Genomic DNA, 72,089 nt, shown 5'->3' with positions numbered 1-72,089 from the left:
GTGAATGTGATGTGATAACTGTTTTTACAAAATCCAAAAATTTGCATATCCACTAGTAGTTTGTTTACTTTTCATAAGTTTAATTTTATTGTCAAATGTTGACTTTATTCTCAACATTTAGACTTCATTATTGACATTTGTACTTTGTTCTCCAAATGCAAAAAAAAGAAAAGAAAAATTCTCCTCTTATTCTTCTATTTCTTAATGTGGCCTTTTCACTCCATCGTACTCTCAGAGCGTGTGTCATGCTAAATCATGCTAGTTACATTTTAGGGAACAGTGCGGAGAGAGACAGAAAATATTCATATTTTTTTTTCTTTTTTTTAAAAGAGTTGTCCAAAAGGTAGAGAGAAAAAGAATGAAAGTATGATGTTCTATAAGTTGGAAAACATACAAGGGCGAATCAACATATGGTAGATCTGCGACTCTTTATCACTCTGTTTCCCACAACAGACTTGAAAGATGACAAGAAAAAACAGTTTCAGTGTTTCAGCATCTCAGAGCTGCTCACTGAAAGTGTGTCCAGTGGCTTCTGATACAGGAGTGTTTTTTGTTGTTGTTGTTTTTTTTAAAACCTTGCATTAGGAGTATAGCATGGTTCCTTTGTTGTTTAAAAAAAAAAAAAAAAAAAAAAAAAAAAAAAATCCTAAATTTGGTTTGCCATTTATAACGTTCAGGCTGGTGATTTCAGCATCAAGGACAGTGACAATACAGTCCAAAAGCTCCCGCAGTGAACTGAGCTACAGTAAAATACAGTATATGACAGATGTGGCTCAGGCAGCATCATTTTTGGCTCTAATTGGGCCTAAACAGCCACTGACTATACGGGTGTGTGAACAAATTTACCTGTTAATATTGCCGGTGAAATGTCATTGGGAGTAACATAAAGTGGCCTCCAGGTTAATGGCATAATGACTGGTGCAATTAGCTCATAATACCCCCATTAACCTCTATAATGAAGTTACACCTATATTTGCCATGCAGGAGGAAAGATGATTACCTAACGCGGATCATTTCATACCAGATACCCGGTGCATTGAGTTTCTACTTTATTGCTCATTATTTCTAAGACATTGATGTTCTGCGTGATTGATTTTCTTTTAATCATAATTGATGGCAACTGTCAACCTTATAAGGGGATAATGTGTTTACTCATTGGTCACACTGAACTGCATCTTTTACCGAAGTGTTGGTGAAGCACTAGCTTTTCTTTATAACTGTCCAAGAAGTAAATATCTCTCCATCAATCAAGTATCAGAATACAGTTCAGAGAAGATCTGCATTGATTTAACTTCTAAATATGACACCACATTACACAGCACTCCCTCCACTCTGTGCTGTGACCTCCAGAAGTGGAACATTTACGGTAACGCTACAGACACTTTGTGATACTCTCACGTTAATGACTCTTGGAGCTCTAGTTTCTAGTTTCCTCTGTTGTTGGTCTCTGTCCTGAATAAAGAGCTCCTCTGTCTATTTCTAGTGACTCCATCCCAGCGGTTTCCATCACACCAGACCCCAGCTGATTACCTGTGACTCTGTTGAGAACATTTTGATTTATGACTGTTTTGCTCTTGTTACATTTGAGCTCACCGCTGCAACACAGAAGCTCTCAGCTGACATGGAAAACCTATGAGAGCTTCCCTGAAGACATTGGTTTAAACACTATGCCTCCAACAGAGAGCCAAATGACTGCAAAGTGAAATGTTGTTTTCTGGTTCTGATCTAGTTAAAGTGTGTTGGAGTCTGTCACTGTGACTTTACTCCCCACAGAGAGCTGAATCTCATTGCAAATATAAGTAGTCTTAAATGACAAGGCAGGGAGACGAGACATTAGTAAACACCTAAAACAATAAAGATGGATTTACAGTTAATAGAAAGGCAGTGATTAAGAAGACTATCTTTCCACTTCACTATCTCTCCATTACAGCAGTTACTTTGCTGTATCACCAGCCACAGTGCCTGTTTAGATAAGCTATAAGAGAAGGAAAGAAAGTGTCCAACAGCCAGTTAAAAGACATAATTGGGGATTTCTTGGGACTTTTAGTGTCAATGTTCAGCTGTGTGAAATAAATACGTATTGATAAAAACAATCGCATCATCAATTCATAGCTGCAGCCAAAACTAAATATAGTTACAATTAAGAAAAATAACTCTGATTATCTGGAAAGACAAAATCAATCAGAGTACTTTCAATACGTCCTTCCCCCTTAAGTTGAACCAAAGTTGTCTTATGAACCCATAAATGTAGTATGTGTGAGGTGCTGCTGGGAGGATGGGCTGTGCTACGGAGTGTTTCATATGCATACAATAGATTAAATGCCCGCAAAACACTTTTTATTTATACAAAATGCATGATCCCATTAAGTCCAGCAGCTTCTCATCACAATATGGCAGCAGAGGTAAAAGAGGTCCTGCTGATCACATGTCTGTTGACATGATGCTAATTATAAGCTAACTGTACTCATAATTGACTCCACTAATTACTTTGCATAGTTTCCATTAATGTCACAAATCCATCGCAATAAAAAGAGCTGACTAAGACAACAGTTGATCTCCCCCCGTGTACTGCATCACAGGTTGCTGGCCAAGTTGGATACATCAATGTTTACTGTGGACTCTTGGTAAGCATGCCGTTAGTGGAGCAAAGCTGTCAAAGCACATTCCTGAAACTGGCAGATAAATGAACCAGGTGCTACTTATATGGGTGCGTGTTTCAGATCAAATGAAGGTTCGCTTCGGGCACTGCGGGTGTCTTTCTCCAACATGTAATTACTTCAGGACCTACAGGTAAAGCATCCGATCAGTTCAGCCTGTGAAGCAGATGTATTGAGAATGAGCATCTGAACTACATCAGCGCAGAATCACGGAGGAGTACTGTGGAGTCATGTTCGCCGATCCATCATGTCTGTCTCGCTCATATTCTGCTCGAGCTGGTGGTGGTCAATAACTCGACTATCGCAAATGATTAACTCTCCTCTCTGAGCAGCAGTAGAAGAACTAAAGTGGAGTCCAGGAGTTTCATGCAAAAACTGTAAAAACAGATTATTTTTGAATGATAGTGAGGTTAGAGCCTGTAAAGATAATCCTCAGTGGGAACTGGACATGATATGTAGTTGTTGCTTGTGAAGCAAACTAAAGAGTGTAACAGCCAGGAAGAACAAGAATATGCCAATAATGGACATAAAGTTCCATGTTCACATACCACCATACCACCTATATCTATAAACACTAGCACAAAGGCACTTTCGCATAATAAAAACTGGTGTTTTTATCTACATTTCATCCACGTCAGTTCAGAATGGAGCAGAGCAGGTGGCAGAAGCCCCACAAAACAAAAAGAGAGAAAGACAAAGACCCAGTCAGACACCTGACATGAACAAAATCATCTCAAACAGTAATCAGAACGGAAATTAATAAGAGGGGAAAGGTAAATATAATACGAGAGTAGTTTAATATAGAAGGAGAGACAGAGGACGTAGTTCTGTTTCAGTCCAGCTAATCCAGCTGCTAGAAACTGTTTAAACAGCAATTTTATTCCCCATCAACTCCAATGAGAAGACAAATAAGTGTGCAGGTGAAAAATATTATTTTAACCATGCAGAAGCTGAAAACTTTACAAATGAAATGAAAGTATCTCTGGATGATAAAAAGGTAAATGAGAAAGAGAGAGACGGGCAAACTGTTTTCGACAAATTTGACAGGTGATTCAGCAGAGACGAATGCACAGTGAGAAAAAACAAACACGTAGAAGAGAAAAAGTAAATCAGACAGGGATTCAGAGTTATTGGTTAAATCTCCTTGTCTTGTTTGTTCAGTGAAAGAAAGTGTTGTTTTGAAACAGAGGGCATTAGTTCTCAGTTTTCTGAGAAGGAGGTAGCAGTCTGTGCAGAAGCTGTGAATGGAAGGTGATCATTTATTAGAATCACTATTATAATTATCAGTATTATTACTACAATTTCCATAATTTCAAGTCAGTTAGTTTTTTAATGGTTTAGTAATTCATCTGGAGTAAAAACAAATAATCATGAGGGTTTGATTCAAAGTTGGCATCAATTTAAACTTTAAAAAAAAAAAAAATTCTAACAATCTCATGATGTAACATGCTTGCAGTAAAACACCACCAGACCACGGTAGAGTTTGTTTTTTTAATCAATCAAAGCTCTCTAAATCGGATGCTAGACAGCGACATTGACATGACTGGTCTGAAGCACAGAGGATGGAGGTCAGTCTGTGTGTGGGTTATTACTCTGCCTGGTGAATTTGGTGGAGAAGAGACAGAGAGAGTTTTGGCCTGCGACAGTGGCACAAAGTTCACATCATGTGAGGATGTGATATAAATGTTCAAATGAGGATTGCAAGGTACTGGCCAACATAACATACATATATCTACTCTGATATTTTAACATAAATCGAGTCCAAACTTTAAACACCTTGGTGTGATCACACACAATGCTCGGCTCCACTGATCGAAAGCACATCTAATTTCTATTATCAGGTGATTTCACGCCCATTTTCTCCATCGTGAACGGTCATCATTTAACAATCTGCTGGGTTACAGTGTTGTTGATTTCAGCGGACATGTTGTGGTCTAATAGGATCAGACAGGTGTGGAGACGTGCAGAATAAAAACAGCTCTGCTCCAGTGGGAGTAGCTGAACTGGAAACAGCACATACAGACGTCTGCTGTCCTGATGCCATTAACACTCACACAGAAACACACACAGATGAAGGCGCTTCGATCCAGTTTAGCTTAAATTCAAGCAGGGAAGCTCAATATTGACCTTATTAATGACACATGAGCACGGACAACAAATGCTAACTGCTAGACTAACATCTACTCAAATCCATTGTTACGACAACTGAGTAAAGTTCATCTACTCATGAAGACCATGTGATACAGTAATAGAAACAAATACTAACAAGAGGACATTGAGTTGGGAGTGTTTTGTCAAATTTATCATAGTAATCATCATGAAAACATATATGTCAATATACACATGGAAGAAAGCAATGCCTTTAAAGTAACACATCAATAACTCCACAGATGGTGCTGCTTCAATCTTTAACCAACTGTATCATACAACTCGTGATTACTTCATGGCATTTTGAGTGAAAAACCTCTCTGACCTCCACCCATGTCTCTTCTCCTATTTCATCTCTACCCAAGGGGATTCACTCCTCCCATACTAATGAGGCCTTTCCTGCACTGTTGTGCTGTCCATCTCTTTCATGTCAGCCTCAATTTAGCAGCATTTAGTGCACACATTAAAGTTAAAATGCACAGATAAAAACAAAAATCCGACTTGCTCCTTAAGTCAAATGCACAACATACACTTGTTATTTCCCGGGCAAACACACACAGTCCACAGTGTTTCCACCACGTCAGACAGCATTTCACTGGCTTACATTATTTGTTGAAGGATTACTCTAACCCTAATCACAACTACTGACCATTCCTAAACCTGAGACCTGATTTACAGCATGGTGAGAAGACACAACTGCCCACGATGTGATTGTGTAACCAGATTTATGTATCCACATGTGTAATACAAGTGCACAAATGCGTTACATTGGCCCCCTACTTTGTTGTTGTGTAGGGGTGTGTGAAATGTGGAGGCGATGGTCACTGACTGATTCCTCCTCACTGCTTGGTTCCACTCGGCTGCCTGTCACTGACTCTTCACAATAAAAGTGTTGGAGGTTAGAGATCTATTTACTGAAGCCGGAGCTTTTAACAGTCCGTATTATGACAAACAGAGTGAACTTTATTACAAATGAGAAAGAGTGTCAACAATCAGAGTCCGTCTGATTCTTCAAAAGCTCTCAGAACTAAACATATCAGCCGGCTGAGTGATAAAACTCTTTTCCACTTGAGTCTGCGTCCTTCAAAAAGTTCCATTTGGATGTTTGAGTGAACCTGAGAGGACTCATTAGAGGCTAGTGGGGATGCAAAGACACTTCACAGTCATGTCTACCACTCTGACAAAGAGATGTAACACACTTAACCCTTTGTACAACTTTGAAGAACAAACTACTCAACAACCATCTGTAGTGTGATGGAACTGGCCTCATTACAAAACAGCAAAAAAGATTATACATATTATACATAATATATTTATGTAAATATATATTCAAGCTGAAATCAGTGAAATAGATTATTTTTTTAAGTACAGTTTTAAAAAATATATCTTCCACCAAATGAATTGAAGTGAATATGCACAAAAAAACGCAGCATAAACAGCCATGCCCACACACAAGCACGCACGCATGCACACACACACACACACACACACACACCATAAGTGTGTGCGTGTGGGCACTTTAAATACAGTGATTGCTCATGTCCTTTTATTACACGTAGTGAGGTGTGACTTGTGTAATTCCGTCTCTCACCGTACGTCACGTGATAGACAGTCACACACATATACAGCGGTGTGAAAAAGTGTTTCCTGATTTCTCTTTTTTTTTTTGCATGTTTGTCACACTTAAATGCTTCAGATCATCAAACAAATTTAAATATTAGTCAAAGATAACACAAGTAAACACAACATGCAGTTTTTAAATGAAGGTTTTTATTATTAAGGGAGAAAAAAAAATCCAAACCCACATGGCCCTGTGTGAAAAAGTGCCATAGTCCTGGCTTATCCAAAAGTGGACAAAGACGTGGTGTGTTGGCAGAGGTGAGGTGGGTCAAATGAGGAATAGCTGCTGAAACCTGCATGCAGCTCATCAACTATCATGGCAACCACCTGTCACTCAAAGCAGCTGTTCCCTTGATTATAACTGTAAGCCTGAATATAATTGTCATTGTTGTCATAAACGGGGAACTTTGCGAAATTAGAGACCAAAAACCATCCGTGTACCAGGCTGGAAACATGTTGATATATTATGCAAAGTTGGGCATTTTGACATGTGGGTCCATGAGGATTGACTATAGAGGGCCTGATTCACTAAAGGTTTGCATGTGTAAAATCACGTGCTAACTCCACACCACCTGCAAAAAAAAATGTCCAAGCAGATTTACTAACGACGTGCAGTGAGGATTGCGTCTTTCAAATGTGTAATTGAACACACGTTGTCCATTTTGCTTGTTTGCCTGCATGCATATGTAATATTGGGCGTTTCTGCTTGAAGGTGCAAAATACTGGGAGGGAACATGCAAATAGAACAATTTAGTACCCGCAACGATATTTACCAAACCTGAAAGTAGAAACAGGAGAAGTGATGGCGTGGGTATTTTATAGTACGACTGAAAGGAACGTGTTAATCAGATGCACACATCTGGAGAGACGGCTGCTCTTATTATTGTGGTGAGAAGGAGACGCAGAGAAACTAAAGAATACGTGAGAACGTGTTTTACAACCATGGAAACATTTTTTAGATCATAGAGGGAAAAATTATTCAGACATCGTTTGTGCAGCGATGATGTTTCTGAGTTATTGAATGAACTGAATGATGATTGACAGTCAACAACAAGAAGGAGCCATGAAATACTAGCAACGTCAAAACTTCTTAGGACTCAGCATTTTCCTGTCTCTGGGTCGTTCCAGCGTATCGCTGCCTGGATATCCCACCCAGTCCCGTTATTCAGGTGTGCCGTCACAGGTCCTGAATGTGTCCCGCACAATTCACAGGTAGCTTCTTAAGGATCACGAGCACTCGCGAGGTACTGAATGAAAAGTCATCTGCTCATCACAGAAAGATCTGGACCTGCTGATCGCTGTTTGTTAGAGGATCTCATCCACCGTCCCTCCTCTTTTATTTGCCGACATTTTATTAATAAGCCTTTTTTTCACGTTTTAGTTTTCCCCACAGCATTTATTTATTTATTTGCTGCACTGCCACAGTCTATGGAAACTGGTTTATATTCAGTTAGCACATTATTTACATTTCTGAGTTAAAAAAAAAAAAAAGGCTCACTGCACCTGATTATTAAATAGTTACAGGTTTTACTGCAGGGTACAGACAAATCATAATGACAGAAAATGTAAAATGTCTTTCTCCATCAATATTTTTTAGAAGCTTTTGTAACAGAAATCAATTTAAAAATGTTACGGTTTCAGGTCTTTGTTTGTTTGGGTCTCTCTCTTCCTCCCACCTTTGTTTTGTTTTTTTTTCTTTTATGCTCTGGGCGATAAGGAAGTTCGATTCAGCATCTTTCAAAAGGTTGGAGAGAAACACAGTTTCTGAGATTAACAATGAAGCGGATGTGTACCTGAAAAGGGGAACATTGCGGTTGTATCTAGCTCTTGACTAAAAAATGCTGAGGGTCTTATTCCTTTGGGAAGTGAGGATGCTTCATTTCAGCAAACTGCAAATCCTCACACCTCTCAGATTCTCTGATTTGAGACAAAGTTTGCCGAACAACAGAATGTTTGCGTAGGAATTCTTCAGAAAACACTAAAGAGAGCTGTAAGAATGAAAAGGAAAACTTCAGAGGTCTGTCCAGTGTGTGGATTCAAAAAGGATATAACCATTATTTTGCTGCCGTATGGTTTTCATTGAGTTCTGTAAAATCTTCCCACACTTTTTCTGATGAAGTGAGGAATCTCACACAAAGACTCAGAGATCTACTATTTGACAAGAGATGATGTCATCACTCTTTCACTGAATAAAAATGCATTGAAAAGTGATAATAATCGCAAGGGGAATTGTTGAACCGGATCAAATCCTCATTAATCTCCTCATGCACGTTTCCCTTCACAGCTGTCACCACAATAATGAGTGGAGTGGTTTGTGTGGCTCTTATCTGAGTGGATCACGCTTCCCTCCTATGCCTCGTAACCCTTTTTTTCCCCTTGATGTCTGTTTCCAAACCGAAACGCAGCATGGAATTTTTCAAATTGGAGCCACTCAATGAGTCTACTTTGTAAAATTATTGTCTGAAAAAGGCTGTACAGGAAATGGCTGTACTCACAGAGACCTACAATGTAAGAAAACTAGCACTGCTTGGTGTACTGATTCAGAAACAAATGTGGTCCAACAGACATATGACGCATTTTCAGTATATTAATTTCTGTATGTCTTTCTGAGTGCTGTGTTTGGGGCTATTAATGAATACAAAGAGTCACAAAAAGATAACATCGCTGCCACTTTCTCTGGATACATAGTGTTTGACTAAAATGTTCAATCTTATAATGTCCCTGTCCTTTTTGAAACAAAGCAGAAGTGATTATTGATTTAAATCTGAGAGGATTCTGATCTGAGACAGAGTTCGACATACAGATATGCATCTTTCCCAGGTCCCTTAAATTATGGTTCCTCTCCCACTTATTGTTCCCATCCTGTCTTTATCCTAAGCCAAGACTTGTGGGTGTAAATGCTAAAAAGTGTGTTTGGTGGTCTCATGCCAACCAGCTGAGTAACCTCTGGCAACATGTGTGTGCAGCTTTGTAAATGTCTAACCTTGGCAGTGGTTTAGAAATCAGAGAACAGATCACATGTCCTCCTGAAAACCTGTGAACTTCATAACATCAATAAGAATTTTACAGAAACTGATTTCTGACCCGCTTAAATGTTGTTGTTTTTATTTCCCTTTTGGTCTGATGTATGTTCTCTAATATGCATACAATTGCAAATGAAACACTGAACTTTAAAACTAGAAGCCACTTGCTCCACATATTTAATATACACCTATAATTTTAAATGATGCAAAAGCAACTTCTACAAAATTCATTTTTAGTTAATCTAAATAGTGTTAAACATTAAAAACTACTATTAACCCCTCAAAATGGACCATCATTGACTATCTTTTTTTACAATACCTATACTGTACATAATGGGGCTGGACTGTATGGCAGAATGCTCGAGCGCATTGGTTGGATTACAATCCGGGGACACAACAGTATAGGTACAAATGCTGTTTCATGTATATGTACATCTATTAAAGTTGCCCACATAAAGTTTATGTTTTACCAGCTTATTTAAAAATGGGCCTGTGAATCTACCCATCCTTTTGTCTCCTGGACCACAAAAACCCTGCTTGATCACGAACAAAGCTTCAGTACCACCTGCCAGCGCTCGCCCCACCAGGCGGTTCAGAGAAGACTAAGCCCTGCCATCAGGTGGGACACAGCTGTGGCCGACAAAACAACTGCAGAGACAGAAAAGAGGGGAGTCGTAGATTACATCTGTGGCATTGTGTCGAGCATACATAACATCTACTGATGTTCGGTGCTTCCTGAATTTGTATCATCAAGCAAGAAATTATCCATTTTACTGTGATTTACATCCAGATAATTTGCTTTGGAGACTTTTGCAAAAATGAAAATTACAAACGCTTGCATTCAAACATTTGCGCTAAAACTCAAATTTAAACTATTAGCAGTGGAGTTTAGGTTAGGTTAGGTTAGGTAGTTACTTTATTAATCCCCGAGGGGACATTTTTTTCGCTACAGCAGCATACAGAAGCAATAAGATCATAATAGAAAAATAGAAAAGCAATAAATAGCATTAAATAGCAGTAAAAAATATAAAATATAAAGTGCACAGTATATACAGTACAGTATATATCTATGTATATTATATACAACCAACCAAGAAACACAGTCAACACTGTTATTGTTATGTGATGGATTTTGCCAGAGGTGAGTTATTGTAGTCTTATTGCGGTCGGCAGGAATGATCTCCTGTATCAGGAATGATCTCCTGTATCAGGAATAATCTCCTGTATCTGTCCTTGTGACAGCAGAGCTGGAGGAGTCTTTTAGAGAAAGTGCTCCGCTGTCCCTGCAGCAGGTGGTGGAGAGGGTGGACAGGATTATCCAATATGGATAATAGTTTGTTCAGCGTCCTCCTCTCCACCACCTTTTCCAGACTATCCAGATTGTAGCCGATGATGGAGCCGGCCTTCTTAACCAGTTTGTTAAGTCTGTTGGTGTCACCGGCTCCAATGCTGCTCCCCCAGCAGACCACAGTGAAGTACAATGCAGTGGCCACAACAGATGGTAGAACATCTCCAACATCTTGCTGCACACATTGAAGCATTGAAGTTTCCTCAAGAAAAAGAGTCGACTCATCCCCTTCTTGTAGACAGCATTGATGTTGGTCTTCCAGTTCAGTCTGTTGTCATGGAGACACCAGGTACTTGTACTCCTCAACCATGTCCACCTCCTCTCCCAGAACTCTCAGCGGTTGTGGAGCCGTCGTCTTCCTCCTGAAGTCAACCACCATCTCTCTGGTCTTGACTACGTTCAGGAGCAGGTGATTTCTTCCCGCCCATTCCACAAAGTCCTCCACTACTGCCCTGTACTCGTCCTCCCGTCCATCCCTTATACATCCTACCACTGCAGAGTCATCAGAGTACTTCTGCAGACGGCAGGACTCTGAGCTGTACTGGAAGTCAACTGTGTAGAAGGTGAACAGAAAGGGGGACAGAACAGTTCCCTGTGGAGCTCCAGTACCACCGACCACCGTATCAGACAGCACACTGCCCAGACGGACAAACTGTGGTCTGCCTGTCAGGTAGTCAGTGATCCAGGAGACGGTGGACGCGTCCACCCCCACCACCCGCAGCTTCTCACTCAGTAGCAGTGGTTGGATGGTGTTGAATGCACTGGAGAAATCAAAGAAAGTGATTCTCACAGAGTCACCGGTTCCATCCAGGTGAGACTGAGTTCGTTGCAGCACGTAGATGATGGTGTCGTCCACTCCCATATGAGGCTGGTATGCAAATTGCAGCGGGTCCAGAGAAGATTTCACCAGCAGCCTGAGGTGGGCCAAGACCAGCCTCTCCAGCACCTTCATCACATGAGATGTGAGGGCAACCGGTCGGTAGTCGTTGAGGCCGGATGGAGTCGTCTTCTTAGGGACTGGAACCAGGCAGGACGTCTTCCACAGCACCGGGACTTCCTCCTGCTTCAGGCTCAAGTTGAAGAGGTGTTGTAGGACCTCAGCCAGCTGGACGGCGCAGGTCTTCAGGACCCCGGGGCTGATGCTGTCAGGTCCTGCAGCCTTGCGCTGGTGGATTCTCTCCAGCTGTCTCCTAACCTGGCCAGTCGTCACAGAGAGAGGGGGGGGGGGGGGTCAAGGTGTCGATGGAGGAAGAGCCCTTTGAGATTGAGGGCTCTATGCAGTTCACCAGGGGGGGCAGAGGGGGGAGGCAGCAGAGGTGTTTGGGAGGTGTGGAGGAGACAGATGAGGGTGGTGAACTAAACCTGTTGAAGAAACAGTTTAGCTCATTTGACCTCTCCAGGGAGCCCCCTGGTTGTCTCTCTCGCCCCTTGAACCCAGTAATCTCCTTCATACCGGTCCACACCTCCCTCATGTTGTTCTGCTGGAGTTTTGCCTCCAGCTTCCTCCTGAAGGAGTCCTTGCACTCTCTCATCTTCTCCTTCAGGTGGCGCTGCACTCTCCTGAGCTCCTCCCTGTCCCCAGACCTGAAGGCTGCTTTCTTCTTATTAAGAAGAACTTTCAGGTCACTGGTGATCCACGGCTTATTGTTGGGGAAGCATTTTACAGTCCGGGATGGTACGGTGGTGTGTTCACAGAATTTAATGTATTCTGTGATACAGTCCGTCATGCTATTGATGTCCTCCCCATGTGGTCCACACATCACATCCCAGTCCGTGGACTCAAAGCAGTCCTTAGCCTCCTGTGTCTGCCTCCTCACAGTTCTGGTGGTCACAGGCTGCCTCTGCACCAGAGGAACATACTTGGGAGTCAGCAGGACCAGGTTGTGGTCTGATCTACCAAGGGGGGGAAGGGCAGTAGTACTGTATGCATCCATGGCATTAGCATACAGTAAGTCCAGGGTTTTATTGTTCCGTGTGGGGCAGTTCACATACTGATGCAAAGTTGGCAGTACTTTATCCAGACTGGTTAAAGTCTCCAGTAACTGCCAAAAATGCACCGGGATGCTTAGTCTGCAGTTTAGCCACAGTGGAGTGGATGGTGTCCACTGCTGCCTCTACGTCAGCTGATGGAGGAATGTACACAGCGATAACAATGGCGGACGTGAACTCCCTCGGCAAATAATAAGGGCGCATCCCCACGGCTAGAAGTTCAATGTCCGGGCTACAGAAACGTTCCTTCACACACACGTGGTCGGGATTACACCACCTCTCGTTCACATAGACTGCAATCCCTCCACCTTTCTTCTTGCCGCTCCGAACAACGTCTCCGTCCGCCCGAACAGTCCTGAAGCCGGGTACGGCCGCGCTGTGGTCCGGGAAATGTGAGTGCAGCCATGTCTCAGTGAAACACATGATGCTGCACTCCTGGTATTCCCGCTGGGTCTTTACCAGCGCGCCGAGCTCGTCCGTCTTGTTGGCCAACGACCTCACGTTCCCCATTAAGATCGCCGGTACCGCTGGTTTCTATTTCCTCCTTTTCTCCTTCAGCTTAGCTCCAGCTCTGCAACCCCGACGTCTTCTGCGAAGTTCGTCGGGGATCTCAGGCCTCGCTCCGGGCAGCAGCAGTCGGGGCCTACTCAGCGCGATCAGCTGATCACGCGAGTAAACAATAACAATGCCCCCAACCAGAAAAGTGGAAAAGTTACAGTCCATTGTCTGACCGTTTACTTAACACACGTGAAGAGAAGGAAACAACAACTCCGAAGAGAGGAGAAAGGCTTAAAAATACTTAATAACAAAACACACTCAGGGGGGAGTTGCTGTAACAGGCTGCCGCTAGCGCGGCGCCATCTTAGGAAGGCTCTATTTCTCTCCCTCTGCTTCCTGCTGTTTCTCTCTCCACCTGCTTCACATTACATTCACATCCGAAGCTTCTCACTGCACTTTGGAAAACCCACAACACAGCCAGCATGACCTTTATCATCACAGCAGCACAGCCTGTCTGCATCTGTGGCACAGCACCCAGCATATCATGAAGTGTGTGAGACAGTATGCATGTGTGGGGGTGGTTGTTGATGTTCCCAGTACAAGTCTAATTAAAGTTGAATTTAGTGTAGAGTACTACAGTATGATTCAAGTGTTGAACACCAAGCATTATTTACAAACTCTCAGACAAGGGAGAGCAAACAATATGCTTTTAGCAGGAAGCTTGATCAGTGCTGCAGGAGGAAGCATCAGTGAAAGCTTTCAGAATCACCCGTTACAGTTGTTTTATGATGCATCCCTTTAATTAGTCTTATATCATTGTGAGACACTGTACCAACATTAACATTAACATTGAGTGTCTTCTTCATTGGTCGAAAACTCTCCACTGACTCAAAGAAGACATAAGACAAGGGGTGAAGCTCCTATTTACTAGAACACAGGGACATTGATTCACTTCCCCTCAGCGCTGCTGAACTGTACCGGCTGCTTAAATCAACTGTCAAACAGCTTTATTTAGCAGACAAATCAGAGCCACAGCAGAGCTGCCTGCACCAGTTAGTCTGAAAACTCCGACAGCTGCAGCCTGAGCAGCTCCGAGGAAATGAAGGGAGGCCGGACTGTTCAGGAGAGCTCAGCTGTTTGTTGAACATGCATTAACTCCACTCATTGTTTTCGAATAAGGTCAAAGGTCATTCTGGTGGCAATGACCCTTCAATATGATAAAACCATTAAAGAGCTGGAGGAAGATGGTCTCTCAAGAGAGGTCACTACTTCAGCTGAGAGAAAATAAATAAAGAGAGAAAGAGGGCATGTTTATCCTAACACAGTGAGAGTGGAGAACAAACAGTAATAGAAGGAAATAATCATTTAATTTGTCAGTATGTTACATACACAACATACAAATTATACACTAACACACAGGACTTTGGTCTCTGAATTTAACCCATTACTGAGAAGTGAAAACACACAAATGTACCATTAACAGGGTTAATGGTCTGTACTTGTATAGCGCTTTATGACCTTGTGCTCTCAAAGCACGTTCACATGTTTTTTTTTCCAGTCACACACTAATGAGACTGATCACCATGCAAGGTGCCACCATCAGGAGTACATTCATACCATCGGGAGCAACTTAGGGTTCAGTGTCTTGCTCAAGGACACTTAGGCATGTGGACAGGAGGAGCTGGGGATTGAGCCACCAACCTCCTGATTAGTATGCAACCCACTCTACCATCTGAGCCAAAGCCTCCCCAAGTGCCTTGTTCAATGGCAGTTAAGCCTTCCCAAACTCTGCATCCCAATCTCAGCCACATGTGGAGTGATTATGGTGAAAATAGTAGTAGTGGCAGTAAAGCGACACTCAAAAAATGACAACATAAAAATAGCAGCTTTTTCGTGATTACGTCTAATGGTGCCTCCATTTATAAGCCTTAAATGCAGATGCATTTAAAAATGAAATGTTAGACCATTTTATTCTGTTCTCAGGTTTACAAGGATGAGTCATGACTTTCGAATTATTTGAATAGTCAAAAAAAGAAATCGGATAGTATATGCAACTATTGTTCTTATTTCCCCCGTTTTGACCGGCATCCGGCTGTAACGCATTATTCCTGTTAGAAAGTGGTAGTAATGAACCTAGAAGCTGCCTGCCAGCAGTCATTAAACAACATAAGAAGAAGAACACGTTGCTATTAGGATCCGGAGCTTTGCCAGGTAAAACCGTATGGTGGTGCTGAGATTAGATGTCACGGTGCGAGCAGGAGAAACATGCAAAGACGACTACAGCCATGAAAAAGTTCTGTGTGGAAGTCCTTCGAAACATAGATGAAGATGTGCTGCAGGGCAAACTCTGCTGGTAAAGTTAGCAGATCATGAGTCCATCACAGCTATGCACATTCATTAGAGTAAAGCACAGAGCAATGGTCCATCTACAGATTAATATTCAATGGCCAGGCGAAGTAAGTTTGATGTTGCATTTGCAGCACAAACAATAAACCTCATCTCAAAGATTAAGCTTAACACATGGTTCCCTTCAGCTTTGTTGAAGGCGAGGATTTTAGAAGTTGGATGGATGTGATGACCATGAGATTTTGGCACAAGTGAGTCTCTATTTTACTTGATGGATGTGTACGTGCAGGGTTGGGGTGGAGTGGGTGGCATTAATAGTCAAATAATAGTCAGAGCAATAATACTTTAGAGCAATAGTCGAATACTATTTTTGTTGGAAATGCCCAACTATAGTTTAGAACAAGTTTATTATTACAGACGTAGCTGGTGTTCTTGTTTTTGAGATGTTTTCAAAATTATTTAAATTAAGTTGCTTTTATGAGCACAGCTTTTAGAGTTATTTATTTTCAGACTCACACACTACCAACAATCCAAAGGCTCCATTTATATTTTATTTGTGAAATATCCACAATTAATTGTTTTGTTTATACAGGACACATTACCATTATCATACCCTGAGAGTTGGAAGTCAAGGCAAACACATTCTGCTTCTCTTGAGGCCAAAACACAAGGTCCCTATTATTTTCTATACAACCCTCACACTGGTGGCAGCTGGGTGTGCGCCATGTTGCCCCATGCCACTTCCTGCCACTATCCTATTTCCAACATTGCTGCACTCGAATAAACCTTTTTTGGTTCCCAGAGAAAAGGCCTGATTACTTCACTGCACACGAAGCAGTTAATCTTTCCTCGTCTCTGCGGTCGGAGCAGCTCAACTTCTCACAGCCCGCAGTGTATCATATTTGTGAATTGCCCCAGTACAAACATTTTTCTCAAACACTCGCCTCTCCCCAAATGTCCCGCACATATGGGGAGTCATTGGACAAACAAGTTAGCATTTCCCAGCATGCCTTCTTACTGGTAACTTTACATAATAAAGCAACCAAATTAAATAGGTGTAAAAATAATACCAACAATCCAAATGGATGGAAATATTATTTATCCTTTACAAAGCATACCGTTTTGGAGTATTTAAACTAATAATAACGATGTGCTACTTAAAAAAAGGCCATGACTCATAACTTTAGGTGTAGGAGGTGGGAAGGTGTTATGTACATATCACAATCAGCAAATGAGTTGGTAGATATGTAAAATGCTTCAGGTGAAGTCAGATCACTGTCCTGGTATTATGGGAATAACATGTCGTCCATGAGTTTCCCGCATTGCTGTGAAATGTTGGCTATTGTCGCACATCACATGACATGCCGCTGCGCTATGGCGCCTGTGTTTTCAATTTTCCTCTGCATCAACATTCCATTTATCATTCAGTATCTGAGCAGTTAAGTCCAGTGCTGCTTTTGAAGCAGATAAACTGTCCTTCATTGTCTCTGTTGCCTCGTCAAGTCAGACCTGAAACAATCTGAAGTCCTGACAGATGCCACTCTTTGTCACCAAACTGCTCACCAGGGACCTGAAAAGAAGTTAAACTGGACACAACCTGTCCAACACCGTGACACCAATGGCCCCAGAGCATCAACAGCAATTAAAACTACTCCTTCAACCAAAAGCACAAGTTTCACTGCAAAGTCTGCATGGCAAAATACCATGAGGGGGAATAATCTAACCTAATAATCAAAGCTACTTTTTCTTTCAGTCAGAGATAGCTGGGGCCACCGATTACCGCCCACTCAGCACTATGATGTGACTGATGTGTGCCGTCAGGTAGAAGATGGGTGGTAGTCAGACGCAGTCATACAGGTGAGTTAAAGTAGAATGAGTCAGGCATTATTCTCAAAATAGTTTTCTCAGATCAAACACACCATGCCACTCGACCAACTATTGCAATCCTTCCACCCTGTCATATCCCTCCGAGAGAATGCTGACATCAGGATGCTACTCATTGAGTTACGCTTAGTCTGGCTTTCTCTTTTCAACGATGAATATTATCAACTGAGGACTGAGAATGAAGGAGGAGTGACGACCATTACTGAAAATCACACAATGGTTACAAGGATCTAAACAAGGTGATGCACATTAGTCTGATGTGAATTTTCAGTAACAGATACACACATCTTCACTCAGATTATGAATCATAAACTGTAGGAAACTTCTTTTTTTTTTTTAAAGAAATATAGATTTCCACGGCTCTAGAATTAAATTATATATAAAGAGAAACCTGTAATGTTGATGCCCTGATCCTTAACAAGAATCCTGTAGAATATATTACTGCTAGATTAATTTACCATGGTCAGTTTTAGCTGTCATGAAATACCTTAGTGGTCACTTGTGAAATGTATGACTGCAAATAAATTCAGATATATCTGTGATTATGTGAGTTTTGGGGTGCCTGTTTCTTTTAAGTATTTATGTTTACTGGCATGTCATTCTGTATACATATTTTTTTTAAAAAGTCAAACTGATGTCCCTCGTGTTCAGATTTTGCGTGCACAAGTTTGTGCTTGCCCGTAAAGAAGGTGGTACCATTTGTAAATAATGATTTGCAGAAGTGAATCCCCAATATTTGTTGCAAGGCTGGGATTTGCATCCATCTGCACGAAGAAAACTCCACCAACATGTACTTGGAAATATGAATACATGAGATGTGTGGACATTGTACTGTTCATATAAACACAGATACACAGTAAGCCAGCTTTGAGGCTGATTATGACAGTGATCTAGTGCTTTATAAGTAGATATGATAAACTCCATGAACCCACAATCAATTAACATACTTCCATTTTTCAAGCACTGCCTGTTCCATTAATATGTTATTTTCATTCATTTAAAAAATATGGCAGATATTATATGATGACAAACTTGCACTAATACATTATCTCCACCTGAATATAATTGCTTTCATAGCACCGTATACCGATATAAATGTAAATTATTTGTGGCTGAGGCAAAGATTGGTTACTGAAATGCCCTTTAAATCTCATGAACAGGAATACGGAGGTTTTTGCTTTTACCTTAAGGTGGACTAAAGTAAAGGTCTGCCCTTTTCTCTTCTTTTGGATCTCTCTTTCTCTTCCTCAGTGCATACTCAGTGCTCATTTCTAAAGTTCTAATTAAATGTGGAAGTAGATGAAGTGATTGGGATAGAGCCGTTTGCTAGTCACAAACAAATAACACCTGTAGATGGAGGAAACTAATTTCCCAGAGTGCTTGGAGATAAACATGTCCTTGTCTCGGGAAGAGTAAAGCTGAACAAGAGGAAAGACAGAAAACAATACTTCCTTTCTCTGTCTGTGATTATTATTTTCAGTCAGCTTAATGAAGCGTTTTACCAGGAATGGGGCAGTTTTTAGGAAAATAAATCAAGAACAGGAAGCAACAGGAGGAAAAACGCATTTCCACTCAAAACATCCGATCCTTCCGCTAATTCATCTGCTGTAACGATGATTTTCCCACAAAAGAAAATGTAAAGCATATGCAGAATTGCTTCCCCACATCACTCCAAACATGTTTGACACTGCTATGCTCTTTTTCCTCCTGGTTTATCCTTACAATTTGTCTTCAGATGTGCTACTAATGAGCTAAAAAATATGTCTTGGATACAGACTGCAACACAACAAATATTTTCTGTTGCACAAATCAAAAACGATGCCTAAAATATCTGTCCAAGGGTGCTTTGATACCCTTTGTTGTAATTAATTGTAATTTGATCCAAACAGCAAATCCAAACTTATTTTGAAAAATGCATAAACATGATGAATTTGATAACGTGTTTAAAAGAGGAAAATAAGTGCTGATCATAACACCATGAAAACAGTAATAATAATATAGTGTTGAAATGAAAGTCTTCTTTTTTTCTCTATTCAAACAGAAGTAGCTACCAGCTGCATTGACAACACACCAACATCAGTTACGTAGCAACTACAAACCAGTCAAAGTCAAGTATGGGGTCGTGGCTAAGTCATGCAAATGCATTCACAAAATTGCAATGTGAAAGCAAACAGGTCCGGGTCAAATGCATCCAATGACATGAACCCTGAGTTCAGATGTGCAGGTGTAAAGACACGCTCATTCTTAAGGTGCTACGTGTAAACTTTGGCTAAATTCATATGTCACACTAGAAACAAATAAGAAAACACATGTCAATGATTGTTAGTCCTTCTTTCCACGCTCCTCCTCCCCTTTCACCTTCTTCCCAAATACCACCACCACCACACATAAAATGATTGCTCACTGAATATAGCATAAAGCTTATTGTTGATCTTGTTGAAGCGAGTGGTGATGATAATGGTCACTTGCCAAGAGCTTCGGCAACTATTGGTTTTACAGTTTCATTGATGGACTACCTGACATTAAATGGTCTCACCGGGATCGAACAGTACCTCCACATGATTCACAAGAAGGCAGAATACATTCTCTGGGCAGCACTACTACAGTGACTCACTATCACCACTTGAGGTCTGAAGTGGTATTATGAGATGGAGCCAGCTGGTTCGCATACCAACTCCATATCTCCGCAACACACTACATAGACAGCTTCAACATAACATTAGAGAAAAATATTTGTCTCTACATTCTGTTGATAATTCTTTCTCATCAGTACAAGGTGTTTTCAGAAATGTGTTAGCAGAATGAAGGTCTTCGCACACACAGGGCAGGAGGATTTCACAGCTTTCTATATGGATAATTACATAATTATTTATGTTATGTAGTGGCAAATGTCCAAATATTTGTAAAGAGAAAGCACTGTTGGAAAATGTGCATCTCTGAAAGTTTAAATGGCTGAGCAATGTCTAGCTGTTGAAACACCCTGAAAAGACCTACATGCAGAGATTATTCTGATCTCAGACTCATTTGTCACATTATTAAACATTAAATCTGAAACTGACAATTATGAAGCATTGTGTCTGGCTGATTTAAAGGTCTTCAATTTGTCACAGTCATTTAGAAGAAACAAAGGCCCTGATATAGAAAATATTTTTTCTGTGCAGAGTGAAGTAATTTGATTAAAAAATGTGCACAGCTTTAATACCAGACAACTAAAATAATCTTATCCAACTATTGTTTAATATTACTACAGTTTATTTAATCTGAAGAGATATGTTTAGTGGGTGATAATACGGTCAGCTACTGCAGCTGGCTTTGACAACCAGATCATGACTGGGTCAAGCGTTCAATCAAACTCTTAACAAAGCTTAATCCCTGAGTCTGAATCAAGTAAAGACAAAGTGAGATCAACTACATGAATTGATAATAAACAACCGAAGGGAAGTGGTTTATCTCTTATTGCCCTTCCCTCATCAGACATGTCTATGTATTCCCTCACAGGAGGCTCAGTGACAAAGCAGAATCAATGGGCAGGATTTTGTTTTCCCTCTGTAAATGCCAGGTCTATATCAGTGAGGCTGCTTGTAGCAGTTTTATGTTTGTATTGGTCTCTACGTTTTTCCATAGGGGGATTTAAGGTTTGATTTCACTTTCTGTATCTCCTTTGTCATCTCTCAAATCCATTTATCCTCCAATTTCAAAGAAACTGGAATGATCATGGTGACAGCTAAAATGACTGGATGGTGTATCTGAACTCCTTCTTCTGTGTGTTTGTGTTGCTGCCTTCAAACCATACTATTAATAAATGCATTGGTAGTCAATTACTACCACAGTATACGCCTGTGAAAACAATCATCTTTGAACATTCCCCATTGTTTGTTTGTGTATGTTATATTATATAATACATATGTACTGTATATGTGTGTAGATGTGCTTGGGATCCAGGGGTTGTATTTTCAGTCTAACTGCCCGCAGTGTAGTTTGATTGTTCGGGAATTATCATAAAGTGAAAAAAATGGTTTAGCATCTGTCTTTTATCGGAAGGTCAAATCCTTAATGAATGGTGCACAGTTAACCTAAGAAGAAGGTTAATCACCCGGAATGAGTGAAGACACCCATGTTGAAAATGAGCTCTAGTAGCTTCTGAGTTTATGTTGTGTGAGGAAACATATTTTGAATGGGGGAGTCATTCGTCCATTGGGAGATAGTTGGATCGCATGGTGGATTTTCAAAATACACGATTGTCACACCACAAATTGGGGTTCAAATTTAGAGTTCAGCAAAAAAAAAAAAAAAAGCACTTTGATTAAGGGTTGGAAAAAAAAGTCTCCAGTTCTTGTGGACTTTTTTCTGTATCAAAACAATTCATGGTTGAATTTAGGACATCATTTGAATCCAAAAAGCAAAATAGAACAAAGACCAGTGTTTTCCAGCTCAATTATTGAAATGTCACATCCCTCCTCCAAGGGACCATTGCTTTTCAATTCTGTAAAAGCCACCAAGCACAACACTGAACTCATTCACTCACAGCTAAACTGACTTTTGTTTTATGTTAACAAGCAGCCTTTCAGGAAAATCCAAAGAGATGATAAGAGATGAACTTGAGCTGAACTGCAGCTGTGCACTGAAACCTCATCTTTGCTTTTAAGCTAAACTAACAGAGCCTCTTTCCTCCCTGATGAATGCAATTTGTTAACACAATGGAGGAGCATGACCACTTAACTATACTGTCATAATACTGATGTCCTCCACCTACTGTTTGTTTCATTACTTGACACACTCATGTCCACACACACACACACACACACACTTTTTACACCTACAAACAGACTGAAATAAAATAAAGTGCTCAATCCACTAATTTGGAAACAGGCTGAATTCAGAATCATTAAACTATTCCTCTTCTGAAATATGCATGCATTTCTTACCAAATTTGAGCTGGACCAAACAATGACGGAGATCTACATTGGCAACAAAGAGACATACAGAGGAGCTTGTTGCTAGCAAGCTTTTGAAAGTTTTTTTTGTATTATTCCAAAAGTAAAATGTAACACACAAAGCTTTAGTTTCAGTCCTGAGTATTGGTGTCTGCAGTTAAATATGAAAATCAAACTCGGCTACACTCTGATGCCCAGTTGAACTCACAGCAGGAGATACAACAGCAACAGCAAATGCAATGAACAAAATGCCAGCTTATGTCAAGTGGAGATCATTTCATATTGAGAGGCAGGTGTAGAGGTGTCAAAAATAGATTAGATAGAAAATATGTATTTGTAAAATGGGGATTTATATAAAGCCATGCCAATAAATTCAGTGGCATTACAAATGTATTTCTGCATAGTTAATAACAGCCGTTTTATAAAATGTTTTGACAGATCGTCTTTCAGTACACATATACTATAGAGCAGGCTCTGTGAAGACAGCTTTAAGTCCAAAACTGCAGGGAGCTTTTTTCTCCTTGTACATTATTTTTGTTCTTTGTCTCTTTCTTTTTCCATTGTTTTGGTTCAATGTGGCACTCAAAGACTCTGTGGGACTTCCCAATGGAGTTTTTTTCTACAACAACATAGAGGATGTGGGTTCAGCTGCAGATTAACTGGGAACAAAAAGATCTATATTTTCTTTTGAAATCAAAAGCCTAGGGGAGGAAGATGTGACTTTCATTATATTACTGATTAATAAAAAGCTTATAAGCCAAACAATGTTTGAATTTCATGGCAAAAACCTTGAACCTAAACCTGACCCACACATAAAAACAAACAAACAGCCCAGAACAAAACTACGTAGGTGAAATGGGTGTGACCCAGAGACTAAGAGACCTCACCAGAAAGAGATATCAAAGATCAGATGACCTCGCTACAAAGTATTGGTCAGGAGTTTGATGGGAGGTTTTTTTTTTGTGTGTGTATGCTTATTTTGTTTGTTTGTTTGTTTTTGTTTTTCTCTCTCTCTTCTCTCTATTTATTCACACAAGAATAGGGTTATCCCAGTTTTTGTCAGTGGGGAAATTTGCATATCATGTTTGATCATTAAAAGAAACAAAGAAATACAGAATAAAAAAGAAAATACATGATCATTTTTGGGACTTTAAAGGAACAAAACAGAAAATGAAGGAGTACTTTTGTTCCAAATCATATGATTGGTTCTGTGTGTGTGTGTGTGTGTGTGTGTGTGTGTGCGTGCGTGCGTGCGTGCGTGTGTGTGTGTGTGTGTGTTTGTACTTGTATAATTCATGATGAAGTGACCTAAATCTGTTTATGCAGTCACATGGTCGGGACTTGTCTCCCTTTAGGGGATAACAAGTCGTTGGATAAAGCTTTAATGAATGAATGAATGAATGTAGGTTAATGTAATGTCCTCTGAAGTGATATAAATGTAGCATAGAGTGTGTGTGTGTGTGTCTACTCATATGACTATATTTGAGAGGACCAGTTGGAGTTTAGCTCTTGGGAGTGAGGCAATTTAGGGAAAGTTTGGACCTTTTGGCCAGTCTTAAATTCTAGATATGATCAACACAATATAACAATGAATATCCTCACACATATGCGTTACCCTACCGCAAACATGCACATATGTATGTATGTCCGTTCCTTTTTCTATTTTTTTCACGTGTATGTGTCCATCCATCCATCTATTATCTATATATTATCTAAACCGGCTTTATCCTGAACAGGGTCACGGGGGGGGGGGGGGGGGGGTAGTCTATCACACATAGAGACCAACGGAAACAAAGCCCATTCACGCTCTCTTTCACACCTAAGGGCAATTTGTAGAATCACCAATTAACCTGAGTTGCATGTTTTTTGGACGGTGGGAGGAAGCCAGAGTACCCGGAAAGAACCCACGCAGGCACAGGTAGAACATGCAACCTCCGCACAGAAAGCCCTTGAACCCGGACCTGGGCCCTTCTACCTGCGAGGCGACAATGCTAACCACTAACCGCCCTATGTGTAAGTGTACAGTCATCAATTGATTAAAAAAGCTGTATCATTCCAGATTAATCATGTTGTAGACCGGCATTAGAAGATAGAGTCAGGTCCGCTCAAATTGTGATTGTTTCCATTCGTAAACCTCAGGTTAATTTAGAAACTATTGGAGCAGCTTGTAAACAACCAGCTTTGACCGCCATATGATGCATGTTGCGCTGTAAAACTCAATCAGCTTCAAAGAGATGCTATGTAAGCAGAGTGCACTGCCATGTTGGAAAATGACTCCGCATTTAATTTCTATTTTTTTTTTCTAGCATTGCAACAGTACGTCATCTAGCTCTACCTCCTGTGCCATTGTTGGAACTACATTTCAAAACAAACCCTTAACTTCAACATTATCGCCTGGCTGGGTGAACCTTCATGTGGGCAACGCTTCCAGTCTTCCAGCGAAGACTAAAGCTGTAAGCAATAGGTGGGTGGACCCAGGCAAAAAAAAAAAAAAATTATGCCCTGAGAATTATTTTTATCATATTTATAGAGACTTGGAGCTTGGACTTGGAGTTTGAGGAGCACACAGATAGAGTTTGTTTAATATTATAGGAATACAAATGATGATAACAACTATGACTGAGCAGCTGTACACCTCTGTACATCTCCTGAATGAGTCATGCACTTGTGTGCATGTGCTATTTAGATGCTGTTCTATACTTGGAGTCTAGCTTGATAGTGAGAGCCTGAGAGCCATCAACAACTTCAAGGAAACTTTACACTGCTGCTCTACAGTTCAACTTCCTGTTCAAGATGTATATTATCTGTCAACAAGAAACAACAGACATAAAATAAAAATGCAAGATGGGAGAAACAGAACTTGGGAGCCCAACATGATGTCAAATGTGTGGTTAATGCTGAATTCACACCGAGCTACGGGTGAGGAATTGGAGAAAAAAAATGGGTTGATTTAAAATTGGAAACCCACCAACATGTGTTGACTGTCAGGATTTGAATTTGCATTGCCCAAAATAAAAACACACATCAGCCCCAAATCTGATGTCAGCAAAGACACCGGCAGAGCAAGTAGTCTGAGTTCTGATGGATATATGAGCTTAGTCACCCAATCAGTGGAAACAACCACAAACAAATGCAAACACAATGGCCACTTCACAAAGACCTGGAGGCTTTTTGGAGCAGACACATACTGTTTAAATACATTTACCAAAAGTCAGGGGCTCTTTTTGAATGGCTTAAGACGATATCAATATCTAAACAACATTTCCCACAATAATGAATTCTTAAAGCCATTGTGTTACTCCTCCACTGTTGGACTCATGAGTGGATAAATCTAAAGGATACAGATATCTATTTTAGCTGTTTGACAAAAATTACTTGCATCACTCTTGCTTGCCTTTTTCTTACTATCAGAACAGCATTTGCAGCCCATCAATCCCCAGCAGAAATGGATAGTTTTATTTATGGTTGTGGATGTGATGCAGCATAATTGAACCACCCTACAAGTATTTGCTTCACCTGTTTTTGTGAGGCTGAATCTCTCAGTGAAAGGATGTCAGACTCAGTGAAGCGAATCCTTTACAGCACTTCACCTGTTTAAAGCTGCAGCCATGGGGAGAGGAAGACAAGGACACGTTTAACCTCCGGGGATGTACAAACTCAAACATATGACTAAATATCACTTTGTTCCTTGCCTCAGCGGTAGAAACGCACAATAATCTCTGAGGCACTGATGCTGCTTTACTTTCCTTCAGTGCTGGGCTGTGTGTGTTGACTTCCTATCAACCCGAATATGGCCTATGAAATATGCAACAGCCAGAAATGTCTCACAGGGTCAAAGGTTTGAATTCGATCGGGTAACTGAACAGATTGCTGTCTGGCTGCATTACGCGAGGAAGTCTGGAAGTCCAAAATGTGAGAGCAGATAAAAATTAAAATCTGTTCATTTGAAAATCTATACAAGTAATTAAAACATGATATTCTGTTGAATAATCTAAATGTGCCATCTATCCAATAATTATTCCCCTCACTGTGATATTCACTAAGGTGAAGGTAAAACCTTTTCCAAACCTCATTACTTGCAGATAAACTAAGTCTGACCAAAAGGACAGAGGGAAGCTCAGACAACTCAAGTACAAGAAGGAGGAACACATGACTTCTTCCTCTTTTTTTTTTTTCCCAATTATGTGTAAATATCAAAACCTCCATAGTTTTTAGAAAGAAAAAAGAAACGAGCCTCTCAGCAGGAGTTGTTGGATAATGACAGAGTAGGTGGAAGAGTGGGCCCCCATATCTGTGTGATTGCAATGACACTCAGCAGATGATGACCACTTATGGAGAGAGATAGCCAGGTGAATTATCCACATAAAAGAGCAGAACAAATACAAATATTGGCTCTCGATTCACAGTAACAATTACCAAATGGCATTTTGCCATTATATTTAAGACATTACAGTTGAACCTCTGTTTTCATCCTCTGCAGTGCTGTGTTGTTTGATTATGGAGGACTGCTGTTGTGGCTGCCATCAGCTCTTGTCAGCAGTGATCATTTCTGGCCACAGTTCTGCATCCAAACCGATTAGACAGTTCCTTGTTTTTTTTGTGTTTTTTTTGTGTTTTTTTTTTTTTATCTTTGCACTGATAATCTTTTCCCACCTCAAAAGAGAAACCGTTTAACTCACCGTGACAATTAATGAAGCTGCCTTCTGTCTGCTGGACTATACTGGAATGTTATAAACCTCTTCACTTTGTGATTTGTGTTGTAATTTGATTTTAACCTGGGAAGGTTGTCATATGAACTGAGGCTTTTTAAATTGCACCTATTTGCTCAGACTTTGGAGAAAAAAACAAAAAAATGTTGTTCCGTTGTAATGCTTCATCAAACAAACAGAAGAAAAAACATCCTCATGCAAACTGATAATGTAGTGCCAACTGAACCACACTTGTGGAACCACAACTGATCATGAACACGTTTTCTGACAAGATGAAAACAAAAATTAACAAACTGAAGTGGCCACTTCCAGTCTTGCTTGACTTGCATTCTGCAATGCCTTTCAGACAAAAATGTTAGTACATAACCTTTACAGTTTGTGGAATACAAAAAGATAAATCCATGTTTCACAGATGATTCATAGATAAAGATAGCAAAGCTTTTATTTTAAAGGTCAGTCCATTCACTGTGATATTTAGGCACATGCTACTATGTTGTTTTTTTCTTGATAATTCATAGCTTAATTGTAAGCATGCAAATATTAGATTACAGTATGTTATGCTATTCTATGCTATGGTTGCCATCTTATGCTATGTAATGTTATGCTTTGTTATTTACAAATCAGGGTTGCCTGAAATTACAAAACTGCAAGAACAAACTTAACGGGAACAAGAGAGTAACAATTGGGTATTTTAGAAGAAAAGAAAACATAAATACGATGTATATCACATCATTGTAAATACTGGATACTGTAATATAGTTCTGTTTCCAAAAAAACTCGAGCTGAAGTGAAGTTAGTAAACATCCTTGTTTTTATTGGGTAATTTAAAAAGAAAAACAGGAGACAAGTCAGCATTACTCTACAGTCCACACCTTATGAATACGTATATAAAGTATGTTGTATTATGCATGCAGCTTGTACGGAACGTGTATGGCATTGCATCAGAAAATGTGTTTTTGGAGTGGTTGCTTGGCAGCATAATCACTATCACCACACATTACTTTTTTGTGTTGTGTTTTGTTTTTTTGCTTTCATTTTAATAAACCAAGCTGATCGTATCTATGGAATCTTTTGTAAAGTGTAACAATGTTATTTCTGCCGGTCTTGCATTGACAATTGGTGTTGTTCGACTGATATGTACTGCATGCGGTACTACCATAATGCAATTTAGCTCATTTTACTTTTCAAACAATGAACAATTGTGTCTGACTGAACTGAACCTACTCACAGATTTAGTAAATACTTGTAATTCTGAACTACGCTGTATAGACGACAGGATAATTGAAACGTCCTTTTGCCTTTGTAAAATAAAACATTTCCAGCTATAAAGCTATACATTAAATGGAAAATTGTGATTCACACATCATTTTCCAAAACAGCCTCTTAATGCTCCGTGAACTGCATCATCACCTCCACATAATGTCGCTCGTAATCCCTGTGTCATCAGAAAATATCTGCATATGACTCCCTTCACTGGTGGGTGAAATGACTACTAAGCAGGCCACAGGGAAATAGAAGATTAACCTGCACGGCTGTCATAGGAACGTAACATAGTTGAAGTAAATCAGTGCTGATGTTCTTGTTTTTAGGAGGTGCAATTATACTTATTATACAAGAGTATGTATATAAAAATACAAGGATAGATAGCATGAACTGTTGTGGGAACATATTCTGATGACATTTTATGAATGCCTGCTGCTTGAGTTCTTCAACTGTTACCCTTTCAGGGGGTGACAAGGAAGGCAAATACAATTCCTTACACAATACCAACAAAATGTGCAGCTCAGCTAATGAATAATTATTTCCAAAAATACCCCACACTGTTAGAGATTAATTGTCACTTTATTTACCCCACATTGTTAGAGGTTCACTGTCAATTTATTTGACATTTCTATCTCTGTCTCCGGTCCCATTTGTGTAGCTTCTTGGTTACTCTTTTAAATCAGTGTAAAATCCAGTGCCTGAGCCATGAAATGTTGCCCATTTGTTAAGCACAAAGACATCTGTACAAACACTGATCATACATCCTGTACTGGTCAATGTCAAAGTTTACTACCTTCAAAACTTCCAGGTCATCACCACTACATGCGAGATGTTTTGCAACCATGCAATACTTTGACATACTATCAATAATGGTTAGCCTCTTAGTGAGGCAGCGCATGTGAGTACATTGAAGAGCTGACATTATTTGACGAAGAAAAACAAAACATCAATATGTACAATAAAGCACGGACATATGTCCACGTATTTACGAAGAAGCAGATATAGCCTTGGATGTTTGACGGTAGGTAGAGCATGCCAATTACTATTTCACTTTGTATTTCACTGCACAAACCTCTGTATTACATTGTGTTTTTGGGTATCATCCTGATATATTGCTTATGGGAGATGGGGACTGTTTGCCAGTTTCATTTTGGATTCATTTTCAGCAGTGCTGTTGACATGTCACATTCTGTGAACTGTGGCACTGCAACACTGAGTTTGTCTTAACAAGGACACTGGTCGCTGATTGATATTCAGTACAACATCATGTTTATGGTTATAATGCTTCGCTTGTTACCATACTATATCATAGTTTCATGCTTGTTTGGTAATTGGTCCTTAAATCAACATTAAAATTACCAACTGTGGTATTAACATGATTAGAAGATGCTAATTTTTTTAATAGAGTTAAATAATTTATTTGACAAAACTTGTCTTTTATCACTGCACTTGCTGAAATAAAAACAGTACAACAAACTACTTGAACGTTTAGAAGGATTTGAATTTGTTCAGATGCAATCAAACCCCATTCCTTATGCTTTGATAAAGTTTGAACATTCAGAGCCATCTGTGTAGTCAGCCATGGCTGTGTCATATGATATGTTACCATAAAACGGATAGATGAAGTTATCAATATATATTGTACGCATTTACATACAAAAGCTGGTAAAGCCATAATAATTGCTGTGTTCTTAAGCTTGTCATACACAGGTCTCATATATATGGCTGAAAACACTGTTGGGTCAGGACTCAAAGCTGGCTTACAAGCTGGTCACGTGTGATTCCAGCAGACCTGATGTTATGTTTGCAGTGACAGGAAACTGAGCTGATGCCCAATCTCTGTGCTTCTTTTGTTACCACTCCACTATCTACACTAGCCTGATGTTCCCAGACCCAAATTCACTGTGTGAATATATGGGTCTGGATAAGACCCTGGGTTAATTTTGAAATAATTGGAAAAGCTTTAACCAATCAGTGTACGCTACGACTGCTGCAACTACAGTTAGAAAAAAGCATTCAACTTGCATCTCATTGTACCACCAAAATTGGTCATTCATTGTTCCGCCCTTCAGGGTGCCTGAGTGAACGTTAATGTGAGCCGCGTTTTCAGACAATAATCAGAGTATAGAAACTGAGGCTGTGAAGAATAGTCTGGGGGGAGCGAGGCTATATCTGCACACAATTTAGGGTGAAGCTATTTAATGAACAGCATCATTAATGCTGACATTCAATTTCAAAAGTTGAGGAAAATAATTTCAACCATTTTGTATCACCTTGCTTCTCATGATCCTTTTGTGCATCCTTTCTATTCCCATTTTTCATATTGCCCTGCGGCATCACAAAACTACTAGTGAGCTTCAGCTGGTAAACAGCCACTATAATATATGATCACTTAGGGGAATAATGTTTCCCTCAGTGGTGGCAAGCTGTCCTGATGTTGCAAAACAGCCCCAAATCATGAAACTCCCTCCACCATGCTTCACCTTTGGGGCTTTATTCAATATGGATGAAACAATACTTGTGTATTATTTGTAACTTGTAAGAATGTATACACAAATGCAGATAATTCACTTACTTTTTCTTGTCATTAAACTTTTAGTAAGACCTCCTGGTACAAGCAGTAAGTGGCTTTCAGCACACCAGTCGCACAGAGGCATCCATGTACAGTTACAGTGTTAATGTACAACGTGTTTCAGTAAAGTTTCATACAAATAAGGGTCTTGTTTGCAGAATTACATGGTTGGAATGATAGCTTTGCACTGACAATGTACTGTGGTGATGGCTTGTAGTTTTGTCACAAGGAGGAAGTGCAATACAAATGCATACATGATCTATGTTAGTTCTTAATACATGATGCAGTGTTAATGTAGTTAATGTTCTGTCAAATAATTAATTGGACAGGATATCTATCATATCTGACTTCCATATTAAAGTCCTGCCATACAGTGTTGCATGCCTTTTATTGTGAACCTGATTACCCATCTGTTTATGTAAGAGTGGACCTTTTGTGTCTCAGGTCACTGAGGAGTTGCCATTTGCTTTCAGTTAATGCCAGATCAAGCTCCCAGAAGCCAGTCAGTGCTCTATGCTGGTCTATCAATATTAAATACTGATCAAAGGTCAATTCTTAACCTTTCAAATGCACTACAGACACACCTCCCTTCCAAAAAGACACATTTTTCACTTTATTTTTCTTGACTATCATTTATTCTACATCCTACCTTGCCATGGGGCCTGAGTTAGACTAGGAGTACTACAAATATGGTATAAGTTTATTAGGGGCCCAGGTTATCCCCAACATGCACTTTAAATATGGGGACAAAATAACCTGGACGCTGACTATAATGTATATTCATGTTCTCTTAAACAGCTGCCCTGTAACATAATTTGCTTCACGAGTCAACAGAGTAACTGGCTGGCACACATCCATGTGCTCCTGATGATGATTAATAAACAATTGAAACGCAAAATATAATTTCTCTCCCTTTTGTAATTGCATTAATCTTGTGTTGGTGCTGAAGGTATATAGGTACTTTTTAGACTGAAGGATTTTTTTCATAGTTGGAGCATGTATCCCTTTTTTTTTGTCTGCACTGCAGTAACTGAAGATGATCATAGTTCGTTTGAGGGATTTTTTTTGCTTCTGTCTCGGGTTTTCTACTCTCAGCACAAGAAGAAATTTGAGTGACAGATTTGCAAGGTGATTGGTTGAACACATGATCCAGCGCAACATTGGCAACTGCTATCTAAAAATAAATTTTGTAAAACCTTAGCTGTGTAAACTGTGCCATCTAAAAGTTGGCCTTAAAAATGGAACAAAACGCCTCCAACATCCGTCATTTATCTTGTTGTCGAATGTTGCGCAGAAAGGTAGACCACTGGTTGGCTCACATGACTTCAGCATTCCTCGTGCGAAGGCAATGAGAACAATCCCGCGGGAGCTCTTCAGTGGGTAGTTAATCTCAGGGAGTCCCCAGAATTGTTAGGTCCAAAATCGCCTAACGAGAAACTAGAGTCCCAGAACTATGTTTTGAGACAGTCTTGCCGAAGGCTAATTGAATTATTAAAAGTGTGAAGCGGTATAGAAACCTCTAAGGTGAAAAGGTGCTATATAAGTGGAGGCTATTTACTACCTATCACTGTTGTAACTGAAAAAGTTGATCTTTTGATGGCCAATAAAGGACGCTTAAGTAGGGATCGAGCTTAGTTTGTTACTTCTCCCTCTTTCTAAATTGTATCCCTACCTCCTCTGCCCTTCCTCTCATTTAACATACGCTGTGTCATTCTTCACTATTTGGCTGCATTCAATGTCCTTTGTGAGCAAAAGCAAAGAAAATGGGAAACATCTAATTAGATTGTGGAAACTGAGCAACAATGAGACAGATTGAGTGCTGGGATGTAATTTTTCAAACTGCTTCTCTGCATAAGTGACTCACACTGTAGTGTAGTGTTCCATCGATTAATGTGCTTTTAAAACTGGAGAAATTATTCACAATTGCCCGGTGGCCTGGACACTTAATTGCCTATTGAGCAGTGAAAAACAGCAGTTTAAAGTGTATTACTGGTTTAAATAATCAGCTATTAATAGTGATGTTGCTGTGCGGTTTGTAGGAGACACTGAGTTAATGGAAAGAAAGGAGTTCAGACAGGTTTGTAGAGAATCACTAAAGCTTGTTAGCACTGGCACAACAGCACAGATTGGGCGACTTTCAGCTCCTTGATCTTATAAAATAAGAAGCAAAGTAGTTTGAAATGCGTTCCCTATTTTCATTAATAAACCTTCTGAGATTTAAGTAGATGCATTTAAAGTAGTTGCAAGAGAACAGGCCCACATACACTTCACTTGCACCGCCTCTATATTCTAGCTCAAGATTTAAATTTGAGATCTTGTTTAAAGTTAATTTTGTTCAGTTTTATTTGATACTAATCTTAATTAGGTTTAAAAATAAAGGTAAATGCCTTTCACCAGGTAAAAGCTGAGTACTGACTTAAAGCTTATCTGTGGAACGAGGTAGTACAAATTTTGATAAATTTAAATGAAGTTTTACCTACTCTGGGTTAAAATATTAAAATGTGCTGTAGGCTGTATTCACATTTCCATTAAATATATTTTTAGTGCATGAACTGCAAACATTGGAGCAAAGTATACAATAAACATGTATCCATAAGTCAACACTTCTTTTACAAATCCCCAGCTGCCTCTGGGGAATCCTCACATTTTCCCAGGTAAACTGGGTATGAAGAATTTTTTTTTTCTGCTGTCGCTTGTACCTTCATCAACTCTGAAGAAAAAACCTGATTCAAGATCTGAGCAGCTATTAGTTACTCCACTGGCATATTAGTTCTATTTTACAGTAGAATACCTTCCCGTATGTCTCAGCTGGACCCCTTCCTTTTTCTATGCAACATAACATTGTTATTCAGTACACATGCTATAAGTTAATGTATAATAAAGTCAGCATGCAATTGGGTGACCAGCCTTTTAAGCGTTTTGATTAGATGACTGATTATCAACTGATTGCTGCCAATTTTCAGATTTTACCAGACATGATTAACAACCTCTGTAATGAAGCAATCCTGTGTGTGTGTGTGTGTGTGTTTGTGTGTGTGTGTGTGTGTGTGTGTGTGTGTGTGTGTGTGTGTGTGTGTGTGTGTGTGTGTGTGTGTGTGTAAATATATTTTTGGAGACACATTTTTCCCAGCCTTTTTTTCATAATTCCTAAGGAGGTTAGAAATGGGATGAGAATCAGGTTTGGATCAGGGTAATGGTTGGGGTTAAGCATTTAGTTGTGAATTTTACTGTTAGTGTTGGCGAATGCATTATGTGTGTTTGTAAATTCTCAAAGACCAACCCAAAGTGAACTGTCTGTAAGAACTGCAAATGCTGGTACATTGTTTAATTGAGACAACAAATGAAACAGTAGGGTAGTAGACACATGAACACATGGGCAGTAGATAAAGGAAAAGGAGTAGATATACAGTATAATAATATTCATCAAAAGCGAGGTGAGGGTTTCATTTTACAGAGGTCAACCAAGGGCTATACCGCATCAACAACATGTGTCCTATTTCAGTCCAACACAGCCGTCAGAACATCTCATTAGTGCTCTGGGATTGCGTGCTTCATTAAGGGAGATGCAACGAGATTAAGGATCAAACGTAAACAGAGCTTCCTCACAATAATTATATCTCTTGCTATCTCCCCGTCTCTGTCACTGTGAACTCATGAAGCAAACAAGTCATTCATTAAAATGACAAAGTTCAATTTGTCCTAATTAATTGGAAGAGTCCTTTCGAAAAGGGCATCTATGTTACTGTGATGAACGGTGAAATAGCGGGTCACAGGATGCAGTCAGTTTAGGGAGAAGCAGTGCAGCGTCAAGGACCATAAACCTGGTATCAAATGTAGTTGACAGTATTTTATAAATGCACCCGTGTACTTGTGGTATCAAATCAACTATCTTTACAAATGCATCATACACATAACACAAAATAGCTTAATTAACTTAAATAACTTAATTTATTTCAGATCAAGTCAGATGACTACTGCTGAGAAGGTAATCCTAACTTTTGTTTAGTTTCCTTTGTGCTTACGTGTGCGGCAGCTGTGTTTCTTCAGATAATAGTAATGACGGTTTAAAATAAAAAAATAAAAATGTTTTTACAAATGGGAGTATAAATTAAACCATAACTGGTCAGTATAATTAAGTAATCAGAGTTTAATCAGGCCGCGGATGTTGCTCACTTTCCTTTGAGTCATCAGTTAAAAATATTTGTCTTTTTCTTTTACTTTTTCCACCTGATTGGTTCTTAATCTCTGTTCAAAAAGTCATGTTTTAACAATATTTCCAAAGTCAGCAATGAGATTAAACAGGAGTAGAAGTAATGCGCTTAATTTACGAGAAGATTTGAAAATATGCTTTACTCTGAACAGTAAAGGTCAAAGGTCAATATGTAGTTTGCACCAGTGTAAGGAGTATTTAATGCTTTGCTGAGTGCTGTATGACCACCTTACCAGTTGCAGGCTCACAGGTAGACAAACTAATAGTATTGACAATGGTGATATCAAACAATGTATTTACTGTATTAGTTAAGGTCATCATCTCATCCTGGTAATCAAACTGCATTAAATATATTAAGATACAAAATTTAAAACAATTATTGAGATATTGGTATTTGATACTTTGTGTCTACAGTGACACTGTAGTCACTGTAACTCTTATATTATTTAGCAGACTATGATATGATAACTGTAGCAGCAGCTCGATCAGCTCCCAGATGAACTGCCAGCATCATACACTTCTCTCAGTCTTTCTCTTTGAGTCACTTATTGCTGTTTTACAAGAAGACCAATGTGAGCTCATTTACAAGAACAAACAAACAAACAAAAACATACAGAAGCGCTTTGAGTCCTCTTTTCCACTCGTGTTTCCAAATGGAAACATTGTCGACATTCTCTAATATGGGAAAAAAACAGAATGTCCCCCTGTCATGAAAAGAGGAAAGCAACACAGACTGAAACTACATGTTAAATCACACACGTCATTTATTGAAAGACTACAGTATATATTGTCAAGTTTTTTTTTTTAAGAGTATTCAGAAATGCAACACATGCTTCACTGACAGGTGGCAGGCCATCAGTCATCCATCCATGTCTAAGAGAAGCTGAATACAAAGTTTAGACAAGGGAAGCGTGATGCTGAGCTGTTTCTACCGAACCTGACAATATGAAAGCAGCCAGTGTCAAACTGATGATCCAGTCTGTCTCAGGCTCAGTGATGAAACATCTTTGAGGTGGAGAACTGAAATCTCTCCAGGATTCAAGAGAAATACAGGCAGCTGTGTGTGTGCATGAGTGTGTGGATTTATTTTACTCATGTTGTGAACTCATGTTCACAGTCACAGTGTGGGTATTCATCTTCCTCTTGGGACAAAAGCAAGTGGCCATAATGTAAATCCTTAAATTCAAAGTAAGAATAAGATTCAGGCATGTACGGCTTGTGGTTCGGTTTAGAGTAAGTCTCCGAGAAATAAACACAAGTCAATATGTGTCCTCTAAAGTTAGGAAACAGGACTATGAGTGTGTTTGCATGAGTTTCAACTTTTTCTGTGAGGAAGTTGCTAAACTTAAGATGCAGGGATACTTCAAGTGTCCTTAACATATTGTGATGTGGAGTGATGACAGTGCAAATGTATATTTATATTAGTTATGAAATTCCCCAACTGTCAACAACTATAAACAACATCCTGCTGTTTATGTTGTTCATATTTTGTTGAAGCGACACTAGACTTGACACGGACTAATCTGCTCTATCTTTATGGTGGCTAACTGAAGCAGCAGCTCATTAGTAGAGGACCTGCTTATGTAAGAAAAACTTTGCAGTATGCGTGCTGAAGCAGAAATTCATGTATATTTCTAAGTCATCAATTGTTAAACAGTCACTGTTTTAAATGTAATATATGAAGGCTTTTTGTTTCCATTATGTGCTGTGTTCATGATCATTTGTCCCCCCTCAGTTTCCCTCTACGGGCCTCCATCATGTGTTATGGCAGACTGTTCATTCATTTGCATTCCCCTCTTGTTTCAAACTATTCATTTGTATTGTGGATTCATAGGAGAGGCACTGTGTTCACTATGATGTGCATGGAGGCAGAAACAACACAAAGGTTTAACACATCGTCACAGTCAGAGAAGTCAGACTGTTGTTTCCCAAAGATAAGTGGCTTTCGATCAGAGACACTGGAAGTGATTTCTACCTTGGCAAAGACACACTGCACTTGTTGTATATGGTACATTATCCATGTATCTTGTTTGTTAAACAGTGTAACATAGAAATAATTGACATTTCTTTCAGTCATGTGTGAATATTACATTGCAGATTACATATAAAATCTGCTTTGCAATGTGCCACAGAGAACCTTCTACAATGAGTAATTTGTGAAGCCTCAATGTCCACGGGATTTATTTAACTACTTATAATGGATTTGATCAATGCAGGACATTTCACGCTATATGGTCAAGTCCACTCATCACTTAGACTGAATTCATTTCAACGTTCTAAATCATTTTTGTCTTAATTTATGTCTTTTATTTTTGAAAATAAGAGCATAGCGAAGAAGTCCCATGAAAAACATGGAGCTTCACTTGTTATCAGGTTCAGTCAGTTCATGAGTAATGCACGAATCAATGATGATTGTTGAGGAACGTATTACTGCAAAATGAAAAGAAATTTGGAGATAGAAAAATATGAACTTTAGTTACTAAATCGTGTCCAAGGCTAATGTGTTGAAAGACTACTTGAAAATAATTCCCCTCATCTTTTTAGAAAAGCGTTTTATATTGAAATATGTCCTCATGTCAATTCAGGATTATTCGGTAGGCAGCTGTGACAAGAACAGCAACAATGAAGTCCAAATCTACTGAACTGAACAGATAGAACAGATGGAGCAGTGCTAGTCATTCAGCTTTGTATTGCTTCGCAGTGACAAGGTGTGGGGAATGTGGTCTTATCATGAGAATGAGGAATATGTTAAATTAGTTTTATACACACTTCCAAGAGGCTGCACTTTGTTTTTGAGCATACAGTATCTGTTAAATTAACATTATTTAAAAAGCATGAAAATGCCTATTTTCACAGCAGATGAAGCCTTCGTATTATGTATTACAGTCTATGTCGCTACGATACATCCTCCTATCACTCCTTCAGTAATACTTCTATTTCACAATGTAAATATTCATGTGATATTGCTGGGACATTGGCACTACAAAGAATGTAATGTATAAAACATAAAATGCCAGTTTTACTAGAAATAAAGTCAGGAAGGCAGTGGGACACCAAATTAATGAATTCAGTGCTGAACTCTAACAGATCTGTTTTCACATTTTTTACTTTCAAGACTTACTAACAACAATTTACCAAAAGTACAGGAAATATGATGGAAAGTAGTATAATAAAAAAATAAAACCTCTGTCGATTGAATAATGAAATGCAAAACAATGATTATTTGTGACAATTTTTCGACCATGGAATTGGCACGTTGGCCAGAGGGGGTAAAAAAAAAAAAAACAGTGATGCCATGTTTCAGTGCACAATCTGTTTCTCTCTCCTTGCCGCACTCTTCATTCCTGTTGTCTAAATGGTTGACTTTGAAGTTGTTTTCCCCTCAAGGGAGCAAAACAGTGGCAGTAGTGGAGATAAGATGGTGGGTGTAACACGGAACTTCACTTAAATTTTCTACCCAAATGGATTGCATTAAAAATGTTATTGCAGTAAGCGGGAGTTTTCACTCCCACAACAGATGGTAAAGCTACTGTACTTCCACTGTAGTCTATGCACATAATTATAGACCTTCTTTTGTGTAAAGTACTTCATGAGTCTGCTCAGCATTATTTCTCAGAACAAGTTGTGTGAACTTTTTGACTGTTACGAAATGTATGGAAGGGGCGGTCTTACTATTCTCCAAATACATGTTGAATTTCTATCAGCTGTGTAATATAGTCCCACTTTTAAACAGCAGTGTACTGTTTATATGCAGGTGTTCTACATTGTTTTTGTATTTCTTAGGCAAGAACGACAAAGATTGCCAAAGAAAAATTGTGTTAACCAACAAATATGGCCATTTTATTGATATTACAGCAGAATTTCATGTTCTTTAGACATTTCAGGTACAATCCATGGTTACAGATTTAAACTGAAATGAGAACTAAATCTCAGCTGCACATGCTGTTTTGTAGTGGTTTTTAAAAAGACAGATTTCTGAGGGAGTAATTTGTATCAGACAGTGTTAATTTCTCAAATGAACAAGGTCAATACAAACGACTTATATTCACAGCTATGAAGATATAAAAAAAATATTGTGGATGTACTTTTATATAGTTCAGTCAGAACAGGACGTATCCATCATTCAGTCATTTAGTTTAAGTTTAGTTACAGGGAAATTGTTAGTTTTGAAGTGACAGTAGCACTCTTCTAGTCAGTTGTTAGTTATCAGTCAATCACGTGTTGTGAACAAACCTATAGTTTAACATTATTGACCAAACCAGTCCCGTTACACTGGTCATTATCAAGCGGCAACCAAGCGTGATGTCACCTATGGGTTTGTGAACCGACAAGTTAGGCATTTTGGCCTTTGCTATCTTGCTATTTTGGAGACAGAAATGACCATATTTGGATGAGCTGGAGAGGAGCGAACGGTGGATCTGATTCAATCTGATTAGGAACCCAAGGACACGATGCCCCGCCCACCTATAGCACTAACATGACTGCACCACAGGCTTATAAATCACTCACGCCCAAAACATACCACTTTTTGAGGCCTAACACCGAATTAATAATGGGATGGGTTTTTTTTCAGATGGACCCTTTATATGCAGAAATCCCCAGAGGCAGGATAACATGTTGGCAATATTTAAAATAGCCGATGGTAGTAATGAAAAAAAAATAATAAGAGATAACAGATAAAAAAAAGTGAGAAGGATAGGGATGTGTTCGTGTTTCTTTTGAGGGGATGTATTTGCCAAAGGATTCACTAAAGACGAGAGGAGATCTTAAGTCAACCTTTGACCTGAAATGTTGCTTTCTCAAGTAACCAAACACCAAAGTGGGATATTTTGGATTTGATTAACTGACAATTAAAAAAAAGGTTGATTACAAGTTCCTGCTGCCAAACATGTCTTTGCCTCAATTGTTCTGCTCGGCAGTAGTCGACAATGTTAATAAAAGAGCGACAAGCAGTAAACAGAAGAAGCAGTGAAGGTCAGAATGAAGTTGAAATAACACAAACTTGCTGTAACAGAGCCAATTGAACACGGCAAGAAAGCTCATTGGACGTATTCAGTGAATAAAAAAAAAAAAATCCATAATTTGAGATGAAGACATTTTTGACAACATTTATGGCCTGTGATATCTCTAATCTGGGAACGGTCTTGACTGAGATCATGCTCTAAAGTTATATGTCGACTGTGATACAGTCTGTAGCAGTTAGGTTGCCTGTCGACGGCTTGAGGCCGCCCTAAATTGGCAAATATGAAGTAATCTGAGTGTGAACTGGTAGTGAACACTGACAGAGGGAGTCAGCTGCATTTATGCAATGCCAGAGCAGAGCAAGTGACCGACTGAAGGCTGAATCAAACACTCCACTTTATAAATGTTCACTTCTTAGTCTGTCCTTGTGTTTAATGAGGGAAATAAAAAACCACTAAATGCATTTACATCAAAAAGAGACAAGCTCAACACTGGCCAATATTAAGTCAATCAAATTTACTAAATGCTGATTTTGTATGAAAGGAGAATCAGAGAATGAGAAGGAGAATGTTCTTTGGTTCCGCATATCTGCCTGAAGTTGGTAAATCCTGTCAACCAGCACGACCAAATCAGAGGAATTTATATAAACTTATAGTTATTGATGTGATAACACCGGACATCAACGCCATCTCAGCATGCTAAACCTCTGAGAGGCTTTAACTGGATTTATCCTTCTGCGTCAACAGGTTACACTGTACGTTCATGGACTCAGAGGTTATGATGTAGGCAATACCATAGCTGATAGCATCCACTGATAAATACTTTCTATTCTTTGCAGTAAAGCCCTGTTGGCATATTGGTACACGGAGGACATGCCTCCCAATTCAGGTGTAAATCCAGGACATTGGTGCACCAAGAAAGGGGGTCCATCCACAACCAAAATAATGATAGCTTTCTGAATTTTCAACTTCCAACGATTTGGTTTGTTACAAATGACAGATATGTATTGATGATATAGAATAGTTGGGTGATTTGAAATTGTGGGGTTTCATACCAAAGTACTTTATCTTCTATGGACAGTACCAATATTTATGATGTGTTTACCCTATGTTACAAATGTCTATATATATATATACATATATATATATATTTTTTTTTTTTATTACTGCATTATGTTATTTTGGAAATTAAAAAAAATACTTCATTAATAATAAATACAGAATTACACTAAAGATAACATTTTTGGTAGTTTTTTTGTTTGTTTGTTTCATACAAATTAAAATAAAAGGGAATTAAACATTAATAGAGTTAAAGGTTTATTTTATGAATTTAGTATAGTAACAACAGTACGTTTTTATTTATTATCTTGAGAAAAGCCTACACTGGTGATGTATGAAAGTCAACACATTTGTAACAGTTATAGTAAAATAACCTGTCATTTGTTAAATGTGATTTCTGGTTGCTGGGTTTTGCTGGGGTTTTTTTCTAAGTACGTCCAGGAGCAGCACAAAAGTCTGGCATTTCCTACTATTCTACTGACCACAGTACCACAGTAATGTGGTGAAAATAAAGATGCACCTCTTAAGCCACATGAGGTATCTATATGTAAACATATTTGCGTGCCTCTGTCAAAATGTAAGTACTAATTGGGCCTACGGCTTCAATAAAGAAACTATGTGAAGACATCAAAAACTCTGACAGGTTTGTCGTGTGTTTACTGCTGTATATGCTGCTAATGCCAGTGTAGTCTATTGAGAGTGAAAACATATTGAAGTGACACTGAAGGGACATTAGCACAAGGATGTGGCCTTCATTTAAACTGAGGACTGCATTGTCCTAGTCCACATAAAACACAGTTCATTTGAACAGGATCATTTTACTATATGTGAGTCTGAAGGCTCCTTTAATGGGGCTAAAAGTCAATCTATTTTCTATTATCAGGTGGTTTACAGTTAATTTTCTCCATCATGAAGGATCATCAGCTCACCATCTGCTGGGCTACAGTGATGATCAGCTCAGTAGACATGTTGTGATCTAATAGAATCAGACAGGTGTAGAGACATGCAGGATTAAAAAAAAAACCAGCTTTGCTCCACCCAGGGTAGCTGGACTGAAGTCACAGTGACAGCTTCAACAACACTATGATGAGGAAGCACAGTAGAATAGCAAAGTACTACAAAATTATAGTCAGTCAAATGTGAGTGAATTTATTCCTGTTAAGTTTTGATGTACCTATGCTGTCAGATCTCTCTGTCTCTGAGAACGTTGATGACTCCTCCAAAGTGTGAGCAGAGCCTTAGGAGAGATGTTACCCTAGAAACATTTACACAAAGGAAGGTATATAATTATGTGCATAGACTACAGTGGAAATACTATTTAATAAGGTTTCCCCTATAGGGTTTGCCATTCTAAAAAAACAAGCAGGAAGCACAAAGGTGCAATGAAATTATCTCAATCAGCCTGAAGTACAAAACTGATAGTCGCAGTTCATTTCAGGCTCAGTGTTTCTTTTAGGGCTGCCCCGAACAATGAAAATGAGTAGTAATTGGTATTTCCAGGGAAAATCAAAGAAGGGTTTTAGTCCCAGGGGTGACAAAGAATGTTTTAAGTAACATCGTTAACAATGTGCTTCAGTACAGACAAATACAAAACCGTAACAATGGGCCGTTCAATTATAACTTTGACAAGCACACGCAGGAGCTGCCTGATCAATAAGTTCCTGAACTGCTCATGTTGCGCCCCGACTGCATGCACCATCATGATGTGCACGGACCACAAAAGATCTGTAACCTTAGTGATTAAGTACTTAAAATTGTGTTGCATGATGAAAGGCAGCACCTGAGTGACACTTGAGTATGCTTTTGTGAGCAGGTGGTCCAGGTGCTTCTTTTTTTACGCACTTGAAACTTGAGCAAAGAGCGCACATCAAAGTTTGTGACAAATTATTAGGGAACAGAAAGAAGCAGCAGCGATCCAAATCTGGCTTGCAGGGGTGGTCCGATTCAGTCACAACCCATCAAATGCCAAAGAAAATCCCACCTGGATGCGCTGCTGATCTGATGTGCATCTTAGGTAATGGACAGTGATATTCTGCCCCTCGGAAATCCAAATGTCACTACAACCATCTCTTGAGGTTCACTGCTTCATTGCCGTAGGCTTTCTAAAGCAGTTTAGGGGTCTGCAAAGAAAACAAAACACAATTTGATGCGGGCCCTTCGGTCTACGGATAAATTGCATGCGCACGGACCGGCGCTGACAAAAAGCTGTTTCTCAGGAACTGATGATGATCAAGTGGCACAATTTGTAAGATTTGCACACAACAGCAGCAGTCTGGGATTGTATTTAACCACCCTTCTATATATTTGTCCACTTTGCATCAGAAGTCACAGTAAAATCTGTCACAGCAGAGAGAGCACGGACACTTTTCTGCACAGTAACAGAGGTGGAAAGACACACATGCAGTATAAATCTGACTACACACTCTCTTTGTTTCGATAACCTTGAGATCTGTACAACCATGAAAACACATTGCTGTGATTTGGTGTCACGATGGAGCAACACATTTTGACAGTGTATTGGAGGGTGTTGTTGTTAGTGTACTCACAGATATAAATTGGATTTGAGGTTATGTTTTGTTTTCCACAGGTAGGGTGACAGGTCATTGATGTAGACCATTTTTGAAAAGAGTAAAGACAATGATCCATTCACGGACACAGCATATCCACAGGCATCATGTAAAGAGCAGGATGATATTTTATTTTGACCTTTTAATTTGCTTTTGCAAAGAATCTGGGAACATTAAATACAAAGTGGGATTAATCAGTCTGAAAATATCATAAATATTACTTTTTAACAACCTCTTTGCCTATCTCTCTCCGGCACAGTATGCACACATCTGCAGCTTCCATTCACGCATCCTTCTTGACTGCAGTATTGAACATTGAAACACATTTCTTTAGATACATATTGGCATGGCAGGAAACGCCTGATCCTTTAAAAAGAAGGCATCAAATATAATTTGAATTAGTATCATGGGTGATTTGTTTATTCCTCTGTCTGATTTTTCTTTGAAAGGTGTGATATGTTACATTCAAAAATGTATTCAAATTACCCATAGGATGTGAAAAAATAACTAAATAAGTTCATGTCATCTGACATCTAAGGATTGTGCTGCACACTACTTAGTGCAGTTAATGACAACACAAGAATGCAGTCAATATATGGTTTTGTTGTGGCTGTTTTTTTTGTACTTCTGTGTTCTTTGTTAAAAAAAGAAAGCTTTTATATAAACTATAGTATACCGCCTTTTATTTTCAGTCGTTCCACTATTGTGTGCATACAATCTCACTTTACAATAATCAGTTATAGAAAAAGCCAACAACTAACTAACAGCGGGGCAAAAATATGCCAAATAAACTGCCAAAAATCTTGAGAGATGGACTGAGGGCAGCCTGGTTTTATGTGTCCCAAAGGGCATACTTCAACTACCACTCACTATTGTGAGTGCATTAGTGCGTTCATACTGTCCAGCATAGAAACATGCAGTGCACTATAAGAACCCGGATGATGCACTCAAAACTGTCCAAAAGAGAAGTGTGAAACCCTGGAAACGGTCGCCATCTTGGCTACGTCGATGAAACGGCAGGAACCGGGACGTAAAGAAATGTGAAATGAAAGCGTCTGAGAAAGCTGCAGCTGTTGCAGAACAACACACAAATGTGTTGGATTGTTGTTTATTGAGTGCGTGAACCAGAGGGCGTGAAAAATGTTAAGTTAATTTCTGGGTAAAATAATTATAGTCAGCAGATATTTTGTCAGGTGAAGCCTTCACATGCTACGGTCATTTACAGCCAGTGCAGAATGGCAGTCTTCGGTTTGAAACAACACTACCCTGTCAAAAGTCTAACCCTATGTGTTAGTGTCCTCAGGGAAGTATGTCATTTTGAACAAAGCCTGTGATTCACTATCGCCACTTAATGTAGAGTCGTACAGGATGTGACTTAAATCTTATATATTGCACCTTTAAATACACTAGAAATAAACATATTTGGAAGCGGGAAGTCAGAGATCCAGCAGCAGTGTGTGCTCAACGGCTGCTAGTACTTTTTAAACAGCCCACAGCCCTCCTTCACCTTCAATCACACTCTCGAGGTGTGATTGACACCAAGGGTACATTCAAACAAAAAAGACTGAGAGTACTGACTGCACGAAGACAGACATGGAGAGAAAGTGTCTCCACTCCATCACATCCTGAAACTCACAGATGCCAGAGGAGGACTTATTGTATCAAATAACGCAGAGTATACAGACATACGTGGGAGCACAGGATGCCTGGAGGATATAATTGTATGGTGTTGGTTACAGATGAAAATGTCTGAAGCCTTTGGATCAAGACAAGGTTTTCTTGTTTTCTCAGTTAATATACACAGTATGTTTGAAATTAAATCTCCTCATTTATTTAATTTCATTTTTGCAATCATGGCTAAGCACTTTATTTTCCAACATGTACCTTATTAATGTGAATGTTTCATAATGAATATCAAATAGTAATGGGGCTTTGGCTGGGTGGATCATCTATATGATATAGTGTGGATTATGAAGAAACCTCAGACAATTACACACACAAGGACTAATTTGTACTACAGTGAAGCTGATTCAGCGGGGTCAAGTGCAATTCATTATATCACTTCCTAAAGACGTATTAAACACCAAATGTATCTACATACTCCTACTAAGCGCAGCTCACAGCACCTTCTGTCTATCACAAAACTGTTTCTCATTGTGATAAGCAATGTAACACACTGATCGCCAACTCATTAAGGAGTGTGTAGATTTAGTCATATAAATGATGAAGGTTGTTTAAAATATGCATCTCAGTGATAAGTGCTGGAGTCTCTTCCACTGAGAAAAGGCATCTTTTCAATAGGTTAGAATGCAGAGGAGTAATGGATGGCATCATTACCTGAATGATTTTGGATAGGATATGCAGAAAATGAACACTTATGCAAAGCTACTGTACTGTTCTGTCCCATTTAAGTCGGCAATTATGGTAAATGATGATAAGATAACTGCAAGGTCTTGTAAATCTGTCTGCCAATTGTAAAATGAATGTATATTAATTGAGAGTGACCCTACTATGAGGGTTTACAGTGGGCAGGAGAAAAAGCGACCGATGTTGCATGTGGAAGAGCCGGAACGGATCCTTGGGTGCGGATGCACCGGACTCTCCACTGGGATTACAGATAAACTAAATTGTAACATAGGAGCTGTCTGGGAAATAAATACATAGTCATTTAAGTAAACACATATGTATATATATATATATTTATATAAATAGACATGTATTTACAGTTGTATTTCAGTTTATAGTATCGAATTGACTGAACTGAACTTCTATAAAGAGAATAGGAAAAAAATAAAATAACTGAAAAGTAGATAAACAAGGACTGAAAAGGTGCACTGTACTCAAAATGTACTATTCTGGTAGGTGTTTTTTTTCAATTTCAAATGTTCTATAATTGTTTTTAGTAGTTCACACTTCTTTTCTGCAGAGTCATGAAGATAACAACCATGTCAAATATGATCATTTCATTAAGAATGCATTTATTTTTGGTCTTTAATAAAGCCAGATTTATGATTTTCTCGTCATCCATGAAAACCTTAAATAAGGTGTGGTACCGTTTCATTGGTTTTTAACCTATAAGTAGTCGTTGTCTTGCCTCATCTACTGGCTCTTTTGTTTTCACTTTCTTACCTTCTGTATGTGTCTTTATCAGTCGTTCCCTAACAAATCTATCCACCGCTCCCTCTCCAATCATCTCTTTATCAGGTCACAACACTGTTCATTCAGTTTATTTAGTGTCCGTGTGGCAAGCTTTTGCTCAAATCAATTTCAACAACTTATTTATCTTTTATGTATGTCTTCTTTCAGTCAGTCACTTTTACCCCGCCCCCTTTAACATATTGTCTGGCAGATAAGGAAAACCGATTTAGCTCCTTTGAGAAAGTTCAAGAGCGAACAGGGTTTATGTGACAAATGTTGCTGAACGTGAATTGTATCTGGAAAGAAAAAAGTTTCTCCTGAACCAGAATCTGAATTGAAAGACTCTGAAGAGGTATATCCAAGAAGTAAGGTTTCCAGAGCTCAAATTAGGTGCATTTTATAAATAGTAGTCAAAAAAAATATCCAAAACAAATGTCGAACGGAGATAATTGTGGTTGGGTATCACTTAAAATAAAGCGACTGCCACTGATGTTAATGATTGTACGTAGTAATTTGTATCATAGTGGGCATTTTTGGGAGATTTAATCAGTGGACAGTTTATATAGAAAATAGTTTGACTCACTGGGTGTTGAATGTAGATCCAAAATTGCCAATGGCCATCTATTTTAACCGACATACTCATCCCGTTCCGCTATCCCCCTGGCAACAGCAAAATAACAACAACAACAACCTGCAAGCAAGCAACCTGAGCCAGAGCATTATTTTTCAGCTACAGGATGATGATATTTGGGTGCAGCCAAACCATTGTAAACTGCTGGCACAGGAAGGTGAAGACACACGAGGTGTGGCAATGTATGACTATGGATAAAAACTCCAGTCAAAAATGTAAACTTCAGGATACTAGGTATTTTTGTGTGTATCTGTCAAGCTAAACGAGCAGTTTGGCGAATACAAAACAATATGCCATGTCCTTCTGATGTTTAGGAGATACAGTGTATTGAAATTTCTTCCAAAAGTATGTTAACAGTAGAATGGGATTGAGTTTTTGCTACTTTAAGCATGTGATTATGAGATAATACCAGGACAATGAGACAAATGTCACTGTTCTGTTAACATATTAAGACACTGTACTATATACAGTACAGAACTGATTACTATATGTCAACTCTGTGTTACTCACAGTTAGCACACTCATTATGATCCTCGGAGTCCCAAAAAAAATAGCAGTATCAATTTAGAACAAGTACAAATCCACACACAGACACACAGAGGCGTACAAACACAGATCCACACATACAGAGTTGCAGAGAAAAATCTCAAATCCATTCTACTAAATCGCAAGTATGCGTGTTGTGTTTCTTTGGTGCAAAACCATATATATAACAGTCACTGCTTACCAAGCTTTACTTAAGGAGGACGAGCAAAGAGAGAGTGAAAGGAAACGAGAGTGTGTTAGAGAAAGGACATCTCACTTACTTTACAAGGTCTTACACAAAACTGTACTTTCACATATCATCTCGTCTTCTTCTAAAGTGTGTGATACTTGTATGTATGTACGCACTGTGAAGGCCCTCTGCCCTGCTTAGTTGTGCCTAGTTGTCTGTAGTTGGTAACTACAGACTGGGTGGACTGTTCTCTCAGTTTGAGTGGAGCACGGACCCCAGGGTCTTCTCAAATACAAACCCTTCAAGCATGAGCTCTGACTTCTGGGTTCCAGAAACTTCCAAGGAATCCTTCCAAAAAATTACAACAGCAGATCCGCCAATGTCTGTGGAACAGCATCCCACACATGCTTTAAGATTGAGTTGGAGTTTTGGCATCATACTTGAACACAGTGATGTTGGCAACATAAGATCAGCAGTATCCCTCAGGTGACTCTCCTCTTACACTGCAGAGTGGCTCATTCAAACGAAAAGCATTTTACCAAGTAATGTTTCAGAACTCCTCTATGTCTGTTTGAAAAGTTAACTTTGAAAAATAATTCCAGTCCACCCCTTGTCTTTTCTCATCTCACCTTCCTGTGAGTGTGTATACTAAGTTCACATGGCTGTGTGATGTGCTGTGTTTGCATTTGATTAGGTGCATATATTGCAGTCTGTATGGATGTCAATCTTTGTGTGTAAACACAGACTGAGGGAGAGCTTTGGGTAACAGCACACAGCTGGGTGCTGGATACCTGAGGGAGCCGGTGGGAGTCACAGAAAGCAAAGAACTTATAAAGCTGAAGAACACCCAAGGCAAAGTCAAACCTGGAATTCAAAGGTTGTTTAAAATCCAGTCTAACCTCTTCTCTGTGCTGTTGTATGGAGACAGATATAAAATACATCGACCACAGTAGAAGCTGAACTATAATGATCACTGGACTGATATTTTGTGAAAGGTACCGGATTTAGTAAAGCTTCAATAGCAACAGGCCAAGGGCTATAGTTTATGGCCAGTGTCATTATTTTGGTTCCACACAAACTCTGAGCATATTTTTTTTTTAACATCATTTTCACATACTTATATTTCAACTTCCAGCTTTTAGACTTGATTTTGCAGATATCTAAGCATTGTTGTCTGTGTGACGCCAATCAGTTGGCTGCTACGCTGCATCACACACAAGAGAGTTGACGAGCTAGTTGTGTTACCCCCACCCACCCTTTGTTTCGTGGAACGACCACTCCTGGGTGATGGAAACAATCATTTAAAGGAAGATCTTTGAGATTATTACAAATCTCAGTCAAAAGTCAAAAGTAGTTGACCATTGACACTACATCCATGCAAGCTCGTATTATTCACCTCGGCTGTATTGTCTTTAACTGTCAGCTTTATTTAGTAGTTAAACCAGTTTGACAGTCTGTCTGTATCACTTCCCCTGCAACAGCTGAATAACTCAGAGGAAATTAAATAAGTGAAGCGAGTCTGTTCAATAGATTCTGGCTCCCAGGTGTGCAATAAGGTCAAAGGTTGTTCTGGGGTTGAATGACCCTTCAATATGGGAGAACAAATGGTTATAATAATGCTGGAGAAAGATGCTTACTACAGAGATCATTGTTTCGGCTGAGGGGAAAAACAGACAGGAATATCTTAATATTGAATGTGCTGTATTGAACACAATGTAAAGAGTGACAACTCAATGGTATCTGCTGAATTACCAAAGTGGTTTATTCTGAATATAATATACATTTAAAGCAGTGGAATCTAATACAAATTTGGGAACAGATCTTAAGAATGTATCTATAAATACTTCTAATCTATGATGAAATTGGTCTCTGAACAAGACAGACAGAGATCTGTGGTACATACAGTAATTGGTAATGGAAACATAATCACCCTCTAAACTATATTCAATATTAATGTTTTTACTCTAAAATCACAATTATTTCCCTCCAGAGAAAACATGAGGGATGTATTTTTTTTTTATAATATAATATAATATAATAATATAATATAATTATAATATAATTTGTAAAACATTTTTAATACAAGAGAAAACAGAATAGCAATGCAAGTTTTCATTTGAGGCAGCAGAAAGTGAATTGTTGATGTTCCATTTCAGATAAAATGTTTAATTGCCATGTTTTGTCTGACTATGTGCACATTATGACAACGGGAAATACAATTAAATAGCTAGCTGGAAATGTATTTATGACAACAACAACAAAAAAAATCCTAATATCCTGCTGCTGCTAAAAAGAGCATTTAACACCACCGGAGTGAAAAAGACTAAGTGTTTAAAGTACACGAGGAGAAGAGGGACGCAGGCCTCAGCCTCTAACAGCCTCCTCCTTCTACATCAGTGATGTTAAGAAGTGATGTTAAAAAGCAGAAAACCAAGGCCACGCTGCCGGAGCAGCTGACACAATTATAACCAAGAATTACTCCAGCCTGAAGAAATATTACAGCGTGATGTGGAAAATACTTTCCATGGACAGCTATATCTGCCTTGTCACACCAGCCTGCTCCTGCATACAGACTAATCCACTACAGTGCTTTCTCCAGCAGTGATATATAACCTATTCCAGCTGATGGCTGACAGCGAGGGGGCTGTTAAACCTGGTGAACTGTGATGGAGGACTGGAACGACCCATATACTTTTCTGTATGAAATAAATAAATAAAATGAAAAAAAGGTTATCAAAGTTATGCTCTTTTCCGTCAAAGATCATCCAATGGCTTCTAATTACCCCTCTTTCTATTTAGTTATGAAATTACGAAAAAAAAAAAAAAAAAAAAAAGTAGTGGTTACTTTCAAATAAACTAAAGATTATTAATGTGAAAAGAAAATATTAGCAAAATGTTTGATTATTTGTGTAGTTCAGGAATTTTGAATAATAATAGGACTTATTTATGCCTTACATTTATATAGTTTTTGTGTATTTCACTAAAATGATATATGACGTTTAAGGTTAAAATAATAATAAATGCATAATGTTTTCAGAGTGCATGAGTAATTATGTTAAATAATCGTAATCGCAATATTGACGAAATATAATCATAACTATTTTTTTTTTGCTTTTACCGAGCAGCCATACCCTTCACCGCCCCTGCAGGGAGAGCGTCTGCTGTTGTTTGTGAAGTTTTGTATTCCTTTGTTAGTTTCACAGACAGGTGTCTACCTTATCATTTTTGACTTGTTTATTCATCTTCTTCCTTACTTCCTTCCTCTTAGGTCACGCCTTACTGTCCCATTGCTCCTGATTGGCAAATCTAACCAAAAAGGTGTACACCATCAGCCACCACCATTTTGAAATATGATTTATTTAAGATGTATAAAAGAATGAACCGGACCTACAGTCATGATGGTGCTGTTCTCTCCCTCCACTGCTCTGTGAGTTTTTTTTCTGGACTCTCCTTCTTCTCTCCTACAGGTTTAAAGCTACAGAGTAGCTGCCACAGCGTTTTATTAGTTTTTATCAGCCTCGCCCCCAGCAGCAGAAGTCACGCTGCATTTGTCACATCTGATGACACTTCACTTTCCACAGAAACCTTAGAGATGAACGTAATGTGGTTCACTGTGCTGAGATTGATAATGTTCTCCATAGCTTAAAGGGTCAACATTTAACAGTAAAAAAGTGTCAGTATCAGAATCTGACTGCAGGATTTTAAATGTGACAAATGTCTTTAAATATTGTGATCATTATTAAGATGGATCAAATAAGATTCATGAGACCACATGTCCAAAGGGAAAAAAATGTTTAGGGGGGGGGGGGGAAACCTCACTTGTCACAATAGAAAGGACAAACTTAGAACATGTATGACAACCTTGTCATATTTAATGTCTGATCAAATATCACGGTCTTTACCTACTTGATTTTGTCAGTGCATGTGATTTATGTATTTATTTAATTGTTTAATCAGAATATTAACAGCATCAACACCACCATTTGCTATTCTCCACTTAAAGCTAACACCCACTTTGTTGCACCTGTCCTCCCAAACTTGTAACACACTTCATCTGTAGGGCTATAAACAAGCATAATATGATGAAGAAGCCATTTGTTTCTCCTCTTGTGACCCAGAAGTATCCATAATTCATTTTTCATTCAGGTTAATGGAACCATTTGCTTGGTAGAGAGCTGCTTTAGGAGAGCAGTCAGGGGAGAGAATCACTGCCACAGGAAACTCCAGGGAGGATGTGTCACATATATGCACACAATCAGAAGGAAATGTACTCCTGAGAAATATAACTCGGATGGAAAATATATCTCAGACCCATCCAGCTCCCCAAGTATTTGAATGACTTTAACAGCAACAGAAAAAAAGAAAACAAACTTAGAATACTTTTTGAATTAGTATTCATCAAATACTTTGGCATTTGGTGAAATTATTGTCTGGGTGCAGTGGAAGGTGGGGGATACCTGGAGGAAAGTATTCTGCTAATCTCTCTGCCTCACTTCATTTGCTCTCTAATTAACACTTAATCCAAAGGCTAAAAGGACCTCACAACCAAATGAAGTATTTAGTGAGGATCATTTAAAGTCTTCTCTAAGAGGACAAATGAACATGAAATTGAAGTCTTCACATGTGAAAGAGTAATATTATAATAATAAGTCTGCTTAAGATGCTCTTGTGCCCTGTGATTCCGCAATCTTAATAAGGAAGTCAAGTGACAAAGGATAAGGAGTCACTAGATTGAGCGAGTTTGGGGGTTGTTAGACGGATCAGACACAGGACCTCCAGGTAGGAGACGAGTATCCGAAAGACAGCAAAAGTAACTTAAATTTGACTAAAACAGGTATTTAACTGAACTAACCCACTTATTTTAAGCCACACCATTTTCTCTCTCTAACTAAACTGTGGCCAATTTACAAAACTAACTATATATTTCAACGGAGGTCTGCTGCACCTGTTGCTTGAAATGTCTAATAGTCATGTATGTCGGTTTGGCAAATTAGCTATTCCACTGTTTAGGTGTGATGTTCTATAGTGGAGGTCTTTGAAGATAGACTGGAGTGACTTTATCGAATTCTGCTGGCAAAAATGCTTTGAAATGATGAACTACGCAAAATAATAGAAAATAAGAAACCTTCTTCTTAGAATGGACAGAGAGAAAGACAAAATTGGCTGCAAAATTAATTTTTCAGAGACAAAGCTTTAAAGAGAGAAAACATTATTATTATTGTTTTTTTTTTTTTTAATGGAGATGCTCCAAATCCAGAAGGGCTACAAATACCAAAACAAATACAAGAAAAGGAAAACACAGACAGAGAGGAAAATGATGGAATTACAACAGCAGGGGTGCTCTGGGACGGCGGGGGAACTGAGGGCTTAGTTTTTCTTCAGAATATGAAGATATATGGACATACAAGGACCCCGAACTCCACCGATGCACTGGTGCACTGTCCAATAACAACGCTAAACGTAACTTCACCTTCAAACAAACTGCCAAATAAAACAACCATAGTTCAACCAATATATATTTAAAAAAACAAACAGGTAAGGATCAAAGGCAGCAGTTAATTACCAAAAATAACAACACTTTTCTCCTGGGACGATGACTGACATTTACCAGATGGTCATAACCAAGGTTGAGTGAGTGATCTGCTCATTCATGAATTCCATTTCCTCTAGTCTCTGTGTGTTTATCTCTCAGGGCTCTGTCAGTCTGCAGGGAGTTTAGGGCAACTCTTCCCTGGGCTGTGTTGCAAACAGCCAGGGTTGTTCCCTGATGCCTGTGACAGGACCAGATGCTCCAGCTTTACATGATCGCTACCAGTGCTGTCTTACCACTCAACCCAAACACCAAGCTGAGAGGGGAGTAAGTGTGTGTCAGTGCCAGTGCATATGACACACATCATATCTGTACTCAGTAATGTTGGCATGTCTGTATATATCAAAGGTTTCACACCAAAATTGTTACGTTAGTAGGTTAGAGTCACATATTAAGCAAAACACTCAATTATTAAGATAAAATGAGTGAATTATGACATGACTGTTGTAATATAAGGGCCTATACGCCTGCTCATGGGTCAGCAAGTGATGCAAATAGACGCAGTATGTTCAATACATTATGTGTTTGGTTAATGCTGATTCAGCTCAGGTCAGGGTTCATGAGGCATGTTTGTCTATTATGTGATTGTGTTGGGTTGTGTGTTTTTAAACAGTGTGCAGATGCAGAGAAATGACCATAACGATCTAGGAGCCTGACATAAAGACCAGGGGGAGAATCTAACGTTGTACCACTTCATGGATGATTTGCTCTGGCAATCACAGCACAAAGCAGAACAAAGGAAAACAGCAAAGGAGCTGGACCCAGTTTCAACCTGACCAGATCGTATTTCTTGAAACACCGCTGGACTTTTGGCCTCTAGAAGAGTGTCTTTGTGGGAGTTTGTGCTGAAAATGTGAGATGCATTTGAGGCAACTGGGCATTCCCCGTTATAGTTTCAGTCTGTCATCAGGACAATTAAGAACTAATTAATGTCCGATTAAAGTGTGACTGTTCAGTGTTTGCTTTCAAAAAAAATGGTGGGTGAATAAATATTTATTCATTTTTTTGCAAAAGGAATTTGATTTTATAGATTGTAGGCAAATAAAAAACTGAATAAAACTACATTTTAAAGTTTTTCGAAAAGTTAGTAAACGGGCATGTTGTGCAGAACATAGGCTGCCTCCTGAGGACACATAGTGTAACGTAGGCTAGGACTGACCACTAGATAAATAATAGCGAGAGATATAAAAACATGATCACAAAGTTCTCAAAATGATTCCCTCAAAGTTGTTCTACCATTCGGCTTCTGTGTTTTTATAGTCATATGCATCAACAACATTGCTGTATGTGTGTTAAGTGTGTGCATTTTTGTGTGTGTAAACTCTTGGCCCCAGAGCCCTCTTTAATCCAGACTGCATGGAGAGAAAACTAATGTGGAGACAGGCACTAAAATGTAATAACTAACACACTGAATGGGATATAAACATCATCATCACAGTGTTGGTCCCCATCATGCAGGGAGATTTGTTTTAGAGCTTAATTCCGGGGCAAAGGACATCAGAAACGGTCTTCTGTGTCTTTGTTTCTCCTTCTGTGAACCCATCTCACATGTGCCTGTTGTTCCACCTTCCCCTCTCTGTATCTGTCATTCTCTCTGTCTCTCTATCTCCAGTGATAGATAGATGTTAGTGAGTTTCATTACTTCCAGTCTCACTGCAGTTACACCTCATTTGTCACATCCATTATGCTGCATTCTTATTGTCTTTTAAAAATAAACCTTGGATAAAGGCACAAGAAAAATAAGACATGACTCTTGTAATTAGTTTAAGAAGGAGCACTGAGTGAGATGAAATGCTTGAGGGCAAAGAAAAACAAAAATGTGGGTCTTAAATGTGTTTTAATGGGATAAAATGGGATGATGTATAGTCAACGGTTGAAATGATTACTCAAAGAACTCCAGCTCACAGATAATAATCAACAGCACACAGAATGTATTAGCCACCCAAGCTGAAAGGGAAAAGGGGAGATAATATCAAATGGTGACATTTCAACTTGAAATAATGTACGATCAAATATTCTTTGGCTGCACAACGAAATTAAATGGCTGTTTTTTGTTTTTTTTTACTTTGACAAGCCTGACCAGCTTAGTCCATGCATGACAGGGAATATGATTAGTTTAGGCTTTTAAATACTTATTATTGGCATGAAATCCTTTCATAATAGCACACGATGGGCTGAAAAATCTCAGTGAAATGTATGAAGTGCTACAAAGAAAAAGTAAAGAGTGCTTTTGTTTAAAGCATGGCTCCTACAAATAGCTGAGAATAATAAAGCCATTTTAACAAAACCAGTATCTTTAACTTCAAAGATCCTGTCATCCCTTCATACTGAATCATCCTGTCTGACAATGCTGATGAGCATGAGAAGAAAAGAGGAAGTTGTGGTCTCTTTCATGGTACATGGCAACCCAGTATCACAGCAAAGTGTGAAATAGACACGCCCGTCCACTACAGCAAAATGTGAAACAGACACGTTTTGGGCTGTCCAGGCATGAAAGTTACACGTTGTCCTGAAGGGGACAAAAATGAAACCTACTACATTCTTTGAGCCATGTGATTTACAGGAAATGTTACCTTTTTGCAAAAACACATGGTGAAGGTTGGGAAGCAAAAAACAACTCAAGAAAAACGTTGGCCATATGATCCAGCGTCACATTTACAAAATGTGTAACTTTCAGGCCTAAAGTGTGGCTGTCTCACGTTTTGCTGTAGTGGATGGGAGTGTCTTTTTCACGTTTTGCCAGGATACTGGGCTGGACATGGATTGACACTCTTGATCTACCAGAAGCTCAAATGGCGGGTGCAATGTACAGGAGAGCACGTGTCTGCATGATGCAATTTCAAGTGCAGGAATGTTTCTTGTTTCTTATTTCTCACCCACCCACTCATTCATACACATAAAAAAAAGGCAGCAATTGCGTGCACATACAAAACTACACACAACACATTATCATCACCCTTGTTACTTCCTCATGTGATCAAATTTTCATTCTATGAAGCGCATTACGTTCAAATGCTTTTGCAACATCTGAGAACCAGTCTTTCTATGAGATATTTGAATCTGTGTAAACTTAATTTGCGTGTATTATATCAATGTGCTGGATGAACAGGTAGATGAATGGATCGGTTTCACTTCAAACCGACAGCACATGTTTCAGCACTAATGCATTTTGTATTTCTAGGAAATCCCGACAGTTTATATCCACAGAAACGTCAATCAATGCAGCTCTGCTGGATCTATATGTGACTGTGGACTGAATGATAATTGTTTCATCCACCCTTTTACTCGAAGAATAACAGTCAGAACAAAGAAAGAATATTCACTGCCAAAAGCACGGTGATTACTGTTTGACCTCAGATGAGGCTAATGATGCAGTGAGTGAAGTCCATGAGATGAGATTACATTACATTTAGCTGATGCTTTTATCCAAAGTGACTTACAACATACCGATGGTACACCATCGGGAGCAATTTAGGGTTCAGTGTCTTGCTCAAGGACGCTTGGGCATGTGGGCGGGGGGAGCTGGGGACTGAGCCACCAACCTTCTGATTGGTGTGCAGCCCACTCTACCAACTGAGCTGCAGCCTCCCTCCCAGCGCCACAGAGAGACTGACGGAAACAATGACCGTTCACACTCTCATTCACACCTAAGGGCAATTTCTAGAACCACCAATTAACCTGAGGTACATGTTTCTGGATGTTGGGAGGAAGCCGGAGCACCCGGAGAGAACCCACACAGGCACAGGGAGAACATGCAAACTCCGCACAGAAAGGCCCAGGACCGGATTCGAACCCGGAACCTTTTTGCATGCAGACGACAATGCTAACCACTGCACCACCGAGATGATCCACACGCCTGAATTAAACCTGACTGTGTGCTTGTTTCCAATTCATGCCATGCATTTTGTAACACACTCTGTTGTACCGCAGCAGCGTTTCAATACTACAGTGCATTTAGGAACAGTGATGTTTCACAGCCACTAATACCTGCAGCATGTCTGCCTATATGATGATCACATGATTTACAGTCAAACCAAACAGCCTGACTGAGCCTGTTTCACCGCCAACTGTTAGAACTGTGAAGCAGCAACAATAAATCATATGGTAAATCACTGTGCAGATGTTGGTATATGCACTTGAAAGAAACCAGACTTATCAAAATAATGGCTTACATCCTGATGTGAAATCTCCACTGACCCATTGGTTTTTAAGCCTTTTTAGGCCTTTCAGCTTCAACTATTCACAGGAAAACATTCTGCTCAACAGAGTTCGACACTACACTGGCTTAAATACTACAATTGGCTTTTATATGTTAAATTACAATATAGGTAGGTAGGTAGGTATATACTTTATTAATCCCCGAGGGGAATTTTTTTTTTTTTTTTTTTTTTTTTTTTTATGAAGTAGGTGAAACATTTTCAACCTTTTCCTACTCAATCTGTGCCTGAGGTTATTTCTCTCCAAGTATTCTATAATCATAGAAAGTACATATGCTGGAAAAATGTGCATAACAACTTCCTTGCCCTTTACGTTTTTTTAAACTGCTGTTAACAGAAATATGAAAAGTACATTTTATCTTCAGCTTTGTGAATTTTAAGCCAGTACATTTAATTATTACTGTGTACTTCCTCACCTTGACCTAATGCTGATCTCTGTGAGAAACCTCTGTGAGGTCTTTGAATTCACACTCAGACAGTTTTCCTGGCTACATTAAATTATAGATACTGCAGTCTGTAAACTCTTGTACGGAGTTCATCAACTAATGATGTATCATGTATCCAATCCCTTCTTTCTTATTCTAAACACGTCCTCTTTTAAGTCATTTATATTACAAGTTCCGCAGGAATAGATTGCTTCCGTACTACAGAAGCTGGCATAAAAAAGAAAAGGAAAAAAACATAATATTAATTATTTATGCTGACAATCTGATTTATATTTATCGTATTTATTGCCTCCACTTAGTTCACTCTCATAAAGCTTCTCTGCCAATGACAGCAGGGATAAAAAAAAAAAAAAAATTAGCAGCTGGCCAATTAGAGGAAGAAAGATGAGGTAAAAGAGCTACTGCAATAATACAAAGTAGATGAAAAGCACTTATAGACAAAAAAAAAAAAAAAATATATATATATATATCCTGCTGCAATTGCACAAGTTTTCCTGGGTGATGTGTGTGAACATGAGAGTATGCACCTGTATTTCTTTCATGTTAGTTTGGTAGTCCTCAATTACAAAAACAAAAGCAGGGTTTAAATTGGTTTACTTTAGAAAGCAACGGACAGGATGTCTTTATCCAAAGGACTGAAGATGCATGAAAAGTCAAACGGTCACCTCGAAAAGAGCAGTTTTTATCGCGGAGCCTTTCTAAAGAGTCTGGTTTAGTCCTGCCACCAGTGTGATTGTGCAGGTACTTGTGTATCTCCTTGCTTCAAAAAAAAAAAAAAAAAAAAAATATATATATATATTTTTTTTTTTTTTTTTTTTTTTTTTTTTTTAAATGAGTAGTGGATTAACAACTGACTGAAGCAGATGCTGGTACTTAATTAACAGAGATGTACACCACATGAGGCTTTAACTTTTAGGAAGAAACTTCTAATCTTACAGTTCGACGAATACACTTTGTTTGTGTAGGACGCACACTCATAAACACAGATACTTTGTTACAGCTTGCCATGACAGCGCCTGACAGTGAACGAGACCGACTCTTCTATCGATGACAACTTCCCATCCGACCAACTGTTGATCTTTTACATGACTTCAGCTACACAGTTGACATCAGTGTACTAAGACTACAAAATAAATCCAGACATACAAAGTAACATGTTTACAAATATCAAACACTCCCCTCCCACTAACCTATTGCATTTCTTATAGTAGCAGTATCATTAAAGCATGCATGTCAATTTACTCAAATATGATGACGTTGAAATGTTTCATTCATTTTCATTAATTAGTAAAAATAAAAGAAGAAATAGAAACATATTCTAGTTCTGGTTTTGTTTTAAAGGTTCAATGCAGTGACATGCAGAGCCCACCATGCCACAACTGTTTGTAATAAGTGGTTATGGGTAGCAGCTGACAGCATTTATGTGCTGGCAGAATTGGATTTCCAATTATGCGATGTTTTTTTTTTGTTTTTTTTACAAAACATAAAGGTTGTGTCAAAATCAAAAGACATCACATGACGCAAGTTACAGGAAAAATGTCCGACCGAGCCTGCTGTATAATTACAGATAATAATAATCAAACACTTGTCACTGCAGGTAAAAATTGTCCACGTTCATCATATTTGCTCTTCATAGATTTTTCAAATTTTTTAGTCCACACATATCTAACAACATGAGCTTATGTCACTTCCACTCTTCACAGTTCAAAGTATTTCCAGTTTATAAAATTGCTAAGTTTTATAATTGGTCAATTTAAAAAAGACTCTCATTAAAGTAGAGACTGTAGTCACAGTGTCATTAACAGACAAACTTTGGAGCAGTTCTGTACAGTGAAAGTTGGAACAATAAGATGCTGTGACAGCGGCCGTGGCAATTTTCCTGTGAGCGAGAGGGGTACAGTTTGTATTTCACAGCTGCCCTGCAGACATGTAAAAATTCAGTAGTCGATGTCATCATTTTAGAGTATTAATGCTCTCATTTCCAGCTTGGAGAGAAATTATGTTCACAAAAAGGAATTTTAAAGTCTAGCAGCACGGGTGGATATTCCCTCAACTTCAAGTTGGTAACCTTTAGCTGAAAATAATATAAATAATGTTCAGCCTGCAGTATTTCAGTATTGCCGAATAAAACTGACTATCAGAGCAATATTTAATGGTTTACCTGATTGTCAGATGCAGTGTTTGTTCACTCAGCAACTGCAGTTCAAGGATGAAACCAAGCTTCAAGCCAAATACTTTGAATCAAGAATCTGGCCACTTCTTGATTTCCACAAGGTGAATATATACACATTCAAATAAACCATGATAATGTTAAATTATTGCAATGGCTGGAAGCTTATGATATTCAATAGAGAAAGTTAAAAGGATAAAAAAAATATATATATATATATATATAATAGTAAATAGTATACTTAAATTATTTTTAGTAAGACGACATTGAAATAAGGTATTCAGCACACCCATGGGCCTCTGTGCTATTACTGACAGAGGAAGAAGAACTGATTTACTCTGTCAGAAAATGTTCCGGGGCTTCCTCCCCTTGTTCCTGCCTTATTTCTGGTTAGCTGGTGGAGTCTTACAGAGAATAGCAGGAAGTCTTGTTTGTAAAGGAGTTCAAACGGTTGATAGTGGGCTTCACAGGCAAAAGCTGCACGGTGTGGACCGTTGAATGAAGGTTTGCCGAAATAAAGCTACTGATCAGAACTACAGTGATAGATAGGCAAGCCTCGATCAGCACCATGGACAGAGACAGTTCACTTGCAGCACAGTGTTAGCTTCTTCAAAGAGACAGCTTGAGAGTGACAGGAAAAAAAAAAAAAAAAAAGGAATATGTGCTCACTTTTTTAGAAAGAAGGACATGCAGCTACAAAAGATTTTGGTCAAACGAGGAGGCTTAAAAAAATGTCAGTTGCTGCATTTCTACGTTTCAGACCTAAACTCTAAGTCTCCATATGTAACAACTCGCCTAATATCAAACAGCACCAACATACATGTTTTATGCAAATTGCATTATTTTTTTTATTTTTTTTTATTTTTTTTATTTTATTAGGATATGAAAATTTTTCTGGATGTCATTGCTCAAAGCAAATGTGAGGGACATATTTCAGGAAATGTGATGACACAATACAAACATGATAAAAAGCATAAACATGTTAAGTTAAAAAACATGTCACTGTACTCTCCTCTGTTGACACAACATTATGGCTTTAGAGCTGCAAAAATGTACTAAGGCCATCCTGTACTTTACAGGGGTTGAGCACAGCTGTCACATCTCACTTGATTACAATGAGGTCTTTACAATTTGAAGCAGATATGTTTTAACAGCCAAATAGAAGAAAACACAGATTCATTAAAAATAAATCAAATGCACTTTTCCCGCAGTCTAAAAGAAAACACAGAACAGTTTATAGCCAATTATCTACTCTTAATGTATATCTTTGTCTGGGACCTCTATGAAAAATATATCATTGAGATTGGCTATGATAAAGTGCTTGATCGGACTACATTCAGTGCTGTGTGTCTATAGAGACTGTAATGATTTCTCTAACTTGAATTTAATAGAATAAACTGGATCAGTTTAGGATTAGCTTCTTGGCTAGCAGGTTTGAATTCCCCCCCGAATGTTTGTTGTTTGAACTGTGATGCTAATAACTATTGAGGTGAGAAGATGATCAATAGTCAATTAAAGGAAAATAGTGGGATTTTGTTGTGACTGCGTGTGACTGTTGGTCTCAATGTTCAGATGCCTGTCACAACATGTTAATGCCCACAACCACTGAGGCTCAGATTATTCATCTAAAACTGAGTTTGGGAAATGAATGGCAACATATTAGACACCCTGTCAAGAACGGACCGAAATGTCTCCAAATTGTAGGCAGGCTGCCTGAGGTAATGACAAAAAACAACTACAGTTCAGCAATTACAGTATAATGCAGTTTTAAGGGATACAGTCTTGTCAAAACACTTCCCAGTCAAACCAAACAAGTCATTTCTTTGAACATTTTCAAAGTTAACTCCTCAGCAGGCTAACAGCAATTGTGACAAAAAAGGTGAGATATAAAGGAAACGTATATATACTACTGTATAAGGACACTTGTGTGGACCTGACATACCAACCATTCTACTTCGTCTTGAATAGTACGAACAAAAACTCAGCACTAAAACTGTTATCATAAGACTGTGTGCTAATTTTTTTATGTATTTATTTATTTTGTTTTAAATAACCTGTAACATAATCTGTTGTTGTGCTAAATGGTAATTTGCAATGGTTAAAAGCCACGTGCGTGGAACACCTGTTCCATTTACACACTGTCCACATTTGATGTGTTGAAAAAAAAAACTAACGAAATATTAGAAAAATTAAATTAGCAACAAATACTGAGGAGTATAGATGCAGAAGTTTTCCAAAATACTGTCATCATCATTGATAAAAAAAAAAAAACAACAACACTAACATGAGTCTCACCTGACAGTTTACACCTCAGTGATTTGTATCAGCACATTAGCAATGTGGAGAAAATATTGTAATATGTTTCATTTGTGAAATACGGTGCTTTAGTAAAGGGCAGAGTTAGGCTCACATACACACATGCGTGTCAATATTATTATTCGTGAAAATATGAATAGTAGTGTCTTATTATAATTATTATTCAAATTATGATTATTATTATTTTGTCATTTGCATTTGCAGACATTGCTGCTCTCATTGGGGAAAGTTTCCAAAATGGTTTGTTGGTACTTATTAATTATGACCATGTTGGTGCTGTACAATTGCATTTAATATAGAAAGGTTTGGTTTGTCTCTGTATCTTCTTATTTCCTCATGAAAAATATAAAATGTACTGTGTCGCAACAATATAACTATTTGAAAAGGCAGCAACAACAGAGACTTGGCAACAAGACTTTAAATAGAAAAAAAAAGTGTTTCTATTGTGATATAGTCAGTGGAATTGAATTATGTGGAGCTGGAAATTGTGAGAGAGCAGGAACTGCAAATAGGACAGGAGAATTACAGTGTGAGAATCATATCCAAGAAAATTAAAGGAAATGATGGAAGTTGATGCTTATCTTCTTATCTGATGGAAACAAAACATTAGAAAAAATATATAAATAGGTCCCATGGGTAAACAACAATATCAATATCAGGTAGTAGCAGTGAATTCAACAAAACTCTGCTACTTATTAAAAGATGAAAATTACATTCAGTATGAGACTGGCACTTGGAAATTATATTTGACAATCAGCTATTATATATCAGACTGTTTTAATAGCCTGAAAGTTGGGTAATTGTAGTCACCTGCTGTCCCTAGTGTAAAAAAACATGATTGTATTAATTACTTGGTAATTTTGTCTGACGTTTAGAATAAGAAAAAGGTACATGTTGAAAATATTTACAAGTTTAAAATGCTTTGGGACCAATTATGGTGTGAAGAAAAACATGTCTCCTCTTGTCTTTAGTGAGAAGCATAACATGTACTTTCACACTTAAACTGGTAACTAGATTTAACACCCTGTTAGTTTCTCAAATAAACAGCTGCCTGGGTGTTTATCCTTTTTCAAACTCCACACCTACTAATGTCCAAAAGAGGAATAATACGTGTAAATCATTTTCATCTCCCCATATTATAGAAATAACAGTGTTTCTCTTCACATCAAGAAAATGTAATATTTTTTTCCCTCCTCTCTGTCTTCATTTTCCCTTCACTCACCATTTTTGGAAACACAGAAAGGAAATTTAGAGCTGCAATAGCAGTGTGAGATATAAACAGCCCTTATGGGAGCTTCAAACATCCCCCTGCTTCCATTCACTCTAAAATGTAAATTATATAGAGAATATAAATGGTGGGAGGCAGAAACAGAGCATAGAGACATAAAGTATAAAACAGAATATATGTGAGCTGATTGGAAACTCGAAGAGGATGAACTCATATTGTACATAATGTGGTGACTGATCTGAAAACAGAGAGTGACTGGGTCCAGTGCTAACTCTCAACTCAAAGTACCTCTATAGCAGAAACTCCTGTCATGGATACAATAGAAAATTAAATCCAGGCTGCATATTAAGTTTGAATTTTGAAATATTTGTACAATCATTTTAGAGTTTTGAATTCATAATGTAGTGTATGTAATGTAATGTAATGTTTGCAACACTGCAGCATTTTTTTTTTTTAAATTCACATTTGTAATTACAAATCTGCATTTAAATGATACACTGTGTTAACATATGAGTAAACCCTACTAGAAGTGACAGCACTCAGATTCCCCACCATGTGTCTGACACCAGAAACCAAAATAATGATTGATCTGAAGCACCTCTGGAGTTAAAAACAACTACTATCTGCATAATCTACCTGTCTCTTGGATCCCATCCCAACTAAACTCCTCAGGGAAGTTTTCCCTTTAATTAGTACTTCCATATTAGATCAAATCAACCTATCTATTCTAACCGGCTATGTACCACAGGCTTTTAAAGTGGCTGTAATTAAACCTTTACTTAAAAAGCCTGCTCTTCATCAAGCTGTTTTAGGAAACGACAGACACATTTCCAACCTAACTTTTATTTCCAAAATCCTTGAAAAAGTTGTTGCAAATCAACTTTGCGATCATTTACAAAGGAATGGTCTGTTTGAAGATTTTCAGTCGGGCTTTAGAGTTCATCATAGCACAAAAACAGCTCTGGTGAAAGTTACTTACGATCTTATAATAGCCTCAGATAATGGACTCATCTCTGTACTTGTTCTTCTGGACCTCAGTGCTGCTTTTGATACGATTGAGCACACAATTTGATTACATAGATTGGAAGATGTTACGAGGTTCAAAGGAACTGCATTAGAATGGTTCAAATCGTACTTATCAGATAGATGTCAGTTTGCTCATGTAAACAATGAGTCTTCCAGACAAACAAGAGTTAGCTCAGTGTTAGGCCCAATACTTTTTAATTTATACATGCTTCCATTAGGAGATACCATCAGGAAGCACAGCATAAACTTCCATTGCTATGCAGATGACACTCAGCTATATCTTTCTATAAAACCAGATGAAACCAATTAGTTGGTAAAACTGGAAGCCTGTCTAAAAGACATAAAGGCCTGGATGACCAAAAATGTCCTGCTTCTAAATTCAGACAAAACGGAAGTTATTGCACTTGGTCCTAAACACCTCAGAAACTCTTTCTCTAATCACTTAGTTACTCGAGATGACATTGTCCTGGCCTCCAGCTTCACTGTGGGGAACCTTGGATTCATCTTTAATGAGGATGTGTCCTTTAGCCAACAGATAAAGCAAGTCTCCAGAACTGCCTTCTTTCATCGACGTCATATTAATAAAATCAGGAAAATCCTTCCTCAGTGTCAGAAAACTAATTCATGCGTTTATTACTTCTAGGGGTGGATTATTGTAATTCCTTGTTGTTAGGATGTCCAAATTACTCATTAAAAACCCTGCAGCTGATCCAAAATGCTGCAGCAAGAGTACTGACGGGATTTAGCAAGATAGATCATATTTATCCTGTTTTAGCTTCTCTTCACTGGCTTCCTGTTAAATCAAGAATATAATTTAAAATGATATTGCTCACTTATAAAGCTCTTCATTTCCAGGCTCCATCATATCTTAGAGATCTTATAGAACCATATAATCCGAGCAGAGCACTTCACTCCCAGTACGCTGGTCTACTTGTGGTTCCTAGAGCTTACAGAAGTAGAATGGGAGGCAGAGCCTTCAGTTTTCAGGCTCCTCTCCTGTGGAACCAGCTCCCAGTTTGTGTTTGAGGGGCAGAAACCCTCTCTAGCTTTTAAGGTTAGACTCAAAACTTTTCTTGTTGATAAAGCTTATAGTTAGGGCTGGCTCAGGTTCGTTATGCTTGTATAGGCCGAGGCTGCTGGGGGACCTCGTTATACACTGAGCTTCTTTCCTCTCACTCTATAACTCTCTGTAGACTCATATCTCCACCATCACATCCCCTTAACATGCTTTTTCTCTCCCATGGTTTTTGCTTATTGTATTTTGCCTCTCCATTTAGTTCCCTCACTTGCGTAGTTTATGTTCTTTCTTTTGCAGATGTCCCGTCATGGAGCTGCATGTCTCTGCCCTGCACTTGTCGTCTCCACCAACAGTTCTCTTGTATCTCTATACTATCCTTTTCTCTCTCTGCTCTCCTCTCACTCCAACCGGTCGAGGCAGAAGGCCGCCCACCTTTGAGCCTGGTTCTGTCGGAGGTTTCTTCCTGTTAAGAGGGAGTTTTTTCTTCCCTCTGCTGGAGGTTTTTCCTCCATTAAAGAGGAGTTTCCCCCTCCTACCTTATGTGGGAATTGTTGAATTGTTGGGTTTCTCTGTATAATATTGTAAAATTCTGCTGTAAGGACTTCAATGTGTTAAGTGCCAGGAATAATGGTTGTGTTGTTATTTGGCACTATATGAATAAAATTGAATTGAATTGAATCATTTACAAGGAGTAAGTTGCCTGTTCTCGAGGAATACAATCTCAAGAGGCATGCTCTGCGAAAAATGTAGGACAGTATGCTAGGTATGATGGTAAGAAGAGGGAACTGCTCAGTTTCAGGGAGGCCTATCTATGCAGTAAACTCTCTTACAGCAAGCGAAAAGGGAATATGGTGCACCTGTTGAGGTCAGCTCTGTGGTGAGTGAGCTGATAGCGAAAATGGGGTAAACATTCTCCAAAACAGAGTTTGTGAAAGATTGTAAGGTGCTGAGCACAAATATGTCCAACCCAGAAAACCCAGCTACAGTAAAAAAAAAATGTCAGCCTGGTTGCAAACACAGGAGGAGAGCGGCTCACTGTGCTTTCTGATGACATTCATAATCAACGGAACAACCAATCCAAAGGAGTCTGTGAGTATTCAGTTGGACTTGATGAGAGCAGAGATGTATCTGATGGTGTTTAACTTTGTACTCAGGGGTATTCATGAGGTGACTGAAGTGCTGCTTAGTCTGACTGGGAGAACAACAGCCAAGAAGATATTTCAGCAAATATGTGCTGCAGTTTAAGAGTCCGTCATGGGACAAACTGGTAGGAAAACCGACAGATGGTGCACAGTCAAATGAGGGGCAGCAAAACTGGACTGGTGACACTCATTCAGAAAAATTGTATAGCACACCCTGCTATCACTCAGCAGTATTATCCATCAGTGAACATTATGCAGTAAATGCCAGAAATTTCAACATGTTATGTCAGTATAAAATGCATGAATTATATCAGATCAAAAGCCTTGCAGCACGGCTTGTTTCCTGCTGTTTGGGAGGAAATTGAAGAAGGATATGATGCTTCACAGAGATTCGCTGGCTGAGTAGGAGCACAATTATCAAGGGGTTGTTAGACTTGGAAGAGGAAATGACAGCTTCCACGAAAGAGAGAAGACTGTATGATTCAAAGAGGGTGATAGACCTTGCATTTTTAGTTAACATCACACAGGAGCTCAATGTGCTTAATCTGAAGCTGCAGGCCACAAACCAACTCGTCAATATGGCTTTTGACAGTATCAAAGCATTCTCCATCAAACTGAAATCATGGAAAAGCTTGTAAAAGCTTGTGAAAAAGGGAACTGCATTCAGTGGGGAGCAGTGTGAGCTGCCACTGAGACACTATAGCAGGAATTTGACCAGAGATTTGCAGACATTAGATTCCTAAGTATAATTTTCTATGTGTTTGGAGACCTTTTCTATTTCGATGTGGACAGTGCCCTAAGTGAGTTTCACATGGATCAGTGGTTTTCCACTGAAGGAACCGGCTCACCTCGACTCTACTCGATTGTGGGGTTTTCCATTAGGCAAAAGTTATTCATAGTAACTTGTACTATTTTTACCAGTTTCACCTCAATAAAGGATCAAAGTGAGCTGAACCAGTACTAAAAGCTGGTGTGAAAACACTGCAGAACACTGATTGGTTAGGGATAAGTGTCACAATCACTGCATCCTGTAGAAGGCCTCAGATGTTAAGCAGCCAAGCTACTATAGTTGATCATGATAGTTTTTTTTTTTTGTATTCACTGGACTACTTGATTAATGGCAATGCCAAAATTACGCCGTGGTCATTTGAGAAGGTCCAGACTTTCCTTTGTTTGGTTGCCGACAAGACATTCAAGCAAACATGTGTAACACGTTGAAGATGACATGACTTTCAAGTAGAGGAACAATCTGCAATAGAAAGCAAAATCCAGAAACATACCAACCAAAAACAAGTATAGTCGAGCCAACTAGAACAGTAACGGTATTAAAAAAGGGCCTAAAAATAAACTGCAGCTCTTTTTCACCTGCAGACTTCAACTTTAAGTTAGACCAATCCCCTACTCCCCCCCCAATATCAAGGTTTTTCTGGTTTTAGGTAGAATAAAATCCCAGGCTTGGTTGACTTTGTAGCTGTAATTTAACATTTAGTGGAAAGGGTAAAGTCTAAAGTGTACATAGGGTGATCTAGAAATTCTGACTGTGAGGTCTTAAGAATATTTCTTTCCTACCGGTAGGCCTCATTAAGAAATAATATTTTGTGAGGCAAAAGCTCAAAATCCACATTCAAACCTGAAATGATGAAAGATGCAAATTTGTGAGGAGCGGTCAGCCTGATAAGAGGATTTTAGCGAGGCGAGGAGCAGCTGTTGGCTCGCCGTGTCACTGAGGCAGAACAACGTCAACATACTCCTGTTGATCCCATTTATCATTTTCCCTGAAGGACCAAACTCACAAGATGTATTTCTCCATATCTGCCCAGGCAACATCTTTCACTCTGTCTCTTGCTGTTTTTCTCTCTCCACACTTTGTGAGGCGCTCACAGAGAGATGCACTCCTGCCACGATGGGGAGCTTACTCGCAGTGGCTGATGGGGGTGAGACACATTGATCCAGCTGAGGGGCCAGTTTGTTTTTCTCTGTGGAGGTAAGGTACAGACAATAGAGCACTGTACTCTTAAATGTCTTTTGCTGCAGGCTTTGCTATAAATACTGAGGTGTTGATACTGTAAACTGGGCTGGGGGAATGTTTTCCAAGAAAGATTAGAAAAAAATCATCATCTCTTCTTCTCTAAACGTTCTGCCACTTCCAAATGCTAATTTGCATTCACACAGAATCATCGGTTTTATGGCTTTTCCCTTCTTTCACCATACAATAAGTCATTCTGTATCTGTGGAAGTGTCTTACTGAGAGTCATAGATGGAACAAGACTCTGTCCAGCAGGATGACAGATGGTCAGACTTGGCCAACCACACTGATGTCAACACCTCCGGCATGAATGGAACAATTTTCACCTCACAACCACGCCAAGATTAGGATACATAATTAACAAAAGCTTTTAGATATATAATGAAACAATGTTACAAACGAAAAGTCAATGTACATCAGTGTCTGAGGCAGATGGTCACTTTGTTCATGTGTTACCTAAACTTAGAGAGCTGCTGTTTATGAATTTCTTTTGAACTGAAAATATTTTACACATTCACGAGCTAATAACTACAGCATGTTTGCCTATCAAATGCAGGTTGTTTTAATTAAAACTAAACTGTTGTATCAACAGTAAAAATATTCCACCTGTATGAAGTTAACTGACTGCAGATAGTGGTGGGGAAAGACCTAATACTACAAGTTGTTACTGGGACTAAAATCTGTTTGGCTCCAGCCCATCACAGTATATTATATGTATTCAGTAGAGTAAGAAGTTGAGCATTGACATGTTTCTCACCCCCCCGGGGACCGTTTTAAGAATTCAAATGCACTCGCATTAGAAAAAAAATACATATATATTTTTTTTTGCTTGAGTTGAGCTCAATAATTTTAAACCTTACCACTCATCCCATGTGTGTACACATCAGTGCAGTACCAAACTTGTTTAAGACAAAATATTTTGCCCTGCGGTTCCTGCTAAACTAGCTTTTTTGACCTGTGTCTTTACAAAACTACATAAGGCTGCATGTCAGCATTGACAAAAAATAATGACCAAAATATATAGTTCTACCCACACAGTGTTTGTGTGTGGCTTTAGTTCATAACTTTCTCCCACTCATTTGCATGGCCTTCCACTTGTCACTGACTTGTGAATTTTCTTTAGGAAAAGCAACAAATATTTACTTGTAGCATCAACTCAGAAACTTGACTTACAGTGCAAGAATACACACGTCTGAGATGCAGATTATAATAGGGTTGTATAGTATTTGATAACAAGCCAACAGATAGTATGACACAGTAGGGAGATTGTTCAGCTCTATGGGTCTGATAAGTGTCAAAAAAATTATAATTAGACCATTTATTTATGCGCAAAATGAGTTTGAACTCCACCATTGTCTATCTATTTCCGGCAAGCTTTAAACTCTGGCAGAAAGATAAATAACTATGAGGACTTCAAGCTTCAACACAAAGACTGGGTTATTATTCATTCAAGCAGCTTCAGTCGGAGGTCTGAAGGGAAACTGCTATTACAGAAATGTCTGGTATCTCTTGCATGTTGAGCATCTGCGTGGAATGTTAATTACACTCCAAATAAAATCGTGAATGTTAGAAATCCATCTGCACACATTCCACAGTATGATTACAGCCCAATTACTGCCTAAACATTCAAAATATTCCACTTCACTATTCCAATCTCAGCTTGTTTAGATCAACATCAGAATGAATTACAACATTTTCATCATCAGAAGAAACATAAACATTAGGTTTAGGTGAACAGCTGCTTTAGTAGAATCCTCTGTACCCGGTGGCCAGGTAAGATTAGCAACACAACATCATGGCAGAAGACCCACCAACTGTAGGCTGTACAAGAAATAAAGAGAAGGAAAACTGCATCGCGCATCACCAGACAGGCCCTCACATGGATTCCCCAAGGGAAAAGGAAGAGAGACCAGCCAAGAAACAGCAGGCGCAATCGCCTACAGGCTGACACCAAAGAGACAGGCTGCACCTGGAGCCAGGTCGAGAAACGAGCACAGGACAGGAAGAGGTGAAGCACCTTTGTCAGTGGTTTATGTCTCAGGGGAGACAATGGACCTGAGAAAGTAAGTAAGTAAGATCCCTAGTGTTCACACTTTTTCCATTGGGACTATAAATGAACATTTATTTTATTGTAACTGCGACACAGCTAATATAGAAAAGCTTGTCAAAGTGCTTGTCAATTAACTGCCTTAAAAAGATGCCTTTTTCATTGTCAAAGATAAACTGACTGTTGAATGTAAACCGAGAGAACAGTTATTCTGTGTTCAGCCTCTTCTTCCTTCCTACATTAACTAGTGACGGACTGACAGCTGCTGACACATTTAACACAGAATGACATCATCCTGAAGAAACCATCCAATGCGGAGAATGATGGACAGTATCTGCATCATCACGGCAGCCTACAAGGGACAGTCAGATCTACCGTTGCACTTTTTCTTCCCCAGTTGATGAATAAAAACAAATTCCAGCTGAAAGGTAACAATAAGGTGAGCTGCTAATGCTCACCAATCACAAATGTGTCTAATGTTGGAAAAATCAGTGGCCCCAATTGGCTTTCACGGCCATGCTGAATTTTTCTCATTTCTTTACAAGTTTACAGTGACTGAACAGATGCCAGAGCTTTTTATTGGTTCGCATT

The sequence above is a fragment of the Embiotoca jacksoni genome, unplaced genomic scaffold (genome assembly GCF_022577435.1).
Source record: "Embiotoca jacksoni isolate LCO1_2020_lvr unplaced genomic scaffold, fEmbJac1.0.p SCAF_14, whole genome shotgun sequence".
Classification (NCBI taxonomy): Eukaryota; Metazoa; Chordata; class Actinopteri; family Embiotocidae; genus Embiotoca; species Embiotoca jacksoni.
This window is presented reverse-complemented; position numbering follows the sequence as displayed.